Below are 72,089 nucleotides of genomic sequence, written 5' to 3'. Positions count from 1 at the left end.
GTGGTGCAAGTTCTAATGCATGGGTGTATAAATGGAAAGATTGCAAAGGAGTTTAGAATATAAGTTTGAATTTTGTTTGAGAATTCTAAATTATTGTTTTACTCCTTCCTTTGTTGACTTAAAACCTTACCCATATTTCAAAAGACCTCATTTCCTATTCATGCACCCCAAGGGACATGTCTATCCTGACATGGGGCACATAAAGGACTATTTTGTAGCCTTTATCGCATGGCCAATGTGGATGGATAGCAGGACGAGAAAGGAGTAAGGGTTAGGAGTTAAAGAATAATGCTTAGTTGGTAAGAGGGGGATAAGGTTAAGATAGGATAGATATAGTGTTATTTAAATTGATTTTTATTTTAAAAATTTATATGCATCTTATTTAAAATGGTGTAAAAATATTTGTAAAAAGAATGTCTTAAGAATATTCCTTGTTACCCAAAGGGAATTAAAACTTTGCAATACAAATTCTAGAGAACATTTTTGCAACAAAATAGATCAAATTTTTAAGGTTTATTTTTCTCATCAAATGTTAAGTTTTCTTAAAGGAACAATTTTTGATGTTATATTTTGCATTGAAATAGGATTATTTTTCAATAGTTACTAATAATGTAAAATAAAGTAGCATTTATTTGTATAAAATCATTATATATAATTACAATTGATCATTTGCATATGGACTAAACTTTCAATAGTACAAGGAATGTCATAAGAAATGTATTTTTTTTTTTTTAAACATAAGTCGGATAGCCACTTCATATATATTTTAATAAACCTGATTCAAAGACTCAATTAGGAAAGAATCAGGGAAGCAAACTTGAGGAGAAGTCTCCATAACAATGGACTGATGAACACCAAAATAAATCTAAAACTAGTTTTGCATCATATCAAGTTATCAACTAAGCAATCTATAAATTTATATAAAGATAACCATGGAGAACTAAAATTGACCTGGTGATAATTAGATTCAATCACATTGAAACACTTAACAACTAATCCCATATAAGGCTTGCACAATAGGTTCCATATTGAACCAATACTAGGGAGAAGGTGGATTTTTCTAGGGTAGGACATGTCAATCACAAACACCGAACATATGTCTCTTCTGAGGCTAATAATCACATAAAACTTTCACTATTTCTCTCCTTATCTCTTCAAACAAGAAATGGTTTGTATTGACAAGTAAAGGCCCATGAAACCTTACTTTCTTCCTCTCCTTATCATGAAGAAAGACTCTACACTCACCCAAAATTGACCTAGGGCCCTCCTCTTGTACATGGCCACTTCTGCCCTATCTGAGGGTGAGTAATGCCAAAACACCTTTAACAATATTCCCCATAAATCAAAAAGGAAAAACATGAAGGAAAATAACTAGAAAACCCAAAAATACCCTTCCCTCACATGTTTCATCACAAACATGAAATACACGCACATGCAAGAGATTTACATAAGCAAATAAAGAACAGTGCCATGAAAAATACTACATTAGCAAAGGCTATGGTAATGGATTTTTTGAGGAGAGCTAATTGTTCTTCCTCTTCAATTCCAAGTTTGACTCTCTCTAAATGTAGAGAATGTTGGAATTAACAAGTGGGAAGTATACTTCTGAGAGGTGGGGGTGAATTAGAAGTACTAAGATTTAACCAATAAAACTTTTAACTTTAAAACATTGCATGCATAAACATATAGAAATAACATGTAAAATAAATGCATCCACATAAACACTTGACACCAAATATCATTACCTAGAAACCCTCCAATGAGAAAGTAAAATTGGGGTGGGGATGACACCCACAACTCTTCACTATTGTAGCAATAAAATTCAATTATTAAGCTAACATATTTTTACAATTCTCATGATCTGCCTCGTGAAAGGCCTGCCATGTTAAAGGCTTACAAAGGATTGTTAAAGCCTACCTTGTTAAAGGATTTTAACACCCTACCAAAAGTGTACCTGGTTAAAGGATTTTAGAACACTCACTTGGAATGTCACCCTATTAAAGGCTTTATACAATGGCTATTAAACCAACCTAAGTCCATACAATTTCATTCAACTATAGTAATTGTTAGAAAGTATAGTGGAATGTTTGATCTTATACACTTACAATATGATATTGCTAATAACATATCACAATTTAGCTCTTCTCGATCCTCTTTGATTAGATATGAAAATGCTATAACCTTGATTCTCTATTCTGCTAATTGATTTTTCAATTTTGTCCTTCTTCTAAGTCAATTCACCCCTTTCACTTCCTTCAAATCTTTGCTAGCATCATCTCCTTGCATGCATTCTTTCTTACACTCACTATGAATTTTTGCACTTCATCTCTCCTTAAAAAGATTTCATGACTTAGGGTTAGGTATGAATCTATGATTAAGATTCATCCATTTCTCTCATTGGTTGCATGTTGGTTTTATAGGGAATAAAAATAGCTTTGATCTTATCTCTAAGCTTTGAGATCTATCCATATGTCTACTCAAAAATGGTTTACATCTTAGTTTGTGAAGGCACAAACTCTTATGTTGATTCTATGTTGCTCAAAACTTGTTCATTGCTAATGCTCGAGACATACTAAATTCTATCTTGCTCAACTCTTGAACTTGCTCGACATCTATTGTTCACTGAGCACTTGAAACTTGCTCGGTACTATTTTTTTGCTCGACATCTAAATGACTTGACACTTATTGAATTTCTAGCTTGGCACATATTACAACTTGGTATCTATCTTATACTCAGCATGAACTTAGAAAATTTCTTAAGTTTTTTGACACTCAATTGTCAAAATCAATCTGAACTCAACAATCTCCCCCTTTGACATGAGTGTCAAAAACACTTAACTATACATAATGAATCTAATCTCTTGGAGTATAATATACATTCTATTCGACATATATACAAAACTTCAAAACTATTCAAAATTTTGTAAAGGACTATATACCTCAAAATTTTGTATCTCCCTCTGAGTTAATGTGTCATTTACTTGTGTCCAAAATCTCTTTGAGTAGATTCATTTGCCTCTATTGATACTCCTTGTCTTTATTCTAAATTCTGAACTTTGATACTCCAAACCTGATGTGTTATGTTATGCCCTGTTTCTTGCTATTTTCTCTCCCGCTTTTCATTCTCTATTTATAATTCCCTCGTTATTTAGCTCCCCCTTTCACATGTCTCCCCTTGTAGATTAAGTATCCTTCTGGCCTTTTGATTTATCTCTCCCTTTTTACAGTTTCTCCCCCTTTTTGACACTTATGTCAAAGGGTCTATACACTAATTGAATATTCTACCAAGAAGTCTTGCTAAGTTCCATTACAATTCTCAAAGCAGCATCCCAGTTTTGTATTGCAACTTCTAGGGATTTGATTTGTATTGTTATCTCTGTTTTAGGGTGAGCTCACTACTACATTTGACATCATTTTTCTACCAAAATTTTCAACCATCAACTAAAAAAGTTTAGTTTGGTTAGAATGTAGAAGGCAAAAATTTACTTTTTAAAAAACTAAGCCCCATGTTGGTCGAAATGGAGGGATGTTTTTTTGGAGTTGGATACTTGATGCACCATGACCAGACAAAAAATTGGATGCCCTGGTTCTGCCCTAGCTTGCTCACAGTTGGAGTTGGAAACTTGATATTTTGAAAAGGATGTGATCAGTATTTTGGAAGTTTAGATTTGGAAACAGCAAGGCTGAATGCATAAAGTAGAGTTTCAATTGTTTTCTCTTTAGATTCGTTGCCTTTACATCTACCAAAAGTGATTTCTTATTCTTTCATCTCTTCATTATCATTTGTTCCATGATTGTATTCAATGTAGTTGTATAACTTATACATGGCTGCTTCTTTTCAATCCAAGGAATCATTACGTCCAATTCTCTTCCATCAATTTGATGGGCATTTTTTCCTTGATCTTTCTTTGATGGGCATTTTTTTCCCTTGTTCTTTCTTATCTTTTGAACTTGGTAGAAAGTGCAAGGGACCCATTCTTCACTTTCCTCATATGGTATTGCTTGGCTAGTGATGCCCTCTCCTCAACGAATTCTATGATATTTCATGCTTGGGAATATGCCTCCCTCTGAACAATTCTTAATGGACTTTGCATGACTTGGAACAATGTTCTCTTCTATGCTAGTTTCCTGATGTCAAAAGTTAAAATTAATCTCTTTTATATATCAGGTTTGGACTTCATTCCTAGAAGTATCAATTTTAATTTTTGGCAGTTTTGTAGAATATCTTTTGTGGACATAATTTACTCCTTAGCTACATTGCAAACAACAAAGAAGGAAACATCTGTTTTGCTGGTTTTGCTATCTTAAAACAATTTTAATCCTTTTAAAGCCTTCATATCAGATTTGTACATTTCTTGATCACATGGCTACATACATCATCGTAAAATATGGAATATATATATATATATATATATATATATATATATATATATATATATATATATATATATATATATATATATATATATATATATATATATATATATATATATATATATATATATATATATATATATATATATATATATATATATATATATATATATATATATATATATATATATAGTTTTTTGATAATAATTATAGACTACAGAAACCCATATTTTGGGCATAAAAAGGGTGTTCAGATCTCTATAGTCTTTGAGCATGAAGCATTAACTAAAGAAATCATCATTTTACCATCTAATAACTTAGCATAATCATTTTCATGTGCTTAGGACTATCACAATTCTAACTTTTAGCTTTTAAGGTCATACTAGAAAAAGATTTATTTCTTAGTGCAAAGTTGCTTCTTAACCGCACAAACAATTTAATTGATTAAGTTACATGACTATGGTATTTTTGAATCTTCTGCATGAACAAAAAACCTAACTAATAAGAGAAGTAATGTTTTGTTATTAGTTTACTTTGTCTTTTGTTAATAATTTAATTTTAGTGGGATTTGACTTGCCCAACAATACTAGGCAATAGAAGAAAATAGTTGTACATTGCTGTTCAATAGAGGATATCAAATCTGTAACTTTTAGAGTTAAACTTAGCAAATACTTAATAAATTAGATCTATGCTGATAAGTCTTGGTATGTACTGAATCCAGATAATTGATCTAAATAAAATTTTACAAAACTTACTTTTTGCATGTATTTGTTGTTCTGTAATTATCAGCATTAGTTTATTATGTTTCCATTATTTTGCAAAGTATGCGATTGAAACTTAAAATTTTAGAATACTAAAAAATCAAAAATCTAATTTAAGTACAAAAAAACTTCCAAACAAATCAGAATTTTGATATTTTCAGATTGAGGATAGTTACTAAACCATCTATACTAATCCCTAGTCATAATCCAAGCCCCTTTGGAAACAATGCCACTGTAAACACAAATTCTACCTACCAATTTTTTTAACTTCAATTAATAAAGGTTGCTACTTTTGGTTAATTGCTACCTTAACAATTAATCATATTTTTCTGCCTCAATAATGCTCTTCCTTAATAAAGTGCAATCACTATTATGTTTGGACCAGCATATTGTTTAAAGACTCACTCAACCTTCACTAATCATTATCACCTTACTACTGATGTATCTAAAAACTTGGGCAATGAGATGCCAAAGGTAGTTGGCTAACAATATTGTTTAAATCTTTAATTTAAACTTTCTTTAATTGCTTCTTTTGTAAAACACCAATCACTTCTCTTTCTAATTGTTTTATGTTTAGGTTGGCAAACAAATTGATGTTGCTTGAATATTCATTGATATTGCCAATATTTGATTTCTCCTCTCAATTTCCTTCTTGAAATTTATTTTCTATGACTTCTTGTAAAATTTATTGGCCTTTGGCCTTATTCCTCTTAACTTATGAAATAGGGTTATTATAGCACATTAGCTTATACAAATAAAAAATTTAAAAAAAAAAGAAAAATAATACAATAGAATAAAAGATATAGAAAAAATCCCTAAGCACAAAAGGACTAAATGATAGCGTGGAAGTGCTGATCAATATGTGTTGATTCACAAATTGTAAACATTTATTCACATAGCATAAGCATTGAATTGGGATTGACCAAAAATGCCAACAAGAATAATTCTTATCCTACAAAAAGAGGATTAGAAAGGATGAAAATCACTAAATAACATAAGGAACTTACCAATAAGAAAGAAAAGCAACTAGCAAGAAAATATAGTAAACAAGACTCAGAAATTTGTAAACTGTAACATTGAAACGTAATGTATATTGCAAAAGTGTTAATATGAAAATCTAATTTGGAACAACAAATTTGAAAATGTGAAATTTGAAAGCCATGCTCTCATTGAAGCACATACTAGATTCCATGCAATTTAGACTCTAATTTTATCATCTCATTAAGATACGCATGTAAAAGAGGCACTTCCATTTTGATTCTAACTTGACATTTCCCTATTAAAGGTTGTGCCTATCTAAGAAAATAAATTTCAAACAAAAGCTCCCTTTCAAATTCTTGGGCATGCACCTCACAAGATGTAAGTGAATTTGAGATTATAAGGGAAAAAAAAAAAACCTCATAATAGAGGTGTGAAACTATGAATAGTAAAAGATCCCTTACAAGTTAATTTGTGTAGTACCACTATTATGTCCCCTTCTTGGGACATTAGAAATCAATTAGATAATTAAGCTTTAAGTTGTCATATTATATCAAATTTGATGACAACTTAAATCAATCATTTGATAAAGTAATAAAAGGACTTCAATTGAGTTTAGTGAAAAAAACTAATAGTCATTTTAATTTTCAAGAGATGAATAATAAAGAGACAAAGAAAAAGAATATTAAGAGACAGATAGAGGGAAAATGAAAACTCACCGAGATTTGCTACTAAAGAATGAGAGGTTCATGCTTGATTATACTTGGTTTGATATGTTTATTTGGAAAAGTTTGCAAGCATTTGGCTTGCCTATTTGAAACTTGAGGGCAAAAACCTTCAAGATTTCTTAGTGGATTGGATGGAAACCCAACTTCATCTTTGGTGCAAATTCATTTCAGGGTTCACCAATGTGCTTCATTGTTGAACTGTTGATAAGTTAGAAGTTAAGTAACATTATATATTGTTAAACGATATGAAATGTGGTATGGTGGGTGAAAGTATTACAAGTTATCTGATGATTGATAAACATTATTTGTGGGCTATCATTTTGCTTCAAATAATGGTTGTGTGCTAAGTTTTATTTATTAATTATCATTTCAATTGATGAGATTTTGGCATTAAAATAAAAGAGAACTATTGTTCAAGTTATAAGTTTGCTAGGTTTAGTGTAGAATTTCATTTATCTCACTGGGAAATTACTTCGCTACTCATGGAGAAGATGACTCAAATGAGGATTTGAGCACATTGATTATTCTTTTTTAGTTCTACTAAGGTTATCTTTAAAATGAAGAATTCACAAGTAGAAATCACAAATCATTCATTACAAGTCCATAGAGCTTGCATAATGGCAATATTTGAGTAGGATGCAAGAGTAGGTCCTCTAGCTTGAAAGAAAATTACTAGCATTGTGCCATGAGTTCCCAATATAAGATATTTGGAGTTGCGTGATTTGATTGGTGGAGTTCCAAATATTCACATCCTTTACCAATATTAACTTTGATTGACTAGTCTTTCACTTCTTATAAGCTGCAGTGAGTATTTCTGTGGTGGTTCTCTTGTCATTGGTGATGTTGTTGCCATGTGATTTTCAGGGTATTCACTATGGTGGGGCTTGATTGAAGGGTTCTTTGTACCTTATCAAATCCAAATTGTTGGGAGTTTAGAAGGGTGTGGTTGTTGTTATATCTTTTCTAGTCATAGGGTTCCTTTTCTCTAGGCATGGTTGTTATGAATAGAAGATGCATATATTAGCCAAAAGCATGAGATTAGAGCATTTTTGGGCTTGTTCCTAGATTTAGTCTAGCAATTATTTTTTTGAATTTAATTGTGTATTTTTTTTAATCCAACATTTTGGATCAAACTCCATGATCCATCAATCCTAGGTTCACTTTCATTTGAATGAATGCATGTTCTTAAATACAATGATCAAACACATAATTTGATTTAAAAAAATGATAAGTGGGGTACAACAACTAGTGAATGGTCAGCAAGGTGGGGCATCTGAATTTGAATTGAAAAAAATTAGGGATCAAGTATTGTGATTGTGGAACACCTAGATCAAGTTTGCACCTACAAATCTGATCTAGGGAGTTGATTAAGGTATCTAAGGATCAAGAATGAAAATCTAGAATAACTGATGATAGGGATCACAATATAAGTCAAATTTACACATGAATATGCCATTTGTAAGCTAATTATTGCATTTATGACACCCTACCAAAGTGGGCTTAAAACATAAGGGAAAAGGGGATGGATATGAATTTTCACTTTTAATTAGAATTTTTTACATTAAGGATAGAATTTATCAATATTTACAATGGGTTCCCATTCTAGATCTCAACAGGCATCAGTTTCTTTTTGTGTTGAATGAGGGTCCAAAAGTAGATTCAACATTCAAGACATAATAAGTTTGGATTTGTTCTTAAATCCAATATCCCTAGTATGTATAATGCTTATACTGTACAATTTTGTTTAAGGATATTCATATCTAACAAGAAAGAAGTCATTTTCTAAGCATTTATGTTTTTGTCAATGAAGTATGTTTTCAATTAGAAAAACTATTCTAGTTTTAATACAATGACACACACATGGTTTTTTTCAGAATGTTGGATAAAGAAGTTAGTTATAGCTTGTAGTTTTATCTGTTAATGAATGCAAGTTTTGCCAGAACTATCTTATAGGAGGTAGCAGCAGCAAGAGTAAAGTTGCTTAGCTTGCCAGAGAATTTATCTTTTGTGGGTGCTAAGGATGGAGAGAGTCTTAGCATAGTTGATGCCTTAGATGGGCCTATCATGCAATGTTACTATTCTCTTGCAAAGTGCTTGGACCAAAGTGCTTAACTTTTTCCTATTATGACCTTTCATATATTATATGCATTGAAAAGCCTTCTAGAATTGGTAGTTTTTAAAAAATGTACAAAGAGATGGTCCTACCATGTGAAAAGAGAGTTATTTTTCATCTAAATAAATGTTTGACTTGTTAATGAATTGCCACATGTAACTGGTTTGGTTGATTACATTGTATGCTCGCTTGGCAACCTATAATTTTTTACAGAAATGTCATGTAGTGTCATGTTGCTTTTGTATGCATTTCCTTCTTGATTGAAGTAGTTATGTAATGTCCCATATTTGGCTATCTTGGAAAGCCTAAACAATTTTCTTGCAAAGCCAATTACAAGACAATTTAGCATTCCATTCAATGCAGGACTATTGTTGTTGCCAATAATGTGTTTCAGCTCAATAAAGAGATAAATACCCCTATTTTTACAAGTGATGACTTTTAGTTAATTGCTACCTTAAAAATTAATCACTTGTACCTTCAATCTATGGGCATACTTGGATAAAGAAAGTTGTTGTATTGCAGCTACTAGGGAGTGTTGAGAAGAATCTAAAGAATGGAACTCATTTGAGAGGGTAAAACCCTTGATTTCATACTTTCAATATATTTCTCTTTCTAATGGTTGTTGAGCTCATGCATTTCTATCAATTTCATTGCAAGGTCATAAACATGATGATGGTTGGTGATCCTTCTATTGCCAAATCCCAACTCCTAAGAGCCATCATGAATATTGCTTCCCTGGCAATATCAACTATAGGATGAGGGTCTTCTGGTGTTGGTTTGATAGCTGCTATCACCTTTGACCAAGAGACAGGTAATTAGTTTTTAGAGATTTTATGTATGTGCTTGACTATTATATGTACATTTGCTGCTATTAAGAGGCCTAGTTTGCATACACTAGTACATTTGACCCCATTTTTAGACCAAAATTTTTGACCATTTATTAAAATGGGGTCAAATTCAGTCAAATTGGTCGCAATAGGCAAGGAAAAATGTCTTTTTTTAAGAACCCATGCATGTGTTGGTCAAAATTTTGACCAACATGGGTTCATTATATTAAAATGAAAAAAGTTAATTCATTGTTATGGTGGAGAGGAAGGCAGGTTTTTAATTTCACGTGCCCTAATTCATTGTTATGGTGGAGAAGAAGGCAAGTTTTTCATTTCACACGCCCTAATTCATTGTTATGGTGGAGAGGAAGGCATGAAGTAAATTTTTAAGGAGAGGGTGGGAGATTTTACTTTGAAATTTGATGGAATTGATCCAAAACTAGCTCTCCTGAAGAGTGAAGACAGATCTATGCTCTCCGAACCAACTAGAAATTCAGTCATGCTGAGGTAAGTGGAACATGTTTGTTTAATAAACATTTTAACTAAGAAGAAGGTTGCTTGTTGGGAGTCTCCTCTTTCTATTTCTTACTGTGGCTGAGGAGGGATTTTTGATAGCAAATTTAAGGCTTGTTTGCTGCCCAATCCCATCTAATGTGGTTGTCTTTCAATCTGCATTTACATGTTGAGAATCAACATCACTTGGAATCATAATTGCTCCATTATTGGAGTCAAAAATCCATGTTAGTTTGGTGCCCAAAAAATTGTTTCCAGTTTGATGCCAATTACTTACTTTTTGGCAGCAGTATCTTCTATGGACCAATCTACATTTGGAGTGTGCAAGTTGTGTTTGTAGCTACGAGAGTGGATACCATTTCTGGGTGTTTTCCATCTACAATCAATGCCAACCTTGGTGCTTCTAATCTTACAAATTTTGGATGCCTTTACCAGACATTATTGCCAAGACTCAATTGCTCAAGCGTGGGTAATGGCTTCCACAAAAAAAATCTCTTCCAGGCCTGATATGTGAGTAAATTTGGAGGAGAATTTCATTACCTCTAGAGCATAGAATCTATTCTGGCCAGTCAATCAAACTTGCTACAAATCGACTATGACATACATGTTCCAGGTTACTGAATTGAATTATAATTGACATACATGTTCATAAAAACCCATACTCATCCGCTTGAATTGTTTGTTTAATACCCAATGCATTCAGGTGATGCTCACAAGTTGAATTCATAACAACCATGTCTCATCAACTTAAATTGTTTGTTTAATGCCCATTTTATTGAGGTGACACTTACAAGGTTGAAGTATTGCAACTTCCTAGAAGGTCTACCTACTCAATTCCATGATGATCCAACTTTCCTTGACCATAATGTTTTGCCCAAGATTAAGCCTTCTTAGCTTGCCATGCCATTTGCAAAACCTTCAACAAGTTATGTGCCCTACGAACCATTGATCATAGATCTACTCAGTTCCTTCATTAACAACTAGGTGGTAATTTTTGTCATGTCAAATTATGTGATGTTTAATTAGTACCAATCTTGAAACAATTGCAAGAGTAGTGGTTTACAAGAGCTCATCTCTTGTGATCACAAATAGTCCACCTAGCACTCATTGCATCCATGTGATCCTCATACATTCGAAGAATTTGAGATTTATTTGGTGTTGTTGTTGCAAGACTAGTACTAACCTATTTCCAAGGTTACCAAATGCTCATCTTATTATCTGATACCAAAAACCCACTACAAGCCCTTCATTAGGCCTATTTCCTAATTAGCCCTGCCTAATCGGTTTTTCACACTTTTCTCTCACTTTTCCAAAAACTCTCAGAAAACTAAGACCATATCTAGATACCATTTTGGATTCTACACAACATACTTCAAATTCTTATGCTACTCCCTTGGACCAAATGCCCAAACCAACACTGCTGCCCCACAATTAACCCTCTTTTAGCCCTTCTATTACAAAGCAACCACTAACATATCTCATCTCACAAACCATCTAACCTCAAACAGAGTTGTCTTGTCATCCAAAACAAAGGATTTTCAAATTCATAGGAGATTCCATCAAGTTTTACACACCCAACCAACAAACCCTCCTTCCTAGGTGCCTAAACCAAGGGTTTTACCAAACTCACCTTTCCAAACGTTTCCAAATCCTTCCAATGGATCCAACACCTTCATATAGCCCTAACATGACCTTCCTTTTCATAAAATATAATCCTCCTTCAGATGGAATATCCAAACCTACGACTCTCCAAACACCTAGTAACACCTCTAGACCTATGATTCCCACAAAATATTTATCAACAATTACCTTGTTGCTTGTAACAAAATGCTGCATTTCTAAAATCGGATCTACAAGCATTTGAACCCTCCAAATATAATATTCCTTTATAAACTCTAAGTTAAACACTTATCCCCATTTGAGTTTAGATATCTTGATCTCTAATTTCTTTTCCAAAATCATCCTCCAAGGTGGAACTCGCCAATATGCTCTTCTTATATGCTGATGGAATTATTTTGGATGTTCCAAAGAATTTCAACATCCAACCTTTATAGATGTTTGAGTCCTAAATTCATGTCCCTTGATGTTAGGCCCAAATGGTCTAAGGATTAAGTTTTTTAAAATTGTGCAACAACCATGAGGCCAAACTTGCATAAGCTAAGTGATTTGTAATTAAGTGAAATTTGATTTCTTCTTTTGACCCTTAGGCAAACCCACTTAGGCCTATTTTTCAACAAATTTCAGTTGCAATTATTTCATGGCTAAAATTGTAATGATCTTAGGCTCATGAGTTTTTGAGATTTACCCATCTTTTGAGCTCACATGTTCTTGATTGAAGATTGCATTAATATGTTTCAATCTTTTATTCATCTTCATTAGTTGATGTATTAATCACATTAGTCATTGCTATCAGGATTAGTCATGGCATGCTATTGTTAGCACCTAAGTAACTTTCACCTTGTGACATCTCTTTGAGGCATTTTGCAAATAACTAAGATACATTGTCTATAAATCCACATTTTGCAAACATCTAGGCCTTCTAGAAATTATAGGATCATTTTAATTACATTTGAAAACATTAATCAACAATTTCCATATGTGTAGATATAAACATTAACTACAACATATCTAATTTATTTGTAGGTATATTTTCCTGTGAAGAAAGACCACGCCTGACAATATGAACCTGAAACAAAATAACGAGACAATAGCTGCATTATGGGCTCAGTTCTAAAGAAAACCTAATAAATGTTATTGTCCTTACAAAAAGCATAAGGGCTTAAAGAATCAAATAATTCTAATCACAACAGCCCAGAGTCATCGTAGGCAATATGGTCATGTTGAAGGGGGCCACGATTTTTGTCCATTGTTGAATTTGGATTTCCTACTGGAGGAATATGGAGGTGTGAATATCTGAGCTAAGAATAACACTCACATGGAAGAAGATGATAATGTGCCAGAGGACATGATTAAAGAAGATGGTATTGGGGTAAGTGATAAAGAGGCTCACAATGATGGTACTAGCAAATCTAATAATGATGATGAAGATGGTCTTGATATACCTTTACTTAAGAAAGCACACAAGCCCTTATACGAAGGCTCCCAAAAAACTCTACTCTTGGCTATAGTGTTGTTGGTGAATTTAAAGGTTACGAATGGTATATCCAATGTACCAATGTCACATATGCTAAGGTATGTCATTTTTGTCATCTTCAGTGTTAGCATACAATTACTATTCATTATATTAACAATGCATATTTGTTGTTGTAGGTTGATTAGTGAGTTTTTGTTACCACCATCAAACATTTTGCCTCGTTCATATCGAGAATTATCTAACATTATGGATAAGATTGGAATGAAGTATCAAAAAATATATGCATGTTCTAATTATCACATTCTATATCATAAACAACATGAATTTGCAACAAAATGACTTGATTGTCATGTTAGTAGATATTGGTCAGATCAAATAACAAAAAAAATGCATCACAAGGTTCTTCAGTACATTCCCATTATTCCACGTCTTCAACAGTTATTCAGGTGCACTAGCTTGGCACAATTTATGGATTACCATGGACGCAATAGAAGTTAGGATGACATTATGCAAATGCATGCCGATGGTTTTGCATTTAAAGAGATAGAAGAAACATGGTCACACTTTAAAGAAGAACCTTGTAATCTGAAGCTTTTATTGGTGGCAAATGGTGTCAATCCATATGGAGATATGAGATCTATTTACTCAGTGTGGCCTATTTTTTTTATTAACAATAACATTCCTCCTTGGATGTCCATAAAGAGGGAGCACATAATGTTGTCAATGATTGTGCCAGGTATTTTTTTATTTTATAGTTATCTAAATTAATTTATAAATAGTGCATGAAAATGGTTATAATAATTACATAATGTTTATGTTCATTCAATTGCTAGGTAAATACCAAATTAAAGATATGAACATGTATATTGAGCCCCTAATTAATGAGTTGTTGAAGTTATGGAATGATATCACTATGTATGACATCTCTAGATCGATAGGACATTGACAATTTCAATTTCATACAATACTTGTATAGACAATATATGATGTCCCTGGGCTAACTCATTTTTGTGATATGTTATATTGTTAAGATCACATATTTTTGGTCTGTTATAGTGCTTACATATTATTATTGAATGCTTAAGTTGCACATGATAATTGTACATGATCCAATTATACATGATCTTTTAGGTCTTCAAGTAAAGGAAAAATTTGCATGTCTAGTTTGTGGTCCAAAGATGAAATGTCATCATTCAAGAAGTTTAGGAAAGTAGGTGTTTGATGAGTTTAGACACTTTCTCAACAATAATCATAGGTATCAAATTGTGAAAAAACATATTTTCAATAAGAAAGAAGAGACATCATCAAGGCCACGAAGAATGACACCTCATTTATGGAAGTTAGAATACGATTGACTAAATCATCGAGGTAATGTGCAATTTGTCGTTCGAAGTTTAAAATTTATATTTTGATATTGTCTTATATTTACTAATGTTGTAATTGATGCTCATGAAGGTCGTCAAGGCATCAATGACCAACTTCCTAGAGGAATGAAAAGTTATCCTACTCAATTTAGTAGGTTACCATACTACAAAGATCTCCCAATCATGCATTTGTTTGATGCTATACATATTGGAAAGAATGTAACAGAGACACTATGGAAAATTTTGGATGGCAGGTGTGATAGAGAACAAATTGTCAAAATTTGTACTGACATTCATGAATCCAATCATGCACTAAAATTTTTCATTGAATCAAATAGCAATGGAGACTGCATAAATACAAGTGCCCTTCCTTGGTTATTAACAGAGCAAAAAAGTGATGCATTAAATGAAGTCATAAATATAGGAGATATATCCATGTCATCAAGTAACTCAACTTCATAAGCATTACCACTGTCAAACTTCTTTAGGATCTTACAAAGTCCAAATTTCTTCATTTTCAGCTTGCTATATGTTCCAACTGGGAATCTTCCTTTCTTTAGATGAACCATCACCTCATCACCAACTTGAAAATCATGGTGTCTTCTAGACTGATCAGCATTCTCCTTATACTTCTGATTGCTTTGTTCCAACCTCAACTTTACTTCCTTATGCAAAGACTCCATAAAATCAGCAAATTCTTCTCCTACAACAATTTTTTTATCTTCACTAGCAACATCTCTCAAATCTAATATACCTCTAGGATGCATTCTAGTGACAATCTCAAAAGGTGTCTTCCTTGTACTCCTATTCACAGAATTATTATATGCAAATTCAGCTTGTGCCAATACCATCTCCCAATTACTTGGCTTATTCCCAACTAAACATCTCAGCAAATTACCCAAGCTTCTATTCATAACCTCTGTCTGTCCACTATTTGTGGATGGAATGTAGAACTAAACTTCAATTCAGTACCCATCTTCTTCCACAAAGTCTTCCAAAAATAACCAAGAAACTTACTATCTCTATCTAAAATAATGCTTCTTGGTAATCCATGCAATCTCACAATCACTTTAAAGAAAAGTTCAGCAACATGCTTAGCATCTGATGTTTTCTTACATGGTATAAAATGAGCCATCTTAGAAAATCTATTCACTACAACAAATATGGAATCATACCCTTTCACTGTCTTAGGCAATCCAAGAAAAAAATCCATACTAATATCAATCCAAGGTTTCTCAAGAACAATAATAGGTGTATACAAACTAGTATTTTGACTCACTCCCTTTGCAACTTTACAAACTCCACAACTCTTTAAAAAATTTTGAACATTCATATACATTTTTGGCCAATAATATTTCTCTTTCACCAAATTCAATGTCTTATCAATTCCAAAATCTCCAGTTAATCCACCACTATGCTTTTCCTTAATCAAATTCAACCTCATAGGACTTCTAGGAATACACAACTGAATACCTTTGAACAACATGCCTTATTGAATGAAATACTCATCATACTTACTTATGTGATCTATCAGATTCAGTGCTCTGCACTCTCTCCATGCCTTAGAAAAATCAGGATCAGCATCATACAATTTTTTCATTTAATCAAAACCAAGAACTTCAAACTTCATTTCAGTCAACAAAGAACATCTTCTACTCAATGCATCAAAAACTTTGTTAGTAACTCCACTCTTATGCTTGATCACAAATGTAAAACTTTGAAAGTACTCAACCCACTTCATATGTCTTTGATTCAATTTATGTTGACTTTCCAAGTATTGTAAAGCTTTATGATCAGTATACAACACAAAATCCTTAGGCATCAAATAATGTCTCCACTTCTTCAATGCTTGAACAATGGCATAAAATTCTTGATCATACATAGAATACTTCCTTTTATCATCATTCAACTTTTAACTAAAGAAAGAAAAAGGGTTACCTTCTTGACTTAATACAGCTCCTATTGCATTACCACTTGCATCACATTCAACTTGAAATACTTTCTTGAAATTAGGTAAAGCCAATACAGGTAATTTAGCAACCTTTTGTTTCAAAGTCTGAAAACTCTTATCAGCTCCATGTGTCCACTTGAATTCCTTTTTATCTTCCCTCATTGTTTCAGTCATAACATTACAAACATCGCTGAAATTCTTTATAAACTTTCTGTAAAAACTAGCCAAACCATGAAATGATCTTACCTCACTCACATTCTTAGATGCAGGCCATTCCAAAATTGCTTTAACCTTCTTAGGATCCATCCTCAATCCATCAGCTGAAATAAAAAATCCTAGATACACAATTTCCTCTTGCATAAAAGAACACTTTTTTAGATTAATCAACAACTTTTCCTCTTTCAACCTCTGTAATACTTGTCTAATATGTTCAAGATGTTCTTCCTTAGTCTTGCTGAATATCAGAATATCATCCAAATAAACAATCACAAACTTACCCAAGAATCTTTTTAGAACTTCATTCATCAACCTCATGAAAGTACTAGGTGCATTAGTCAAACCAAAAGGCATAACCAACCATTCATACAAACCATCTTTTGTCTTGAAAGTAGTCTTCCATTCATCACCTTCTCTAATTTTGATTTGATGATAGCCACTCTTCAAATCAATCTTGGTAAAATACTTTGCTCCACTCAAACAATCCATTATGTCATCCATCCTTGGCATAGGAAACCTATATTTCATTGTTATCTTGTTAATGGCTTTGGAATCAGTACACATTCTCCATTCTCCATTCTTTTTAGGTGCTAATATAGTAGGTATAGCACATGGACTCAAGCTTTCTCTAATCAAACCTTTCTGCAATAACTCATGCACTTGTCTGTTAAGTTCTTCATTCTCTGCAGGTGTCAATCTATATGGTGCTTTGTTTGGAAAACTAGCTCCAGGGATCAGATCCATACCATGACTTATACTTCCTATAGGAGGTAAACCATCAGGAATATCTTCAGCAATAATGCCTTTATACTCATTCAACAACTCTGCAATTTCTCCTTGCACTCGGTTAATACTACCATCTGTCACTCAGTCACCACTGACTAGCATTTGGTTAACATTGTTTTCTTGCACTCGGTCTCCATTGAAAAAACTTAGTTTTCTTGGAAATATAGCAAAACAAACCTGATTCTTCTTCACTTTCTTTTCAAATTGTTTCCCATTAACCATGCAAATTTTTATAGTAGTACAATTAACCTCATCTGGAACTTCAACCAAAGGTAACAATGTTTGTTTCTTCCCATTTACCCAAAGAGTATATTGATTCAATCTTTCATCATGTACATCATAACTATCATATTGCCAAGGTCTACCCAACAAAATATGACAACAATACATGGGCATAATATCACACAAAACTTCATCAAAGTAATGTTCAATTTTGAACTTCACAAGGCATTGCTCACTTACCAATATCTTATGCTCATCTTTCATCCATGAAACATGATAAGGTTTGGGATGTTTCAGCCTTTATAACTACAACTTTGTAACAAGGTCTTCTAATGCCAAATTTGTAGAACTTCTACTGTCAATGATCACTTTACAACATTTTCCAGCCATCTTACATCTTGTCTTGAAAAGACTTCTCCTTAAAATGGGTTCCTCATCACCTCCCTTATTACATAAGGTTCTTCTCACCATCAAATTTTCTCTAGCCTCAAGTCCTCTTGGTCAACCCTCATCATCTTCTTGAATCATAGCATTTCTATTATTCTGCCCACCTTCAGAAGATCTACATTCAAAGGATCTATGACCTTCTTTTCCACATCTAAAACAATTACCATGAAATCCACCTCTAGAATAAGAATTACCTCTTCCTCGGTAAGAATTAGTGCCTCCTTGGTAAGAATTACCACTTTTCCATTTAGTCTTGCCTTTGTCATCATTCTTCCATTTAGATTTGCCTTTATCCTACATAGAACTATTAGATTTGCCACTTTCTCCATAAGATCTACCTTTGCCTCTCTAGAATCTACCACCTCTACCTCTCTGTCTTTGTTCATGCTTCTTTGTCAAGATCTTCTCAGCTTTCAAGGCATACTGGTATGCTTCTTCCACACTTTCCAACTTCACAAAACTTATTTCATCTTGTATTCCAAATCTCAATCCATTAATGTATCTTGCAATTTTTTCAACATCATCATCCACATGTCCAGATCTAATGTCTAATCTATAGAATTCTTCAGTATATTCCTTTACAGTCATGTCCTTCTGTTTCAAATTTTGTATCTTTCTCAAAAAGCTAACTTGGTAATCAGTAGGAAGGAATTTTTTCTTTACCTTGTTCACCATCTTTGGCCAAGTTCTGATCTTCTCCTTTCCTCTCATTTGTCTATCAGTTTGCAAGTGCTCCCACCATAGTGATGCATGACCTTTTAGCCTAGTGAGTGAAATCTTCACCTTTCTATTATCAAGAGTGTTTTCATACTCAATGAACTTCTCCATATCAAAGATCCAATCGAACACAACATTGGTGTCCAATTTTCCATCATAAGCAACAACTTCTACAGCAAGTTTTGAATTTGCTCTAGATAATACTCTCAACAATATTGCTTCATCTTGGTCTTCTTCAGGTTCTTGATTAGGGTTTGGTGCTTCTACTTCATCATCACTTACATCCTCAAGATGTGTTCCTCTCCTCTGGGCTATCTTCACAGCATCTAATCTAGCTGCAATTTGTCTCAACTGATCGAATATAGCATTATCAACATTATTTCCTCTACCACGAACCATCTTTACAAATTAGGTTCTTGCAAGATTGTAACCCTCTACAATTTATAGGTCAAATTCACAAATCTACCACCATACAACCAAATCCAAATCAGGGTTCTACATGATCCAATCTCCACAAGGAAAAACCTCAAGCTCTGATACCAACTAATGCAAGCAAGAGAAGGAATAACTAGGGCCAAAGGCTCACCCAACTATCCAAACCACCCTACAAGAGTTAACACAACACAAACACAACACCAAGGAGAGAGAACAAGATATCTTTATTTAATTCATCAAGTAAACAACATACATGCCCAGCTGTAAGGCCTTCTAGGTTATGGCCAAATATAAAATACAACTTCTAGATCTACTATCCAACTTCAAATTTGCATTTCCAGACTCATACCCTGCTCTTTCTAAACCCTCTCCAAATCTACCTTTAATCTAAGCCTAAGCACTCTATTTATACTTGCCAAAATGGATTACAAAACATTCTAGAACCTAGAGAAGCCATAAGTCAGCTCTTAGCAAATATAACTACCTATACCAAAATTAAATGCGAGCAAAGTTGGCCCAAATAGGAACCAGACACAGATTACTCGGCAAAAGAAAGCTTTCCAAATCTTGCACTCAACATCCATACAAGATCGGCATTGAAAGGGATTACACGATAGCAACTATGAACTTGGTAGCAACTAAAACTCAACTACAAACTTGGTAGCAACTGGAACTCAACTACAAACTCAGTAGCAACTAGAACTCAGTAGCAACTAGCAACTGGAACTCGATAGTAACTAGAACTCGATAGCAACTAGCAACTGGAACTCAGTAGCAACTAGAACTTGGTAGCAACTAGAAACTGGAACTCAGTAGCAACTAAAGCTACTGAAAATTGGTAGCAACTAGAAACTAGAACTCAATAGCAACTAGTAGAAAGAACAAAGGTGCAGGATTACAAGGGAACCCGGGATGCTCCTACATCAGTAGAACATGTCAAATTTTTTTTTGGATATAAACATTAGTTACACTAAATTTTTAACTAATTAAGACAAATGATTTACATATACAATCTACTTTATTATTAATATTTTTTTTGGTAAGTCTATTACTTTAATTTTGCTGCTGATTTCTAAGACTTACTAATTTTTTTCACAAGGCGATATGTATGCACCACTCAGACACCTTCAATAGAGGTAAACATTAATTATTGTAAATTTTAATGTTAATATAGAAATAAATTTCATATTATTATGTTCTTTTCTTTATGGCTTTGGAGTTATTTTGATAAAATTATACCGATATTTGATGTCACAAATGATAGGAAAAAGCTAGAATGATCGTTGATCAAATGCGATCTGAAATATGAGCATCATATCTACATGAAATTGCCCTTAGTACTGACCCTATATTCATGACCCAATAAATTAAGCAAAGATACACTGATGAACTTGTTAACATTATCATTGAGGGTTACAAAAGTGACAAGAAAGAGGCACTGAGAATAGAATTGGACCATAGAATCCAATCTTTGAAGGTAAGCAGTAATTCGACTAAAGTAGTAATAGAAGTTCAATAGATATTAATATTTTATAATATCTTATGGATCATTATCTCTAACTTTATGTGTTATTGTATAGACATATGTGCTAGTTGCGACATTACATGGTGAACATGGTGAGGGTTGTTGCATACAACCTTCTTGTAAGTAACACTTTGTTTGTTTTGATTAACATTATAACACTTACCTCTTTTTTTGTGGACATTTCTTTTTAGTATCCCATTTGATCTTTATCCATTGAAAATTTCTTTGTTAACAATATTCTATTCTTCAGCTCATGATGAAGTATAGACTCCTCCTTTGATTGGCAGTCCAATATTGCCTAGTGCATTGTGGGCAACAAGGACCATGCAAACATCCTCATCTATGCCCACTAGAATTGGTAAAACCTTGTTTTGCTATATTTTTTAATGTGCTATTTGTAATGTATTTCTACAAGTTGATGAACAATGAAGTAGCATATCAGTGCTTAAATGATGTCTACAAAAGCCTATATACACACAAACACATGCATACACACACCACACATACATACATACAAACATATATATATATATATATATATATATATATATATATATATAGAGAGAGAGAGAGAGAGAGAGAGAGACATGGAGATAGGCAAGGAGGTAGACCAACAGAGAGCAGTACTAGAATTGTCATTTAATTGTCATGATGTTTTAGTTGATAGACTGACAAAGAGCAGTACTACTAAATTTGATCCATTTCCTAGAGCAGTTTGTGTGATTAGTACTGGTTCGTATGAAGGGACATTGTTGCTGAATAAGAAAACTATGTTTTCGTTAAAAGAACAAAAGCTTCCAGGTGCTTTAAAATTGTTATTATTTAAAGTGTAAATTTAGTTTACTTTTACATTACTCATTTTGGACTGATAAATCCTTTATGTTTTTGTAGGTAATAATGCTTTCTTTGAACATCTTTTTCATATGACATTGAGACTATTTGGACCCACCATACGTAAAAGGTATGTAGTTTCATATCATTGCTACATAATTTTTATTTTCTTCCATTTATTGTAATATATTAAAGTTATTGATCTAACAATCTATTTGTTTTTAAAAAGGTGGAATGTACAAGCTGTGGAATTAAAAAATCAGCTGATTGCATCTGTTGAGGAGAAATTTGGGAAAAACATTTTTGACACTGGCCTACATCTAAAAAGAGCAGCAAAGCATATAGAGACTATGGGGGATCAATATAGAAGGTCTCTTAAGGATAACCCAAAGTATGACCATCCTCCTATGATTCCACCAATGGAGTGGAATGAAATAATAGAAGATGCAAAGGATAAAAGGCTATGTGAAGATAGAGATAATGAAGCAACATGGGGAAAAAAGAGGTATGTCATTATAGTATTGAGTACATTGTAATCATGCACTAATTATTGATATTTCAAAATATATAATCTAAGATGTTTGAAATTGTTCATAGATTGCAGGACACATCTGTGGCTACAAAAGTGAGAGTAGAAAAGGTTGGCCAACACAAACTTGGCTCTAGTGGCTATATGAATATCCAGTCTTGACTTGTAAGTAGAGCAATGAAATTTCATTTTTTTTAAATTATAATGTTTCAAATAGTTTTGTTTAATGAAACCATACATGAAAAATTGACGTTATCAAGCGAAAAATATAGGGCATAGAATTCAATGTGGAGGTCACAGATGAAGATAGAAAAATTGTCTCGAAGGAAGGCTATAAAGTTGTGGTTGCACACCTATGCGAAGAATCTATAAGCCTTGCCCAAGAATTCAGTGCACCAAATGATATCTCACAGGTAAATTGGTTAGATGAAAAGTAAATGAAATTGAATAGTTGAGAAGATTCTTTTTTGGTATTACTTTTAAACATAAATTGACTACATAACAATGTGCATAACATTTTACTGCAGCCTTCATATCCTACCATAGAACCTGCTCGTGATGAAGGCCATGATGTGCATTATAGTGGTGAAGGTATTAATTTGCGATTGGAAATTAATTATACAATTATGAATACAATTTAACATCTTCAATTGCAATTTGACGTGTATCCCTTTTTTGAATATTTCAGAGCATGTTGAACATCATGCTGAAGGAGTGGACCATGTTCCAAGTGTTCAACATGTTGATGCGGTGGTGGATCAAAATGTTAATGTACATGATGTGGCATTATCAGGTAAGAAAAATGAATGTTATGTTGTATTCGTACTTAATTACAGACTTGTAATAGTTAGAAAAAGAAAAAGAGTATGCCAATTTATCCCATTCAATTGTTCTTGCATCAGAGCTCCCTTTAGTGCGGTAGCCTCTTACTCCTCCAAAGAGAAGGAGTCATCATAATTTGGCATTACACGTGCTAGAAGAGGAGGAGAATGATGCAGATATGGATGCTCCTATGAGTGTTTTTCTTAAGAGAGCTCAAAAAAACAAAAAAAAAGAAATGATGTTTTAAAAATCTTCTTTGATAACCTTGTTGGATAATGAAAGAACTTTGTTTTAAGTAATTATGTATGAATGATGCATATTAATACAGATTTTTATTTTATGTTAATGAATATTGTTATGTGTTAATGAAGTCTTGATTAGTATTGTGTATTAATGAATTTTATATCGTATTAATGAATGTTATGTGATTGTATTGATTGAATGTTATAGTTCATAAATGGATGAATGAATGAATGAATGAATGAATGAATGAAGTATGTAATTAGATGATGATGGGTACTTTAGATTGATGTTAGGGGGAGGGGGGAGAGGCCAGATGAGCTTCCACCTTCACATATTTGGCCTTATTAAGTAGAGAATATTATAGTATTCCTGAAACCAAGTGAAGCTCAAACTAAGGACCCTTTTTCATTATGTTCAAGAGGGTCAGACAAGCTAAGGACCCTTTTCATTTTAGTCTAAAAACTAAGTGTATTCTATTACAACAAGATGTATCTTTATTTTCCTATCATATTGATGTACTCACCAAAATCCAAGGAACTTTAGGAAGTTTATACGTTAACAAATTCCACGTCTCTAGCCCATCAAGAATCCAAGGAACTTTAGGAAGTTTATAGATTAATGAATTCCATGCCTCTGGCCCATCAAGAATCCAAAGAACATTAGGAAGGCTAGAGGCTAATTGACATTCTCTATAATAGCCATTACCAAAATGGCAAAATATAAAGAATAGATCCAAAATTTATAACCTTGACACTCAATAATGACCCACATGGCTCTGTTACATGGGGAGTAGCCAATGTCAACAAACCAAGACAACAAAATAGTAGACTCCCTTTCTTTGTATAATATATATTTACAAAAGATGACATTTTTCAAAATAAATTCCAGAGTACACTCCAAAGAAAAGCTAGCAAGTTTTACTTGCTAAAGCATATTAAACCCAAATTGTCTCTTGAGTTGCAAAATGTTTAAATGAGTAACAATTGACCAAGGCCTTTGAAATTTCAACGAACAAAATTAATCTTCATTTATGGGGCAAAAGAGGAGAGGATTTGGCATCATATGTATTTTTTCAAAGTAGCTCACTATTTTTCCCTCTAACTATTTGACTAGATTCTGGGTTATGATGTTAGATTTAGAGGGTTTCCTCTTTTATCTCTATGAGTTTATTATTCTTCTAATTGTCTTCATTATCATCACATTTCATGTAGCTTGTTTTATTCTTGGATTCCTCTTAAAAGTATGTTTTTCTAAGGTAGGTGTTTGCCTTTTAGACTCCCCATTAATATAATATGATTTTGTTCAAGCTGCTCAACAGAAGCTACAGTTATCTAAAGCATGTGCTTACCTTGCCTGCATTTTATCCTATTCTTGAAAAAAAAATAAGACTTTAGAATGTATAATAATTCTAGGGTTAGGCCATTACATTTTTACTTTGAAATAGGACAATTTTTTCTTTGATGGTCATTATTTTTACAAAGAAAAAAGGTGTTTCCCAATTGAATTAATTTACGCTCAATAACCCTATGTCCAATTGGAAGAATAAAACTTCTGCCAAGTTTGCAAAAATTAGAACCCTAGCATCTAGGTAAGCTAGGGTTAAATTCAATTTGATGTGCAAATCTTTACCAAACAATTTCAAAGAAAATGAGGTTAATGACCAATGCTAGAACACTCAATACTTGAAGCCATTTGAGCATCATACTTATGATGACTAACATCACAAGGAGTCGGCTCAAGCTTTCAATACAATGCCCTAAAAAAAAATGTTTCCATATTCCAAAAAACCATGTTTAACACCTTTTCTTATAATTTTAGAAATCTTAAGGATCACAATGCTTCAATACCAACTCTTGATCTCTGTACTCAAAGACTCCCCTGATCCATACAATGCTTCAATACCCTTCAAATAACATAACTAAGGAGTTCCAACTCCTACCAAAAATTAGTTTTGTCTCAAACTTAAAACTGCCTTCAATAGGCCTATCCTATTAGCCCTATCCTACAAGTAATCTGCACTTTACTTCCAAACTTCTCAAACAACCTAGTAACCTCTTCACCTTTTCAAATACCCTTTATTGAGTTCTTAAAACCCTATGAATCTTAGTACTTTCATCCTATGGATGATGAACCTTTCTATGACTGCTCCTACATGTAACTAGGCTTAATTAGCCCTCCATTTAGAAAGAAACTCCTTTTTTCTCTTACTTCCAACATTCCAAACCTTGACATAGTCTTAAGGAATCTATTAAAAAGAAGAATTCCTAAATTTGTTTGAACTTCCACTCACATCTAAGCATTCTTTCATCAAACCCTCATTTTAAGGTTTCTAGCCTAGGGCTCTCTAGAAAAGACCTTTAACAGTTTCACAAAACCTTTCTAATAGTTTAGACATATTACAATACACTCCCTCAATTTTTTCCAATACTCATTTATCCACTCCAACACTCAGATCACTATATTCACCATGTGGTGCTTTCTAAGTGCACCCTTACTATTTGTTCATCAGTCACCTGCTATTCCTTTCTCTATTCACTATCACCTGCATCTAAATCATAGTAAAAACATCATATTGATAGGCTTAAGTACCTCTCCCATGAGTTATATTTTAATCACAAAATGTGGGAGAGGCATATTTCTTAAATTTCTTCAAAATAGTGACAGGTTGTCACATTTCCTGTCACAGAAGACAACTTCAAATAGATCTATTAGAAGAAACTTGCAATATTGCACTTTTAGTGCCTTTTACATCCTCTAGTACCTTTTCAGGGAATTATCAAATTTTACGTGTAAGCTGATATTATATGTGTTGTTTCTTTTCAATTAGGTTGGCATGTACTCAAACTAGTGATTGTTGTGGCAACATTTAAATCAACTTCTAAAAGATCCTTAACTAGTTCATGAGGCATGAGTGCAGCTGCAACAAAAAAAGGAAAATCAGATTCCTCTCAAAATGGAACCCACAAGAGATCAAGGAAACAAGGCCATCCAACATTTTATGCAAACCAATCTATGGGTAAAATTTTTGTAATTTCTCTTAATACAAAATTTTATCTAGTATTTTCAGAATAGTTGTATTAGCTTATTATTATATAACTTTATATATATATATATATATATATATATATATATATATATATATATATATATATATATATATATATATATATCAGTTATGTCTTTTTCTTCAACATTCTCTTAATTATGAAATTAAGACTTGACCACCATTGGTACTTCGTCCCAGTCAAATAGGTGTTGAAGCTCTGCTTCTTCTCCTCCAAATGATCAAAGCTTTTAATATGGATAATATAGTAATCAAAGGTGATTGAATGGTATTTACCTTGCACTTAAAAAACTGGCAATATTCGAATAGGAAAGTCAGGAGCATCATGAAGGAGGCTTGGTCATATTAGATATCATTTTGAAATTTACCATACAACATTTTTTTTCTTTATCACATATGTCTGATCCCTTTTGGGACATTTGTAGACTATCCAACAGCACAAAATACATGAATGCTTATTTCTAGCCATATCTTGCTTATGCTACACAACTCTTAGTTGATATGATTGTTGAACCCTTATTTGGCAAGTAATAGTCACTCAGTTTCTATATCCAAGTGGATTATTGATTTATATGAGGTAATAGTCAAACATGAATGAGGACCCTCAAAAATTATATAATCTTAAAAAAACCTAGTTAGGTGCTCGCTTGAATTGTATAGTTGGAAGGAGTTCATCTCTTAGCTTAATCTCATCATCATAACCAAAACTTTGCATAACTGTCCAAGTATCACTTGAGTCTGATTTTTCACAATGCATAAATTTTGAAACATTTTAGTGAAAAATCATTTGAGTCTTTGTGTCTTGCAAATTAGGGTTTTGTTCCTTGTATTTTTCAAACCCTTGGATTGCCCTAGTTCATAGCCTGGTCTCTATGTCTTTAAAATCCTATTAAATGCTCAAGGTTTGTCTTCAGAGAATTTCTCAAAAACCCTAGTACCATGCCTTATTTTACCCTAGTTTTGAAAAGCCGTCAAATAGTTTTTTATAAAAATGATTTTGAAAATATATCATTTTACCCTAAGGTCGGGCTTACGTGAGCATGATTTTATTTAAAAGCTTGTTTAAAAACTTATTGACCATATTATTTTATTCAGAAAAGCCCAATGTGATATGAATTTCATGTAACCATTGATCTTGTTCAGATCAATAGGTATTGCATTCCCACAATATTGAGATGCAAGACTTGTAAATAAAGTAGGGAAGCAGTTTTTAGGACATGTAGCAAGATGAGGTTGGGAGTTCTTAGTATATGCTATGGTGTACCAAATCAAAAATTGATTGCTGACATGTACTACTAGTTGTGTCGTTAAGGAGGTTTCCCTACTAGATGTGATCAAAGTTTGGTCAGCCATAGATGCTTCAAAGATCAAGGGTTGATGCAAGCCCGCAATAAAGAACTGCTCAAAATTTAAGGAATGTGGGAATGCACCTTCATGCCACGTGTCATAGTGAGGCATCGTGAAATGAACATGTGGTGGGACCTCGAGCAACATGGAAAGATGACTAAGATTAAAAAAAGGTTTTGCTTGTTGCTGGCAGTGCAGAATTTCCTGCATCATCAGTGCCTTGGACCCACCACTCATTTATAAAGCATATAAGGGATTCTAAATCATCAAATCAATCATAAATCGATGATACTTGCTAACTCACTATAGAAAGATGTGCGAAAGTTATGTATAGTGAGGTAGCAAGTGAGGGACCCACCATTGTTCTCTCAAGGGTTGTATCAAATGTCTACCATAGGATCAAAGTAAAATCAATGGTTATTGTTAGCTCACTATGAAGAGTTGCCCAGAGGATATGTATAGTGAGGTAGCGAATTAGGGCCCACCACTATTCTTCTAAGCAATGCGGTAATGTGTCATCCATAGGATCAAGATCAAATCAATGGCTGGCATTGCTTCGCAATGGTGAGGTGCTTGTTTGATATGTATAGCGAAGTAGCAACCTATCAACATGTGTCCTTAATCGCTAGTGGGTCCAAATGGAAATGCCATGATCAGAGGAGCATGTGATCGCAGTCAAACAAATGAACTCACGTATTGAAAGTGTGCAAAACACCTCCAAAGAAAAGGGAGCTCTACACTCAAGCAAAGTTGCAAGTAAAAAAGAGAAGGCATGAAAGAGGCAGAAGCTGTGAGCAATCACCAGTTGAAGTCATAGGAATCCACTGTAAACAAAGCAGGAATCTCACATAAAGAATGGAGGTCCAGGTCTAAGCCAACCAATGTTCTATGGACAAGGGCCACCCACACTCATGCCACCTCAAGTAAATATGATGTATATTCATATTTTTTGATATATTTTCTATTGATGATGTTAATTTGTGCTAATCAATTCAAAGTTAATTTTGATACCTTGCAAATGGCTCTATGCTCATCTTGAAGAAAAGGATGTGTCAACTTTTGTTTGGTGACCGATCTAAAATGAAAAGCTCAACATTCATCAGCTTTTATTTGTTACGTTCTTATATAAGAACAAATTGCCCTTTTTAGCATGTTATTCTTGGAAAACCATTCCAAATTTTTGCAAGTTCTTTATTTAGCATTGTTTTCATTGGTAGTTTATGATCTGATGCCAATTTTGTCATAGGTTGGTGGATTTGATTATCAGCAATAGCTTGTACCTAGTATTAGGCCAAGAAATGCACCTATTCCAAATTTCTATCTTTCTCTAGTTCAACCACAAAAAGGACAGCAATCTAATGTTAGGTGGTCTAGAGCTACACCCATTCAACAACAGTAGTAGCAGCAATATATGCCACTTATACCTTAACATGCAAAGCACACTTTATCTATATTTTTTAATTGTTATGCATCAATCTTGGTTCTTAACTATCTTCCTTACATGTTCAATTCTTCACTATACAGGTCAATTGCTATAATGCTTTTCTTTATTTTGTACTTCAAGCAACTACTATTATTAACATTTCTCCTATTGTTGAAATGTTCTAGAATGCAGATTTGAGCCTCCAAATGAAAGTTTGATTCTTCATGACCTAAATGATGGGGTTCTTTTAAAACCACCATTAGACTTCAGAAAAATGGGACAAATATATAAACATAGAGGCGTGGAAACTATCTCCTTCAGGTTGCCTCAGGCTCCTCCTAGATATGTTTCTCTAGGATGCATTGCAAGAAAATCTCCCCTAAATCTAGGTGAATTCAATTCATTGCATTGTATTCATAATGATTTAGTAACTGGAGCTCAGTTCCCTAATAATAGTGTTTGGGATGCAATTGAAATTAAATAGACAAGAGAAGAATTTAGCATATGGATGCTAGATAGTGTGGTATAATCTATTGATCACTTTTGTAGAAGGATAATTGAGATTTTTTTTTTTTTTTTGGAATCTTACCATGTGAGGCAATTTACAGGCTAGTACATTGCTTGTAAGAATTGGAATAAAAAGGCCACCAAGAAGGTTTTCCCTGAGACTAGTTGATTAGACCAATTCCCATGAACTAGATGACTTAGTGATTGATGCCCAAGTACAAAGGATTTCAACAACACTTTTTGATGATTTTGGGGGTCTAGTAAGCATTTCATGGGCAAGAATGTTGTGATGTGACACTTTTCTTGTATGTACTCTCACAATTTAGTGATGAAAATGGCTATGTAAATCTTATTTCTCAATAGTTTTGATCTATATGATGATGTTTAAATCATGGAATCCATCAATGGTTTGACATTGGTTTTCACTTTTCATTTGTCCATGTAGATGGTTCCATTGTTGAACATTTGTTTCATTGGCATCATGTCTAGTTTACGTGGAAGACTTGATTACTTAAATTCAATAGTAAATCAGTCATTAGTGACAAGGTCATATAATGAAAGGCATGACTTTTGGGAACCTCTCATTGAACTTGTGGATGGATTTTTGAGGTATGATTCTATCTATCAAGAATGAAAAAATTCTTTAATCATCTTGCTTGCATCTCCTTAGAAACCTTTTTCACCTTGAGCTATCATGTCTACCATTAGAGGACTGAGTTCCCTACTATTTGCCAATGAAATAAATGGTTTTCATTTTAGTTTTGAATATTGTTTTCTTTCCTTCATAGTGTAGATTCTGAGGAGTTCCTTAAAAATTCATAGAATGAATTGCAGAAAAATATCAAACAACACCATATTTGAAAAGTATGGGAAGAAAATCACACTAACATCATGTAATAACGATATTTCTAAAATATAAGATTATTTTATTACCACTACATTATCTTATAGAACCCCATTTGGAAAAAAATTTCTTTGTTTATTTTTCAGCATTTTCCCTTCTCTTTATTTCATTTCAGGCATTTCAAAACATTTTTTTTAGTATACTAATATTGTTATCAAGATAATTTCAAATATTGGCATGGTACATGTACTACCTTTCAAACTTGTTAACTATGTCTATAGAATTAACCTTTATGGTTTATGTTATTTCTCATTCTTGTATGTGTAAATATTAGATGCATGAAACATCAATATTTGTGGTTTTTCTTCACTTGAGTTGATTGAATCTCTTTACCCACCCAAATTGTTAGTTGATTAGAGTCCCAATGGGTAAATACAAAATGTAGTTTTTCTTTTAAAGGATTGTTATTTATCATCCATTTTTTTGATGAATTTTAGTACCAAGTTGTTTTTAATTCCTTGAGTGGAACCAACCAATTTCTTATCCATTCATACCCAAACTTGTTAGGTGATCAGAGTACTGGTCATGGTGTAATTCAATTGTGAAGTTATTTTTCCTTTAAATATTATTGTTTGTAAAAGAATGACCTTTAGTTCACTCTCATGAGTTTAAAAAGTGTCATGATAGTGATTTCTACACTTGGTGGAAATGAAAAGTATGTTTTTCATGCATGATAATTGTTAATGACAAAATCTCTAGGAAAGATCAAGAAATCCCCTTTATGAAGTGTGTAGGAGTGAGAGCTATAATTGAAAGAGATGCCTCTAGTGAATTGTTGGCTTCCAATAAGAGACAAAGATCATTTCTAGGGATGAAAAAAATTCATTGTTTAATCCTCTCTAATGGTGGTATTTTACAATATAAAAAATTGAGAATATTTTTAGCCACTCATGATTTAATGAAAGAAACAATGGGTATGGTATCAAATCATGTTTTAAAGAGTAATTTTATGAAATTGTCTTCGCTAATGAAGGATTACTACTCTTCAACATGCATGTATGAAAGCTATTTGCATAAGAAATAAATATTTTTGAATAAGATTTGGTAAGTTTTGAAAAGGCATGCAAGGAATTCAGGGTAATGAATTTGAAGTTGGAAAGACCCTCTACAACAAAGTCAATTTTGAAGATGCTCTATATAGTAATTTTGAAGGTAATTTAAAATTCTCAGTGTCAAGAGTAAGATGATAGGAGACATAGGCATATAGCATTCACTATTACATAAAAAGGTAGCATAAATTTTTTTTAAAGATAAAATTGATATTTTTTCTTAAATACATATTTATGCTTTCAATTATTTTAAATTTAAAATTATAACTGTTATAACTTTATTAAATACAATATTAAGATGAAACAAACATTAGATAGTAAAGAGTAAATGAATAGTAGAAAGTGAATCTTTACAATTACCATTTCTTTGTTAATTATGTTATCTATTGTGACTTTCATATAAAACTTTTGATTTTAATAATGTGAGATGGGAAATATCCATGGTTTTTTATTTGAAGTAGAAGAATCGAAAACTACTGAAGAACACGTATTCTCCATATTGAAAGTTAAACTGTTGTGTCTTTATACTTGGAAGGAAAAGTAAAGTTAAATTTTTTGTCTCTTCAAAGCTTTTCAAATGTTTATCGCTCCTTATAGGTGAGTAAAATGATGAGTTGTGGATAAAAACCTTACCTCTAGCACGATAAATTTAGAAAACATAGTATGATGTTCTCCAATTAAAATAGAAGTACTTCAAAAAATTAGAGCATTCAAAGAGAAGTACTTCAACAAATTAGGACATCTTGACATATGCAAAATATTTCACAAATAAAAACATGATGCTTAAATTAGGGCTTTTGTGCTTGATTTTTCATGATATTCAATGCATGAGGGGAATAATAAATATGAATTGTATGGATGAAGACCAAGTACTGACAAGATAAAAAATATAATGTGGATTTAGTTCTCAATTTCAGACATCCATTGTTGAATGGATTTAGAGAGAGATTTGTAGATGATGCAGGATGTAAATTTTTTTCTTTTATTAAAATTATGACAGGTTTTTGGTTGGTTACTTCAATGTCTAGTTTATTTTGAATTAATTATCTATTGTGTATGAAATTAATGTGTATGTTAGTGTAAGTTGTATCGCATGGGGCTTGTTAAACTAGAAACGAACGTCATGTTTCTTCTTTGTGCTCAAGAGGATCAAGGAGGCCATAGAATGTAAAAATCCTTAATCATTGTTTCTTTTGTCACCTTCAACCTTTGTAATTTAGGTACAAAGAATGGATTTTCATTTGAAAGGAATCATTGGTTTAGGTGTGCATTCTTTTCCATATTTAAAATCTTCTTTAATTCAAATGTTTTCCATTCTAATATATGAAATCACAATATATATCATTTTTTCATAAAAAATATTAAGGGTATTGATGATGTGTGAAAGAGGCTTCAGGCATACTCATCAGCCTCCAATTACCTCAACAATAATTAATCAATTTTGATGGACTATGAAGAACCACAATGATCGATTACTTCTAAAATAAATATGGGGACTATTTGAAAACTCGATGAAGTAACTAATGAGGTAGGCCTTCTTCTCAGGATTTTATTTAGTGGTGAAGTTAAAAAATTGATTAAACTTTTTCCAAAAAGGAGACAAATAATGGTGTCCTCTACAATTGTTCATGCAGAGGTTGGGATATATTTCCACTTCCCAGCTCGGGCTCAAGTGTGATTCTCTAAATATAATAGAAATACCAGCATCAACACCATGATATAACTTAGCACTTGGGAGGAAATGCAAAATTCCTCAAGGTTGGAAAGTACAACAAATAGGCAATTTTCTTGGTTATTAATCATGACCAAAATTTGATTAACCACTGTAGAAAATTTCTAAATAATTAATAAGAAATGGTAGTCGAAAGGAATAATCATCTAAAAAAATCCAACTAAAGGAGTAATAATCCCATTCTTTGATGTAGGAGCATCCTCAGTGTAAGGGAAATCTTGCATCAACCAAAAATATTTTATTTTCAATCTTTTCTATTTCAATAAAGACTAGTAGACAGGGCGGTTACTATTTATGGGAACTTGCTATTTTTAGTAAGTTTGTCATTTGATCTTAGAATGTTCTTATTTTCTAGGAAGGTTCATTTTAGAGATATAAGCCATACCATAAAAATCACATTGCTCTAGCTTAAGTATCAAAGAAGTTATTTGTAGATTTGTGATGGAACAATTTGCAGGAAAATCTTTAGGCTCATTGTTGGAGGCCTTAGAGTACCCAGATGAGGTCAAAAAAATTGATAGAATGGTGCTAGTGCCATTCCAAGCCTATAGATCAGGAGCTGACATTTCCAAAAAGTGGTTATAATAACCAATCGGAGCAACAGTTCGTGAGTTATGGCCTTTTGAAGTTGGGCTACTTGAAACTTCTAAAATAATTGTCAAAGATGTATTTGGCTGACTCTATATGTTTTGTTAGAGTTTGTCAGCCCTAGGTATTAAGTTTGAGCATCTAGAACCTTCCTAAGTGGCATAAAAATACCTATTTAAGAAAGGCTCCAACATTGTCTAAGACAACTCTGGGTAATAGTTCGCAGCTTGTCTTGCAAATTATTGTACTAAAGGTGCCCATGTGAGTTACCATACTATAATTACGAATTCTATAATTCTACATTTGAGGTAAAAATAAGAGGTCCATATTTTGTTCTCACATTTTTTGTTGTTTCTTTGTTTCTATTATGAGTTTATGGTATTAAGGGGAGCACCCTGTGTTAAGTGGTATTAGAGCTAGAGTTCTTAAGTCTATGGATAGATCCCTGATTATGAGGCAGTTTGCACTAGGACCATGCTTTGGGATGAGTGTATAGATAGATCACTGATTGTGAGGCAATTTGCGCTAGGGTTTTAATGGAAGCACTAAAATGCCTCCACGAAGAGAGCATGGTAGAAGAGTTGTAGGTGTTACACCTAAGGGTTTCTAAGTCCTCCATAGGAAAATGAAAGAATTGGATGAACAAATGCAAAGAGGAATAAATCTTCCTATAAGAGATGAAAGCAAGGATGAGGATGAAGTAGAAGAAAATGTTGAAGTAGAGGTAGTTCTAAATCTAGAGGAAGAGAGGCTTTTTAGGGCCATCTCCAAGATTGCAAAAAGACCTAAGTTTGAGGTTCCACATTTTCTAGAAATCTTAATCTAGATGAGCTAATTGCATCAATGAACTAGAGGAGTACTTTGAGTATGAAGATATTGATGATAATGATAGGTTCATGTTTGTGAAGGCAAAACAGAAGGGACATGTGAAGATTAGGTGGTAGTGTGGGTGTTTGAAAATGCTGGAGGGTTTTCAATTATCCCGATGAGAATATGGTGTATCTAGGGGAAACTAACACCCATCTTCAACATACTATTTCGGACACAGGGCCAACTATAAGGCATGACCCTTCTTCTACTTTAGGCTCTACTAAACCTAGGTGGGTAGACCTTAGATTCAATTAATATGGTACCAGTGCAAAAACATATCCCTGAATCTATTAAGCAGATGAAAACCCTTATATCTCCTAATGGCTTATGAAAAGACATAGATCTACAATAACTAAATGCAAATCTATGAATCTCAAAAGCTGAGTGTGGGCATTACATTTAGGTCCTTCAACATGAAAGGGAAGAACATTTGATTAATAATGTTGAATTCAACAGAACCCCTAATATGCAGCAGCATGAACAAGTGATCCTAAAAATGATCGGTGCCTTTCTATTGGGCAATTCCATGAATTAATCACATACATATATATACCTAATACTCATTTATATATTCAGGTATATGATCTATCAATTCACCTTGTAAATAGACATCCATGTTCAATCTGAACCTCATTCTTACATGATATCCCCATCAGTAAACTTGCAACCCTATTGATTTCCCTGAAGCATTTACATAACCCCTTGAGTTATAGGCAATAATGAAACAACATACAGCCTTAAGGGACTGCAACTACAACTTAAGGTCTTTGTTTAGAGATTTTAAAACATTGAAAATCACTAATAAAGGAGACGAGAATCAGAATGAAACTAATGAAATTCTTTCTCTTTTGTATTAATTTCCTTGAAATAATACATTTAAATGCATGAAATCAAGACATGAAAACACCTAACATATTAGAATTAGCTGTATTATCTTTCCTACTACTATTCACATAAGAGAAATTGCTGAAAAATATGTTGTATCACAGTATGGGAACACATCAAAACTAGATCCAAAACATGGTATCACAGTAATGACTGGTTTTTCTCCAAAGACTGGAACCAAACTTACCATCAGGAAAAGAAAAGAAGATATAGGAGAAGAGTTAATTCCTGGATCTGATTAAAACATGACATTTTTCCACTTGGAAAACCTTCTCAATAGGTTAAAACCATCCTTTTAATCTTTCCCCTCAACTAGTGAATCAAATCTTTGATCAGTTTTTTGCTCCAAAAGCACCAAATATCTGAAACATATGATGAGAATCAATAACTAGTTATGATTCCAAACCTTTACTCAAGGTAAAAGTGAAAATAAATCTAAAAATAACTTTTAAAAGCCAAGAAGACCATTTGAGATCAATTTTCTTCACATTCAGGCTTCAACAAAGCTTTATATCTACCTCCAAATTGATTTTGACATCCCATGATGAATTCTGCCCATTCCACTAAGAAAGCCCTAGAAATCACAAAATTTCTTATGGACTAAACCAATGAAGACCTATGTATAATCTGACCTCAAATTCAAAAAATTTAGTTTCTCCCCATTCCAACAGTATACTATAGTGCCTATTCTATAAAAAAATTGCCCCCTTGGTAGCAGTTTGAAAACCATGCTCCTAGACTATGAACAGGTATTAAAATGAAAATTTAAAATTTATATAGTTAAAACTATATAAAAATATTGAAATTCATTTAAAACTTTCCATTGTTTGAAAATTATGCATTGATGAGCTTTATGAATTTTGACTTCATATTATTTTTCATTTTCTCCTTATTTCCCTTGCCACTTGTCCACTTTTGGTTTGTCAATTATCTGGGCGGGCCCCTACATTTAAAACATTTGAATTATTCAAATTTCTTTATCCTATAAATGTAGCACTGTGAACCTTGAAATCTTCCTTTACGTTTATATGGGAACACATTCACATCAATATATTTAATCTTTTAATCAATTGATTTGGCTTCCCATAGCATCGAGGCCCCTTGAAGATATGCCTTTCGTTCTTACGTTTGAACTCATTTTTACATTCTCAATGTTCAACCTAAATATTATATTATTTTTTCACACATCCCATAACCCTGAGACCCCTCAAATTCTCCTTTACATGCATATGCCTTTACGTTCTCACGATGAATCCCATAGCACCATGAGACATGAAAAATTGACTTCAGCTCATACAAAATTCATCTCGGGCATATACACGGAAGGCCATCTTCTTTTAACTTATGCTCTTACGTTGGTCATGAGAATGTAAGACCTATGTATCACACTTCCCACTCTTACGATTCTTGTGCCACCATAGAGCTTTAAAATTCCATCTTCTATCCATACGAGGTAATTGGAGAAACGTACAGCTTTTATACTTTACCTCTGATCACACGCGAGCAGTCAAAAATGTGTTGACCTTATGATGGGCTATAGGTGGGTCCCTCTACATGTGCCTCATGTCATAAAAGATGTATGCCTTTAGACAACTCAATATTAGTGTGCTCGTGTATTAAAACACTTCAATCCCCATTTTGCAGTGAATGTGAGATAAAGACCTAACTACTGCCATGAGCTTTGTTGTAGCTTCCATTCACATCGCATGCTAATTCTTCCTTTCTTTGGCCTTGGTTCTACATTTTAACCCTTATGTGGGCTCTCCATTTTGCATAGCATGGGCAATATCTTTGACTTTGCATTTTTAAACTCCCCTATTTGTAATCCATGGCTTGGTCTTTCCTTTGGCCTTTTATGGCACCTTTCTCTAGTCTAAAGTTGAGCCTAAATTCTTTACGTGGTGTCTCTATGCTTTGATGGCATCTTTTTGCAAATTCTTTTAGGATTTTCTCTGTGCATTGATGCTTCTAGTTCTGCTAGTTCTACTATTGAGTGCCCTATTTTGCCTTGCGTGGGCTCTTTTATGTTGCTTTTTCTATTTACATGGGTTTTATAGTTCTAGCCGCCCTTGCTTGTTGTCTACTAGTTTTCTTTCAATGTGGGCTACTTGTGGGTTTTCTTCTAGGCATGAGACTCCTTGCTTGATGTGGACTATTCTTCATGCTATAGGTTTCATTTTACCTCCCCTATGGCTTGTTCTCTAGTCAGTAGCTTCTCATACTTTGGTTTAATCTGACACCAAAATTTCATGTCGCAGCCTTCACTGCTCACATGCTTCCATTCGTATGGGATATCTATGGGACCTGTGATCATTCCTTGTAAATGTCTCTACCCCTCCATGTGGGTTGCCCAATTGTTGATTATCCTGCTAGGTGTCTTCTTTGCATACGCAGGGTCTTCTTCTCATCATCAAAAACTACAAGTATGCCATCCAAGTTGACATTCTTATCTTCATAAAGTTGTACTAACTCATAATTCTCCTTGAACCACTCATGATCTTGAATTTCTTTGATTTTTATTCACTTAATAGGATCTCAATCAAGAACTCTAGAAATCAAATACTGGGCACTAGCTGAGAACTAGTTTGAGCTAAAAAATCTGCCTTATTGACCCTTCTATACAAACTCACAAGATCACTCTCATAAATCAAAAAATATCCTACCATCAAAACATACAGTATTACTCCACAAGACCACACTTTTGATGCTGCACCATTATATCCTTTGTGCCCTAAAACCTCAGGTACTACATAATTTGGTGTTCCACAAGTGGTATGTAGAAGTCCATCTTCTTGTTGAGACAAGGCACTCAGTTCAAAATCCAAAATTTTTAGGTTCCCTTGAGAGTTTAGGAGAAGCTTTTTAGGCTTTAAGTCCATGTGGTAAACACCCTTGCTATGATAGTAATCAAGAGAATCTATAAATTGTTGGAAATATCTACATGATTCATTCTCATTAAGTCTTCCCTGATCAACCTACTACCTACCAAACAATGCAGAAAGATTGATTCCTTGAGATAGAATTATTAATTCAAATATGTTCATCATCAGTGGACATGTTTCTTTCTCTTCTCTTGACAAGTCAAACCTTTAGTTTGGTCATTCTTTCCTGTAATTTGATCTCTCAACAAAATTTTGGCAAATTCATCTCTCTCCCCATCACTAATGCTAACTTACATCATTGTTAGATCAAGACATACTAATAAACCAAATCCATTCTAATTCCTTTTGAAATTATCCTGAAAATCTCACAACACCCTATCATTTAGATAAGATTAGTCGGGCCCCAAAGTGGGCCCGGCTAAAAAAAATTCTTTTCCAAGCAACTGAATCTTGAAATGATTCATTCATCATTTGATATTCACTAGAATTGATTTTGAGCATTAATTGATCATTAAAATCTCATTTTATCATAAGATTTATGCTTCTGGGTAAGATTGTGTGAGATTTTTTTGCATCAACATTTTGGATCAAACTCAATGATCCATCATTAGGATGAGAGTGCTAAGAATGTGTCAAAATATGTTGTAGACCTAGACTAAATAAAGAGAGGAGGAGAGGGGTAGAGGTAAGCACGCAAACCCAAGGAGAAGGATAAACTATAAAAATAGTAGAAAAACCAAGGGGCATGAAGAAAGAAAACAAGACCAGGGGAGACAAAACATGCAAGATAAAAGAGAATGAAACAAGCCTCAAATACAAAAAACATATGAAAATTTAAAAATAGGTGGAAAATAAAATAAATAAATAAAAATGTGAATACATAACCAAATAAGTAAAATTACACCTGTATGCAAATGCATAAGAGAAAATATACAAATAAGCATACAAGCATATGAACCTACACATATACATACATGAACTAGACAAAAATTAAAAATAAAAGGATAAATAGCCCTCAATAGATAAACAATGACAGAAAAGCAATATTTGCAAATGGAATGAACTTGAAAAAGTGTGCAAATGTATTTGTCAAGACTTGAAACTTGGCACACCTAAAGTATTTTTAGAGGACAACATAGTGGTACAATCCATTTGATCTCACCTATCATGGATCTCAAGATATAGCATCATGATCAAGGGTCCTGACAAATCTACAAATGCTGACACCAGTAAAAAGATAGAAATTGCATATGGAATCACATTTGAAAACTGACCAAACAGATTTTTCATAACTTGAAACTTGAAACATGACAAGCCTCTAACCTCTAGAATACAATGCAAAAGGAATTTCAACATTTTGATGAACTGGGTCAGAATTATAGCACATCAAACAGGGCTTCCCAAAATTATGTACAAAGTGCATTAGCATGAAAACAATAAACTACCAACTTTGAGGAATTCAAAACCTAGTGAAATAGATTTGAAACAACTTGAAATCTAAAACATAGGCTCTCAGGTATATACACTAGACATTTCCAAAGTGGCGAGTCATGAAACATTTCTAGGTGTGAGATATTCAGATGCAAACAAGGCCTCTTGTCACTATTTGACATTTTAGGTGAAAGTGTAGATTTGAAACTAGCTCAAAATGAGACTTCACAAAAAGGCTCAGAATCTCAATTTGTGTTCATGAAACACATAGAAACACTAAATGCAAGGTGCTAGAAGCATTAAACACCTCTTAGGCCTAAGACTGATAGTTGGGTACATAGGCACTTAAAAGCATTTATAGGGCTCAAATTCTCAATGGTACTCAAAATTGACCATGCAATTTTTAGTCCCAATAGTGCCTCTGTCTAGGGATGCATGACCCTTGTGGGCATGGCAAGGATTCATATCTCTAGAAGAAGTAGACTACACTCCTAAACATCAAAACTTTCTCTCGAAGAGCTTTATTCAAATAAAAGACAACTACCTCTACTATGTACAAACGATGGCCTCGGGCCACCATAAAGTTTTCATAACTTCTTACCTCTATCATACACCTGATTTTCATCACCATTCACCTGAGGTAAACTAAAATTCTTATTCCCATTTGTTTCATCCAACACATCAGCACTTTCAATCATTTTGTTAGGCAAAATGAAACTATTACCATCACTTCCATAGTGCATATAAAAATCAGACATACATTCTTCATCTTGCTCACTATGAAAATATGAATCAGCGTGATCATAGAAATTGACAAAAAATTGAAACTGATCCCTACTAACTAAATCATGGACTCCTTCAACCGGAAACAAAAAAGCTTGATACTCTATTTCATTCAACGAGTTACATGAATCAATTTGTAACTCACCTTGTACCTCTAGGTGTGAAGAGAATGAAAATTTTGATTTCTCCTTATTTGCAACATCAGTACACCATACATTAGACTAGATATATGTTGCATTCTCTTCATATTCCAACAAATTATTAGATCCCAAATCACAAGAATCATCATGAAAATTCTTTCTAACAATATGCTGATCCGTATCAAATTTTTCTTCAAATAGCTCACTAGGATAAACCATTTCATTAGTATTACTTTTCTTGTCATATGAGCTATCTGAATGTATCTTAGCTTTATGAACACAAGAAAACCATGAACCAGCAACATACCTTATCTCTACATCTTCATTTTCAACATAGAAGTCATCATGTGCATTGATGTACATATTACCATCACATACACCTCCAAAATTTGACAAAGCATATTCTGAAACTACATCTTCTTCAGCATCAAATTTAGGGGAATTGACTTCACTATATGAAATTGCAAAATGTGGAAAAACACAAGCATCCTTAGATAGATTAGCATATCTTTCAAAATCATGAGCCAACAAGTCAGAAATCTCATCAACACTTAACAAGATTTCACTACTAGTTTCTTCTCCTTGGTTGTGATCATTATCTGGATAGCTTGACACATTTGTAACAGCAAACTCATTAGTAATATATTTTGAAAAATTAGAATTCTGATCATCACATACATCTTCCTTTTTAGACAATACCTCAACAACTAACATTGTACCACATTCACATTCATCACTAGAAGAAAGACTATTACTGCTATTACACTTTTCCTTTTCTTGAAAATCATCATCATAAAAAGATGAATCCACATTATGTACGACATCAATCTGCTGATTATTATCCTTTGATTCATTAAATTGAGACAAATATATGAAAATTGTAATACCTTTATGTGTTGTTGTCTGAAACTTCAGATCTACTAACTGACATAGGTGCACATATGAAACCCTTCACACCATAGATAGAGTCCTTTGTAGAGCCACCACTCCTTCAAGAGGAAAATGAAATCACAACAGTGATTCACCTTTTGAAATGAATTTCTTCAGCAGATACAAATGACCACATAAACCATTAATCAAGAAACTTATAATTTCTCTTTTCCAACAAACTAGATCTGCCCACAAAGTAAAAGCCTCTGATATTAAAATAAAATCATGCACTAGCACAGGGATTTTGACTAGAGTCACCACTCACACTTGGTGAGAAAAGATTTAAAACAATTTACCACTTGTAAATCTCAGATTAACAACTTGCAGTAGATCTACACAACCTCCTACCAACTTCAACTTTAAACATACTTCAAAATATAAAAAACACTTTTACTGAATCTACCTCTCACAAAGTATGTTGGAATGTACCAAACCAATCTCCTATTTAGTGCTGGAAAATCCACTTGACGGAGAAACTTTGTAAAGTTTACTTTCATGGAAATAAAATCACATGAAAATGTAAATACCTTTCAATATTGATGCATGTAACTACCTCAATGCTGCAAATAACAACAGATTCAAATCTTATATGGATTAACACTTGCACTGCATCTCACCTAATTCTTTCACCCATTGTCAAGAACTTGACATGAACTCTTCAAATATGCCTTCTGACTGTTGCATCCTTTAGAATACCTTCACATTTTGAAGCACTAGTGCAAAGATATAACTTTGAGTAGCCACTCACTTAGTGAGAAAATATTTTCCAAACTTTCAAAACATAACAAGCTGGTCCAGAATTTGCAACAGGTATTTGCAAACTTCATACAACAACATGGGAATTTCACACTCTTGGCAAAGTGAAAGAATATGACATTAACTTTGAATTTTGATAGCAACTTATCAAAATGGAAAATGACTTTGATATTAAAAATTATTTAGTTCAATCAAACTACTGTTGTCAATAAATAAGGACATTGGGGAAGATGAAACTTCAGCAAGGAAATAAGAAACACCTTTTGCTATATATATGCTATATCCAATTTGTTTCATTCCAGAGATTTTGGTACTTTCTATATGCAACTCCCTAAGAGAGTTTCCATTTTGTTAGTGTTTGAAAATGTTAGAGGGTTTTCAATTATCTCGATGAGAATATAGTATATCTAGGGGTAGCTAACTCCCATTTTCAACATACTATTTTAGACACTAGGCCAACTATAAGGCATGACCCTTCTTCTACTTCAGGCTCTACTAAACCTAGGTGGGTAGACCTCAAATTCAATTCATATGATACCAATGCAAAAACATATCCTTGAATCTATTAAGCAGATGAAAACCCTTATATCTCCTAATGGCTGATGAAAAGACATAGATCTACAATAGCTAAATGCAAATCTATGAATCTCAAAAGCTAAGTGTGGATATTACATTTAGGTCCTTCAACATGAAAGGGAAGAACGTTTGATTAATAATGTTGAATTCAGGAAAACCCCTAATATGCAATAGCATGAACACATGATCCTGAAAATGATCAGTGCCTTATCTATTGGGCAATTCCATGAATTAATCACATATATATATATATATATATATATATATATATATATATATATATATATATATATATATATATATATATATATACTTGATACTTATTTATATATTCAGGTATACGATCTATCAATTCACCTTGTAAATAGACATCCATGTTCAATCTAAACCTCAATCTTACATGATATCCCCATCAGTAAACTTGCAACCTTGTTGATTTCCCTAAAGCATTTACATAACCCCTTGAGTTATAGGTAACAATGAAACAACACATAGCCTTAAGGGACTGCAACTACAACCTAAGCTCTTTGTTTAGAGATTGTAAAACATTGAAGATCACTAATAAAGGAGACGAGAATTAGAATGAAACTAATGAAAATTTTGCTTCTTGTATTAATTTCATTGAAATAATACTTTTAAATGTATGAAATCAAGACATGAAAACACCTAACATATTAGAACTAGCTATATTATCTTTCCTACTGCTATTCACATAAGAGAAATTGCTGAAAAATATTTGGTATCACAGTATGGGAACACATCAAAACTAGATCCAAAACATGGTATCACAACAGTGACTGGTTTTTCTCCAAAGAATGGAACCAACCTTACCATCAGCAAAAGAAAAGAAGATATAGGAGAAGAGTTGATGCAGAGTTACACACCGGAAGTGTACTCTTGGTCTAGATTGCACTTAGACCCTTCAAACAAGCCAAACTTGCTTCTAGCCTTAAGAGATCCTTAAAGGACCTTCCACTCTTGGCAAATAACCTTCTCACAAGGTTTGACAACCTTCTCAATGCAAGGAACAGGTAAGCAAAGTCTGCTCCCAATTTTCTTTTAGAAATAGCATCCCACAACTAGGCCAAAACATGGATCTATGCTTTAGGCCTCTCAACCACTTGATTTGATGGTCAACACACCTTCACATATCCCAATGTACTTTGAATCAACAGCTTTTCAGATTCCCACACTTTTGTAATACACCCAACCAATACCTACCTAGTAAATCCTAGTAGGTCAGCAAAACCTGAGTTTCAGCCATATCTTTTGATTTCCCCAAACGACTTGGCAAATAAAATAGAGTTTCAGATACCCTTTTGACTTCCCTTAAAGACCTCCAAATCTTAAAATCTCACTCCACTCCAGCATATCCCAACCTATGCAAAACACGCAGTCCTAATAGGCCTAATTAGGCTTGGTTTGTTAAGCAAGTGTAAGGAAATGGGTACACAGAAAAAGAAACTGACTTGGATGGTGTTAGGGAAGGTCTAAGACTTCCAATTCTACCTTTGGTTGCACTCCAATCAACCGAACTTCACAATTCTACTTCCAAATCTGCATTCCGAGTTCAAATTCTATGCCTAACTTGAACTAGGGCATCATTGAAACTTGGACTCCCACCATGGAAACTACTCCTACTTCTAGAATCAACAAATGGTACATGTCTTCTCTCAGATTATTGGGTTTTGTACCCCTGAGGCCAATTAGGTGCACTCTAATGGCTCATTTGCACAAAACCCTGATTTTATGGAGGGTTTGGGACTGGTTTCACCCAATTTGCTCTAACTTTGTCCAAACTCCTTCAAATCACTCCAAATAAAATGCAAAGAGTCAGTGGGACATAAAACTCTGCAAATCCATCATTAAACTTCTAGTCTCACGTCCGTACCACACGTGCAACCTCTGAAAACAGCGAATTAAACAGAAAAATAGGGAGTTCTTTATTCATCCAATGAAAAACCCGTACAAATGAAGTTCCTCTGTTCTTTTGGGAAGAGGATCAATATATTTATAGCCTAATGACACCTAAAAACCGACCTCCAAGGCAGTTAGAGGTCGAATGTAACTGATTTGCAAAAGTTGCACAGTTTTCTTGCAAAAGTTGTCAGCAACTTTTTTTTCAAAACTGCCGATATGAGCAACTTTTCATATGAAGACTTCAAAACACATTCTAAACGTGATATTATTGAGCATCATGGCTATTTAGGCCATATGAAACCCTCCTAAACACCTAAAACATATATACCCTATAGGCTACTTACATCCTTGGTTTATAGGGTCACCAAATAAGATGAAGTGCCTACACAAATGGGCTCATATTTATTCAAACCTTGCATAAAACTTCATAAAACTTCTAATTACATCCAAAGAGGTATGAGGAAGGAAGAATGAAGACAAGATGGAGTTTTTATCCATTCCTCTAATACCAAGCTTTGTGCTCTGCACCATACTACCCCTCTCCAAAAGAACTCAAGTCCCTTGAGTTGGGAATGGTGTTAAATTGATAGCCTGCTTTCTCTTTCTCTGCTTGAGTCATCCATGTTGCATCCTCCTCAGGTAACCCAGCCCATTTGACCAAGTAGGTATAGTATGTGCCTCTTCGTGTCTCCATAGAAACTCTCTTGTCCAATATGCACTCAATTTGGAGTTTATGTGTCTTTGGCAATGCAACATCAGTAACCTGCTCTTCCAGACCTGTACCTGCATCCACAATATCAGTAGGTTCTTTGAAAGCAAACAAATCAGAGACATTAAAGATTGGTGACAATCCAACATCCGGTGGCAATTCAATTTTGTATGCATTGTTCCCACATTTTTGTAGGATCTTAAATGGACCAATTTTCTTTGCCATCAACTTGGTATGCTGTCCCTTTGGCATCCTCTCCTTCTTCAAATGGACCATGACAAGGTCTCCAACCTTGAACTGCAAATCCCTTCTTTTCTTGTTGGCATGTTCTCTGTACTTGTCTGCAGATTTAGACAGTCTGTCTTTCACTTGGTGTTGTACCTCCTTCATCACTTGTGCAAAGTCTTGAGCTTGGGCACTTCTCCTCTCCATCTGACTGACATCCCTTAACTCTAGTACTCCCCTTGGGTGTTCACCATAAACAATTTGGAATGGTGTCAAACCAGTACTTCTGTTTACTGAATCATTGTATGCATATTCAGCTTGTGGTAATATATTATCCCATGATCCACCATATTGTTGTGCCAAGCATCTTAGTAGGTTCCCTAGTGACCTATTTGTTACCTCAGTCTGCCCATCTGATTGAGGGTGATAGGCAGAAGAAAAATTAAGATTTGTTCCAAGTCTTTTCCAAAGAGTCCTCCAAAAATGTCCTAGGAACTTGGAGTCTCTGTCTGAAACAATAGACCTTGGTAAACCATGGAGTCTTACCACTTCTTTGAAGAATAGACCTGCAATGTTTGAAGCATCATGTGTAGTTTTGCAAGGGATAAAGTGAGACATTTTGGAAAATCTGTCAACAACCACAAACACACTATCATTTGCTGCCTTAGTTTTTGGTAATCCCAATACAAAATCCATGCTTATTGAATTCCATGGTCTGTCAGGGATAGGTAGAGGAGTATAAATCCCTGCATTTGATGAGTGCCCTTTAGCCTTTTGACAAATTATACAAGATTCCACAAACTTTCTTACATCGGACTGCATTTTTGGCCAATGGTAGAATCTCCTAACTTGCTCAAGTGTTTTGTCTAATCCAAAATGACCAGACATGCCCCCACTATGTTTTTCTTTGATTATATTCTCTCTATATGATCCCCTAGGAATACATAATTGTCCCCCCTTAAACAATAAACCATCTTGAATTAAAAAATCAGAGAGCTCTGTGTGATACTTGCCTTCCATGCTTTGGAAAACTTTATAAATCTCTTTGAAATCTTCATCTTGGCTGTATAGATCCTTCATACCTTCTATGCCAACGGTTTCAAGTTCAATTGATTGAACTAGGAGGTTTCTTCTGCTTAGGGCATCAGCAACTTTGTTTGTGATCCCTTTCTTGTGCTTGATTGAGAAAGTATATGCTTGGATGAACTCCATCCACTTCATGTGCCTTTGATTCAATTTTTCCTGCCTGTTAAGAAAGCTCAAAGCCTGATTATCAGTAAAAACAATAAACTCCTTGGAAAGTAAATAATGCCTCCATCTTTTTAAGGATTGGACCATAGCATACAACTCTAGATCATATACTGAATATTTCTGCTTTGCTTCATTTAACTTCTCACTAAAGAAGGCTATTGGTCTGCCCTCTTGACTCAATACACCACCAATAGCTTTAGTGCTTGCATCACATTCTATGACAAACACTTTGTTGAAATCAGGGAACTTTAGGACTGGTTCTTGTGCTATCTTCTGCTTCAGCATTTGGAAAGATTCTTCTGCAGCATTAGTCCATACAAAATGACATTTCTTGCCTCCCTTAATGGTATCCACCATTGGAGCAGATATCCCACTAAAATTCCTTATGAATTTTCTATAAAAATTACATAAACCATGGAAACTTTTAACCTCACCAGCAGTGGTAGGAGATGGCCAATTTATTATAGCTTCTACTTTGGATGGATCCATTTTCAAAGAGTCCTTAGAAATAACGAAACTAAGAAATATCAGTTCATCCTTCACAAATATACACTTTTCCAAATTGATCTTGAGATCTTCCTCATGCAATCTTTTTAGGACCAAATCTAGATGTTTGAAGTGTTCCTCTTCATCCTTGCTAAACACTAGTATGTCATCTAGGTATACCACAACAAACTTGTTAAGGAAAGGCTTAAGTACCTCATTCATCAATCTCATGAAGGTACTTGGGGCATTTGATAGCCCAAATGGCATCACAAGCCACTCATAAAGACCCTCAGTTGTTTTAAATGTTGTTTTCCACTCATCCCCTTTTCTGATCCTTATCTGATGGTATCCACTTTTTAAGTCTACTTTGGAGTAAATTTTAGCCCCTCCTAAACAATCCAACAAATCTTCCATTCTTGGCATGGGAAACCTATACCGGATGGTTATCTTGTTTATAGCCCTTGAGTCCGTACATAGCCTCCATGTTCCTTCCTTTTTTGGTGCAAGTACTGCAGGTACTGCACATGGACTCACACTCTTCCTAATCAGACCCTTAGACAGCAACTCTTTTATTTGTTTTGCTATCTCCTCATTCTGTTCTGGAGTCAACTTGTATGCAGCCTTATTTGGTAAAGTGGCCCCTGGTATGAGGTCTATACAATGACTCACCTCTCTCTCTGGTGGTAAAGTAGATGGTACACTCCCTGCCACAATCCCATGATACTTGTTCAGCAAATCCCTAACCTCCTTGGGTCCTACATCATCTTTTTTCAAATCTGCTCTAGGCTTGACTAGGTTCCTTGATTCTTGTTTTGGTCTTACCACTATTGCAAAGCAGGGTGTGTCCTTTTCTTTTATAGTTTTGAGGAATTCCTTCTCCCCTACTAAAGTCACACTACTAACTATATGGTCTGATTTGTTATCATCAGGCAATGGCCTCATTGTATACTTAACACCTCCCTTAGTTATTGTATAAATGTTGGTTTCTCCATCATGCCTTGATTTTACATCAAACTGCCATGGCCTCCCTAATAAGAGGTGACATGCATCCATCTCAGTGACATCACACAAAACTTTATCAGAATACTCTCCTAATGTGAACTCCACCCAAACTTGTTCATTTACCAATGTTTGTTTGTCTTTTGTCAACCAAGAAGCTTTATAAGGGTATGGGTGTGGTATCCTAGGCAACTTTAATTTATCCACCATTTCTTTAGATGCTATATTGTCAGTTGACCCTGAATCCACAATTAACTTACATACCTTTCCTTTCACCTTGCAATGTGTCCTGAACAATGTTTTCCTCTGAGGTGGTTCAGCAGGTTGTGGTACCTTCAAAAGTGTCCTTTGCATCATGAGGCACTCTCCAGTTTCAGGATTAGCAAGTCTGGAGGTTGTGGTGTGATAGGATGAGATGCTTTGCCCATCCTCTTCTTCTTCTTGCAATAGATTAATTCTCCTATCTCCGGGTCTGCTGTTGTCTCCTCCTTTTTGGGGACATCTAAAGGATTGATGCCCTGTCTGATTGCAAATAAAACACCTACCAGTGAAGACCTGGCCTCCTCTGCTCCTGTTGCCATTCCTTCCTCTATTGCCATTATTGCCTCTGCCTCTAAAAGATCCTCTTTGACTGGTATCCATATTCTAATTCTGATTTTCATCTCTGAAACCAGAGCCTCTGCCTTGAAATCTGCCTCCTCTTCCTCTGAAATTATTGCTACCTCCTCTTTTGTTAGTGTTTGAATCACCTCTCCTCTTATGCTTCTCTTCAATCTTCAATGCAAGATTAAAAAACTGGTGTATAGACTCCAAATTTACCAATGTCAATTCATCTTGAATAGAATACTTCAAGCCACTTACATATCTGGCTAGTTTTTGTTTATTTGTCTCATTGACCTTGGCTCTTAATGTCAAGTTATGGAACTCTTGTGTGTATGTGCTCACATCAAGATCCCTTTGTTTGAGGTTATGCAACCTTTGGTTCACAAGGATTTCATAATCCTCGGGCACAAACTGCCTCTTAATCTCTGCTCTCATTTTTTTCCAAGTAGTTATGGGCTCCTTGCCATCCTCAGCCCTCTCATTCTGAACAAAATTCCACCAGCTTAGTGCTGCACCCTTCAACTTAGTCTTGGCAATCTTTACTTTTTGGCTTGGTGGAATATGGTCACATTCAAAGTGATTGTCCATGGCTTCAAGCCAATCAATGCATTCATCAGGATTGAGTTTTCCTTGAAATGTAGGGATCTCTCCACCCTTGACTCCCATCCTTTCTAGTGCTTGTAAGAGAGGCCTTTGATCAGGTGGTACTGCTGCTGCATTGTCATCTTGCTCCACCTCTTCATTTTCTGATTCATAGTTTTCTCCTCTCTTCAACTTACCCTTGAGTCTCTCCAACTCTCTCTTGACTGCTCTGTTCTCTTCTCTAAAGGCCCTACTTTCAGCCATTTGTTCTTGTACTATCTTGGCTAGTTCTGCATTTGTGACCCTCAGAGGGAGAGCCCTCTCTGGTCCATCTTCTCCTTCAGACATGATGAAAACAGGTCTTAACCTGCTCTGATACCACCTTGATGCAGAGTTACACACCGGAAGTGTACTCTTGGTCTAGATTGCACTTAGACCCTTCAAACAAGCCAAACTTGCTTCTAGTCTTAAGAGATCCTTAAAGGACCTTCCACTCTTGGCAAATAACCTTCTCACAAGGTTTGACAACCTTCTCAATGCAAGGAACAGGTAAGCAAAGTCTGCTCCCAATTTGCTTTTAGAAATAGCATCCCACAACTAGGCCAAAACATGGATCTATGCTTTAGGCCTCTCAACCACTTGATTTGATGGTCAACACACCTTCACATATCCCAATGTACTCTGAATCAACAGCTTTTCAGATTCCCACACTTTGGTAATACACCCAACCAATACCTACCTAGTAAATCCTAGTAGGTCAGCAAAACCTGAGTTTCAGCCATATCTTTTGATTTCCCCAAACGACTTGGCAAATAAAATAGAGTTTCAGATACCCTTTTGACTTCCCTTAAAGACCTCCAAATCTTAAAATCTCACTCCACTCCAGCATATCCCAACCTATGCAAAACACGCAGTCCTAATAGGCCTAATTAGGCTTGGTTTGTTAAGCAAGTGTAAGGAAATGGGTACACAGAAAAAGAAACTGACTTGGATGGTGTTAGGGAAGGTCTAAGACTTCCAATTCTACCTTTGGTTGCACTCCAATCAACCGAACTTCACAATTCTACTTCCAAATCTGCATTCCGAGTTCAAATTCTATGCCTAACTTGAACTAGGGCATCATTGAAACTTGGACTCCCACCATGGAAACTACTCCTACTTCTAGAATCAACAAATGGTACATGTCTTCTCTCAGATTATTGGGTTTTGTACCCCTGAGGCCAATTAGGTGCACTCTAATGGCTCATTTGCACAAAACCCTGATTTTATGGAGGGTTTGGGACTGGTTTCACCCAATTTGCTCTAACTTTGTCCAAACTCCTTCAAATCACTCCAAATAAAATGCAAAGAGTCAGTGGGACATAAAACTCTGCAAATCCACCATTAAACTTCTAGTCTCACGTCCGTACCACACGTGCAACCTCTGAAAACAACGAATTAAACAGAAAAATAGGGAGTTCTTTATTCATCCAATGAAAAACCCGTACAAATGAAGTTCCTCTGTTCTTTTGGGAAGAGGATCAATATATTTATAGCCTAATGACACCTAAAAACCGACCTCCAAGGCAGTTAGAGGTCGAATGTAACTGATTTGCAAAAGTTGCACAGTTTTTTTGCAAAAGTTGTCAGCAACTTTTTTTTCAAAACTGCCGATATGAGCAACTTTTCATATGAAGACTTCAAAACACATTCTAAACGTGATATTATTGAGCATCATGGCTATTTAGGCCATATGAAACCCTCCTAAACACCTAAAACATATATACCCTATAGGCTACTTACATCCTTGGTTTATAGGGTCACCAAATAAGATGAAGTGCCTACACAAATGGGCTCATATTTATTCAAACCTTGCATAAAACTTCATAAAACTTCTAATTACATCCAAAGAGGTATGAGGAAGGAAGAATGAAGACAAGATGGAGTTTTTATCCATTCCTCTAATACCAAGCTTTGTGCTCTGCACCAAGAGTTAATTCCCAGATCTGATCAAAACATGACATCTGTTCACTTGGAAAACCTTCTCAATAGGTTAAAAATATCCTTTTAATATTTCCCCTCAACTGGTGAATCAAATCTTCAATCAGCTTTTTGCTCCAAAAGCACCAAATATCTGAAAGATATGATGAGAATCAATAATTGATTTTGATTCCAAACCTTTACTCAAGGTAAAAGTGAAAATTAGTTTTAAAATGACTTTTAAAAGCCAAGAAAACCATTTGAAATCGATTTTCTTCACATTTAGGCTTCAAAAAGCCTTTATATTTGCCTCCAAACTGATTTTGACATCCCATGATGAATTTTGCCCGTTCCACTAAGAAAGCCCTAGAAATCACAAAATTGCTTATAGACTAAACTAGTGAAGACTTGTGTATAATCTGACCTTAGATTCAAAAAATTTAGTTTCTCTCAGTTCCAATGATATACTATAGTGCCTATTCTGGAGAAAAATTGCCCCCGTGGTAGCAGTTTGAAAAACAGGCTTTTGAAATATGAACAGGTATTAAAATGAAAAATTTAAAAGTTATATAGTTAAAACTATATAAAAATATTGAAATTCATTTAAAAATTTCTATTGTTTGAAAATTATGTGTTGATGAGCTTTATGAATTTTGACTTCATATTATTTTTCATTTTCTCCTTATTTCCCTTGCCACTTGTCCTCTTTTGGTTTGTTAATTATCTGGGCGAGCCCCTACATTTGAAATATTCAAATTTCTTTATACTGTAAGTGTAGCACCGTGAACCTTGAAATCTTCGTTTATGTTTATACAAGAACACATTCACATCAATATATTTAATCTTTTAATCAATTAATCTGACTTCCCATTACATCATGGCCCCTTGAAGATATGCCTTCCACTCTTATGTTTGAACTCATTTTTACGTTCTTAATGCTCAACTTGAATATTATATTAATTTTTCAGACATCTCATAACCCCCAGATCCCTCAAATTCTCCTTTACATGCATACACCTTTATGTTCTCATGGTGAATCCCGTAGCACTGTGAGGCATGAAAAATTGACTTCTACTCATACGAAATTCATCTCGGGTGTATACACAGAAGGCCATCCTCTTTTGCCTTACATTCTTACACTGATCGTGAGAACATAAGGCCTTTGTATCCCACCTCCCACTCTTATAATTCTCCTACCACCATAGAGCTTTAAAATTCCATCTTTTGTCCATGCGGGGTAATCAGAGAAATGTAGAGCTTTTATACTTTACCTCCGATCACACGCAAGCAGTCAAAACTTTGTTGACCCTACGGCAGGCTGTAGGCAGGTCCCTGTACATGTGCCTCACATCATAAAAGGCATACACCTTTAGATAGCTTAATATTAGCGTGCTCCTGTATTAAAACACTTCAATCCCCATTTCGGAGTGAATGTGGGATAAAGATCTAACTGCTGCCATGAGCTTTGTTGCGGCTTCCATTCACATCACATGCTAATTCTTCCTTTCTTTGGCACTGGCTATCCATTTTTCTTAGCGTGGGCAATATCTTTGACTTTGCATTTTTAAACTCCCCTATTTGTAATCTGCAGCTTGGTCTTTGCTTTGGCCTTTTATCGCGCCTTTCTCTAGTCTAAAGCTGAGCCTCCATTCTTTACGTGGCGTCTATGTGCTTTGATGGCATCTTTTTTGAAATTCTTTTAGCGTCTGCTCTGCACATTGATGCTTCTAGTTCTACCATTGACTGCCTTGTTTTTCCTTGCATGGGCTCTTTTATGTTGCTCTTTCTATTTAAGTGGGTTCTGTAGTTTTAACCACCCTTGCTTTTTGTCTACTAGTTTCCTTACAATGTGGGCTACCTGCAGGTTTGCTCTAGGCATGAGACTCCTTGCTTGACGTGGACTATTCTTCATGTTGTGGGTTTCATTTTACCTCCCCTGTGGCTTGTTCTCTAGTCAACGGCTTCTCATAATTTGGTTTAATCTAACACAAAAATTTCATGCTATGACCTTCACTGCTCACATGCTTCCATTCGTATGGGAAATCTATGGGACTTGCGATCGTTCCTTGTAAATATCTCTGCCCCTCTACGTGGGTTGCCCAACTCTTGACTACCCTGCCTGGTGTCTTCTTTACATACGTGGGGTCTCATTCTCATCATCAAAAATTGCAAGTATGTCATCCAAGTTGAGATTCTTATCTTCATAAAGTTGTACTAGCTCATAATTCTCCTTGAACCACTCATTCTTTGATTTTTATTCGCTTAATAGGATCTGAATCAAGAACTCTAGGAATCAAAGACTGGGCACTAGCTGAGAACTAGTTTGAGCAAAAAAACTGCCTTATTGACCCTTCTATACAAACTCACAAGATCACTCTCATCAATCAAAAACTATCTTGCCATTAAAACATACAGTATTACTCCACAAGACCACACTTTTGATGCTACACCATTATAACCTTTGTGTGCTAGAACCTTAGGTGCTACATAATTTGGTGTTCCACAAGTGGTATGCAAAAGTCCATCTTCTTGTTGAGACAAGGCACTCAGTTCAAAATCTGAAATTTTTAGGTTCTCTTGAGAGTTTAGGAGAACCTTTTCAGGCTTTAAATCCCTGTGGTAAACACCCTTGCTATGATAGTAATCAAGAGCATCTATAAACTGTTGGAAATATCTACATGATTCATTCTCGTTAAGTCTTTCCTGATGAACCTACTGCCTATCAAAAAATGTAGAGAGATTGAGTCCTTGAGATAGAATTATCAATTCAAATACATTCATCATCAGTGGACATGTTTCTTTCTCCTCTCTTGACAAGTCAAACCTTTAGTTTGGTCATTCTTTCCTGTAATTTGATCTCCCAACAAAATTTTCGCAAATTCATCTCTCTCTCCATCACCAATACTAACTTACATCATTGTTAGATCAAGACATACTAATAAAACAAATCCATTCTAATTCCTTTTTAAATTATCTTGAAAATCCCACAATGACCTATCATTTAGATAAGATTAGTCGGACCCCAAAGTGGGCCCGACTAAAAAAAAATTTGTTTCCAAGCAACTGAATCTTGAAATGATCCATTCATCATTTGATATTCACTGGAATTGATTTTGAGCATTAATTAATCATTAAAATCTCACTTTATCATGTTTTACCAATTGTCAAATTTGCACTAGGAGGTCCATTGACTAGCCTTAAAAACTGACCCAAACCTCTGACCAAGCTCTGAAAGCTGCCAAACTGAATCTCTATTTTGCACACTTACTCCTTGTCGAATCTTGTCTCATAAAAAATTTGGGCTGAAAAGATATTGGCTGTCAAAATCACCCTTTTAGAATCATCTGCACGTAAACATGTCAGAAAGCAATAAACTGGGTTTAGATTTGGCCTTTAAAACTAGGCAAATGAACACTTGGGCAGACGAAACTTGGGGCGTTGGTTCTCTGTCACTAGGAGAATATGGGTCTACGATTTGGGCTCATGATGAATAATAGGATGCAAATGGAAATCAGTCAAAGTGAGCTACTCAGAATTGCAGACTGGAAATAATGATAGAAAAGCAATTTTTTCAAATGGAATGAACCTAGAAATGTGTGCAAATGGATTTGTCAAGACTTGAAACTTGGCATACTTAAAGTATTTTCAGAGGAAAACATAGTGGTACAATCCATTTGATCTCACCTATCACAGATCTCAAGATATAACATCACGAACAGGGGTCCTAAGAAATCTGCAAATGCTGACACCAATAAAAAGATAGAAATTGCATATGGAATCACATTTGAAAACTAATCAAACGGATTCATCATGACTTGAAACTTGAAATATAACAAGCCTCTAACCTCTAGAATGCAATACAAAAAGAATTTCAACATTTTGATGAACTGGGTCAAAATTATAGCACGTCAAACAGGGCTTCCCAGAATTATGTGCAAAGTGCATCAACATGAAAACAATAAAATACCAACTTTGAGGGATTCAGAACCTAGTCAAACGGATCCAAAATAACTCAAAATATGAAAAATAGGCTCTCAGTTATAGACACTAGACATTCCCAAAGTGGCGGGTCATGAAACATTTCTGGGTGTGAGATATTTAGATGCAAACAAGGCCTCCTGTCACTGTTTGACATTTTAGGTGAAAATGCAGATTTTAAACTAGCTCAAAACGAGACTTCACAAAAAGGCTCAGAATCTCAATTTGTGTTCATGAAACACATAGATGCACTAAATGAAAGGTGCTAGAAGCATTAATTACCTCTTAGGCCTTAGACTGATAGTCGGGTACATAGGCACTTAAAAGCATTTATAGGGCTCAAATTCTCAATGGTACTCAAAATTGACCATGCAATTTTTAGTCCCAACATGTAGGAGGTTCAGTTAGAGAAAAATAGAAAGGGAAAGGACAAAATCACCAAATGGTATTGGATGAAAGATAAATTGAAGAGACAATTCATTCCCATAGATTATGAGCTTGATCCGTTGAAGAAGATGCAAGGGTTGAAACAAGCAGGAAAATCTGTTCAAGAGTATACAGAAGAATTCTAAAAAGTTCTCATTAGAATTTTCCATGTAGAAGCTAATAAGGATAAAGTCGGCCATTATCTTAATGCGTTAACGTCCATAATTTAGGATGAGCTGAGTCTAGTTTGAATGAGTAGTATTGAGGAGGCATACCAACTTTCCCTAAGAGTCGAGGAGAAATTGAGCAAGAAGTTTGACAATAAGAATAGTGGAAGAGGTCATGGTGGAAGATCTAGTGGATGATCTTATGGTGGTCATAATAATGATCAAAAGAACAAGGATGAGGCTAGAAGTAGAAATCTAAACCAGAGCAGAAACAATTCCAATCATTTCCATGATCAGAACAATAGAGATCAGAGAGGAAGAGGCAGAGGACAAGGATTTGGAAGAGGAGGCTTTCATGGGAAATGTTTTCACTATGGAGAAGAGGGGCATAGAGCATTAAATGTACCCAGCACCAAGGAAGGAAAGATCGAAGAAAAGAATGCCAAGCCATAGTTGCACATGTTGAGATGCCAGATCCTTACATTCTCAAGATGTTGAAAGAGGAGAAGTTCTAGTTAACCAAAGAATCATATTAAGTGGTGAGAATGAACGTGAGAAAAGAAGCACCTTGTTTCACACAAGGTGAAAATGTGAAGATAAGTGTTGTGATGTGATCATTGATGGTGGAAGTATTGACAATCTGGTGTTAGAAACAATGGTCACCAAATTGAAGCTGAGGAGGTAGAAACACTCACATCCATATCATATTGTTTGGGTGCAAGATGACCATAATGTCATGGTCAATGAGCAATGCTTAGTGAAGTTCAAGATTGGAAGCTACCAAGATGAGGTACTATGTGATATCATACCTATCGACATGTGGCAATTTGATAGGCATGCTATACACAATGGGAAAGCAAATACGTACACTCTAAGGATGGCGTGAAACATTAGTTGAAATCATTGAAGGATAAAGAAGAAAAGGTATGTAGTGCTACTAGAATATGTTTTTTTGATGGAAAAGAGTTTCTTAAAGGTATGAAGCATGAACATATGTGTTTTGCTATAATTCCTAAAGATAGTAAAGAAGAAGTAGAAGAGGTGCCTATAGAAGTTGTAAATATGTTGGAAGAGTTTTTTGATATTGTATCAGATAATGTACCTAATGGATTGCCCCCAATAAGGAAGATTAGTCACCAGATGGATTTGGTTCTAGGAGCCAGTTCGCCAAACAATGCAGCACATAGAATGACACCAACAAAAAGTTGAAGAGTTGAACAGGCAAGTTCATGAGTTTTTATAGAAGGTGTTGACTCGAGAGAGTCTGAGTCCATGTGATGTACCAACAATGTTGGCACCAAAGAAAAATGATGAATGGAGGATGTGCATAGATTCTCATGCTATCAACAAGATCACCATCAAGTATAGATTTCCTTTGCCAAGGATGGATGATATTATGGACTATTTGAGTGGAGCTCAGTACTTCACAAAGATAGATCTTAAAAGTGGGTACCATTATATTCATTTTAAAAAAGGTGATAAGTGGAGGACTGCTTTCAAGACAAGGGAAGGATTGTATGAGTGGTTAGTCATGCCTTTTGGGCTAACCAATGCACCAAGCACTTTCATGAGGCTCATGAGTGAAGTACTATGGGATTTTCTAGGTAAGTTTGTCATTGTTTACCTAGATGATATATCGATTTTTAGTAAGACATTGAAGGAGAATTTGATTCATATTCACAAGGTTTTTGATAAGTTGAGGGATGAAAAGTTGTCGATAAACCTAAAGAAGTGTAGTTTTGTAAAGAAAGAGCTGGTGTATCTGGGATTTGTAGTCTTAAGAGAAGGTCTAAAAATGGACCTAGAGAAAGTGAAGGCTATCCTCAGATGACTCCAAGGAGTGTGATAGAGGTAAGATCTTTTCATGGATTGGCTACATTTCACAAAAAGTTCATAAGAAATTTTTGTGATATCCCCATTTTGACACATAAATTAACTAATAAATAAGCATTATACATAAAGAGTATATAATATTAATAATCAATAATTTATATAAAATTATATAATTATATAAGATAGAAATATCAATTGTTATATATTATATAATTAAAAATATTAATTATATATATATATATATATATATATATATATATTAATGCCATTGATAATTAATACATATTTGTATGACAATAGTATATGTTATTATATTATTTTTATATATTAAAGTAATATTTAATCAAAATGATTCATATATAACATATAATCATATATAATTAATATAATAATATCTAATATAACTACCTTATTAAATATATTAATATTAATTAAAAGACATGTCCCTATGAAATACTGGATATATATATATATATATATATATATATATATATATATATATATATATATATATATATATATATATATATATATATATATATATATATATATATATATATATATATATATATATATATATATATATATATATATATATATATATAAGATTATAAAAATTTGAAGAGAATCATATAAAAAATAGTATAAATCTCTTACAAATAGAAGGCAAATAAATAATGTTCCCAAAGGGGACATTACAAGTGGTATCAGAGCCCATCTTTCTTGCTAGCTTGTGGAATTTTTTGTTTTGATTCAAAGACACTAAAAGGTATATGGTGAGATTGTCAATAGGAAGCATGAAAGGAGAATGGAGGAGACACCTATGAAATTCTTTATCTACAAAATCAATGAGAAGTATAACGAATAAGGTTTGATTATTGGAGAAAATTACATAAGGTTTAATCAAAAGATATTATCGAATAAAAAATTATAGAAAAGTCTGATTGATATTTGTGCCTAAGATAAAATATTTTATCAAGCATGAAGTTTTCATTTACAAAGATGTTATAAGCACTTAATCACAAGTATTCATAGTACATGCACACACATAACATTTCTCGAAAGAGAACTATGAAATCTTGCACAAAAAATTAAGGAATCCATTTCTTATTAAGCATCAAGGAGGTGTTTGCCTAGCTATTAAATGGTTTTGTAGTTGGATTTGAATTTGCCATGAATACTAGAACCCAAATGACATAGTGGAGTTGCATACAACCAATAAGGGTTTATTGTGAATGTCTTTAAAGGGTATTTTTTATTGAAAATAAATTCATACTATTGGCAAATATTATTATTGGGGAAATTATTTGGAAGAAATGATACACTTTTTTTACCACAAAGACATACTCCAATTTGCAGTAGAAAGACAAGTGTCTTGTTGATTTGTATTTTTTATTATAGTGTTTCTAACTTTGGAAGGGTTAAAGTCATGAACCAACCTTTGAATATATTGTTGTGAATGTGTATTGGGAATAATTTTATATAGTCTAAAGCACTATATAATATGGCAAGATGAGTAACTATTATAATTGCTATCTCAAAAGTTGTGATTGATTTAAGTATTGTTTTTTGGAAGCTTGATAAGTGTATAACATTGGGTGGTGTAGAAGGAAGTCACAAGAGTATGCAATTAATTCCCCAATTAAAAATTAGTGGATGACATGTCCCAGTCATGGCATGATAGTGCAACTATGATTTGGTATCCACAAATGTTGATAATCTACAAGAAACTCTCATGTTTGAGACTAATAAAAATTATTCTCTATACACAAACCAACTAGACTAACTCTTTCAAACGCACACTAGAAAGTCCTGGTACCTAGGTGCAGGGAGTTTCCAACTCTTTTTTGTGTAATCCTATGGATATCTCTTTCAATGCATAAAATCTCTTTCAAAATCTATTATCGTGTGGTGGTGATGATCACAAACTAACTTTTCAATAAGGCAATGTTTATCAAAGTCATGTTGATATGGAATCTGGTTGCTCAATCTGTGATAGTCAAGGGTATGGTGATATTTCCTAGACCAATCAAATAGAGAGCATAAATCATTATCTGTAGTTATCACTTATGCATGAGGCATTCAGTCACTATTTTGGAAATTTAATTCCCACAATGCCCAATTTCTCTTTGCCACCATCCTTCTGAAATGGTTAAAGAAGACTGCTGACTAATCAAAGGCCCAGATTAGAGGTCATAAAGGTGGCCATGAAGGTATGTGTTGGAGGCTTTGATATGTCTTTCTCCAAACACCCATTATTGGACTAGAAGGAGGTGTGAATTGACCGACCTCCAACTGGGTAACATAGAAAGATAGAGACAAAATAAATACTCGAAGGAGTATCAACCCCTTGATCAATTTTTCAAGTAAAGTTTGATTTTGAAGGGGGTGAGCCTATGTGACAAGTAGTGAGTAATGTGATCTTGTAGTACCATATTCATGATGTGATGGCAGAGAAAAATGCATCCATGGTGGTTCATTAGTGGAATGAGTAGGTGGATTTGGTGTAGTCAGTTGTGAGTCACTTTGAGGAGACAAAACCTTCCAGCATTTTGCCAAAAGCTAGCAACATTGTACATGTTGATGGCATCATAGGTTGTAAATTGATTATAATGTTCCTTTTTCATTGCAAAAGGAAGGAAATGTGCATCCAACTAATATAAAAGAGCATGTCACCTAATAATCAATATCTCACATGAACCCACTATTAGGAAATTTATAACAAACTAAAAAAAATTACAAAAGTAAGAATATTTTGAATCAACAAAGGAAAAAACCACAAATTATATAGCATGTGGATAAACATAAGAAGTGGATGAAGCCTATGGTTATAAGTTATTGGAGGAATACCACACTAAGTTATTGGAGGCATTTCACACCAACTATACAAATGATTAAACTAGATGAAGACCTGAAGTGCATATGATGATTTCTTAGTCACCACTTCAACATGTAATGGTAATGAGGTAAGTTATATATTTTATGCATTATGGAATATTTTTTAGCATCTTCCTTATTAATGACACATTTTATTATTGTGAAGAATATTGAATAGTCTATCAATTATTCTTGTTGTAATGAAATGATTAATTTTTTTGTTGATATGTAATAATCAAAGAATATTACTAAGTAAAATCAATAAGATTATCTAAGTTCATCACCTTCCAAGATAAGATAAGGCTAGTAGTGGAATGGGCTAGGTGACACCACTCGAAGGTGCTAGGTAAGGCCTGCGATGAGATGGGCATTGGGCTGCATCATCCAAAGGTACTAGGTAAGGCCTATGGTGGAGCAAATACCCTGGGGTACATCATACAAAGGCACTATCTTGGAGATGATAATTAGAGAGAGATAACAATAATGAAGGAGAATGGTGAGGCCCATGATTGGGTAATAGGGAACCCTATTATTGTTTCTCGCCCCATACTCAAAAAATGACGAGTTAATAAATGAACTATACTTTTGATTGACAAGTCACTAAATTGAGACCATAAATACCTTATAAGGGGATTGATATAAGGAAATCCTAAAAAAATTAATTTATATATAAATATGTACTAATGATTCTTTTTGGTTGTAGGTTCACAATCAAGGAATTGCATAACATGTGTCTTCATCTATCTACATCGTGTTTGCTTCGTGTCTTTATCTATCTACATCATGTTTGCTTTGTGTCTTCATCTGTCTACACCGTGTTTGCTTCATATTTCCATTCATTAAGATGTATATTTCACAAATCTTTTAGGATTTTTGTATGCAAATATGTTTTGTATCTATGAAGAATTTTGTTCGTGAATGATTTTGCTTCAGGACAGGCAAATTCAAGAGGGGAGGACTGTGATATACCCATTTCAGCACATAAACTAACTAATAAATAAGTATTAGATATAAAGAGTATATAATATTAAGAACAGATAATTTATATAAAATATTATAATTATAATAAAATAGAAATATACATTGTTATATAATATATAATTATAAATATTAATTATACATATATATATATATATATATATACATACGTACGTACATTCGTACGTACGTACGTACGTATGTATGTATGTATGTATATTAGATATTTATATGCCATAGATAATTAATACATATTTGAATGACAATAATATATAATATTATATATTTATTATATATTAAAGTAATATTTAATCAAAATGATTCATATATAACATACAATCATATATAATAGGGTGATCCCACAATAATGGGTTCCACTTTTTGACCAATTTTGAAACTGAAATCAATATTTTTGAAACAAACCTCACGTTCAAGTAACTATATCTCTAAAACTATTAATAATTTCAAGATGACATAAACTAGTGATTTTTAGTACTTAGTTCCTATTTTGTAACCATATTTTTTAATCTTGAAAAAAAATTTATTTATGTAAATTTTTTCTTCTCCTCCAAAAAGTGATACATAATAAAATTCAATATTTTTAAAGAGTGACAGTCTGCTTGACACACATAACTTTTTTTCTAGAAAATATAATAAGGTAATTCTTTTGGCGTTGGATTTGTAACATCAATATCCATAGGATGCATTTGGTTTGGTTCAATTTGGTTGAATATTGTATAGTTTGTAAAGTTTTGAAGTGACACAAATCGCAATTCAGACATACGTTCATTTTGACATAGATAACTTGAAGTCAATTTATCATAAATCTTTTTTTTTTTTTTTTAGAATAGAAAGCTATCTCAATAAGCTATTTCCTAGATATTTTTTCAAAAAAAAATTGATCTAATTTACTAATTTTCTCAAAGTTTCAAAGTCAGTTGATGTTCAATCGGTAATGAATCTATGATTAGTTAAACTCATATTTGAAAGTCTTAATGATTAAAATATGTATTACAATTATAGTCATTTGAAAGCTTGCTCTGAGCAACACATTATGGCATTTTTTATTTTATAGTAGGAGATCATTCATCTGAAATGGTGTCAAAAGAGCCAAAAAGAAATTGGTTTGACATAGTCACGGGAACATGATGTTCATTACAAACACATAAAGTATGTTTCCTGGGAACATGCAGTCCAAAAAATTTTGGCTGCCAAAAATTCAACAGAACATGTTCATGTGAACATGTCTAATATTTGGTATTTGCGCAAACATGTAAAAAACAAAAATCCTGATATCGGCTTCAGATAAGTCAGCTTAAAAATAGTGAAGTCGTACTACAAATTCATACAACAACATTTTTATATAGTTATTGCACAAAATTTATCTTGAGGCAAGGGGTAAATTTTATTTTATTATTATTTTATAATGGGAAACAAGAAAGGAAGGAAAAAAAAATATGCAAGGAAGAGATTTGATGAAGCAGAACAAAGAAATCTTTAGAAGACTATGGCACATTATCATCGAATTAAACAAGGTATGTAATTATATATATATTAGTTTTTTTTATGGTTTTGAATTTTAATTATGTTTCAATCTTTTTTTTTAATCTAATTTGATTTCTTTATAAATTTGTTGCAGCCAATCGACAAGGTGAAAGAAATGTTGAAGAAGGCTCAACAAAAGTAGAAGAAGTGCATATGGGAGAGATGTGAGGAACACTCCCTATAGAATTTCAAACAATGAATATTGAAGAAGGTTCAAGATTGCTCCCTACAGAGGTTTGAATAACAAAAGTTAGAGAAGGGTCAGAATCTTTTCCTACAAAATCTCAAACAATGAATGTTGGAGAAGGCTCAAGATCACTCCCTATAGAAATTCCAATAACAGAAGTTAGATAAGGGTCGAGATCAGGTGCAGGAACTGGTATGGATGAACTCCTACATATTGCCCAATTTATAAAGACTGCTATTTCTCCAAAAAAAATTAGATCATTTACTTAAAATGGATGTGGATAAATTGAGAAGACTTGCAGCTACTCTTCAACCATTAATTTTTTCTAAGTAAAGGTCAATGAATAAGAAGATAAGAGAAATTATGACTCAATTTGATAACACTGAAACACTTGAACAAGCTCAGTTACTTTCACTTTTGCTTGCATAAAAGAAGTTTCCAGAGGCATTGAAATTGTTAGGTGTAGACACAACATCAAAGAAGAGAAGATTTTCTAGAATGCAAATTGATCTGATTGAAAATGTTAAACAAGGTTTGAGAAACATAGGAAAATACTCTTGAACTAAAGATAAGTCTGTGGCAAGAAAAGTGATGTTGATGTCTATTTAAAGAGGAATATGACCCAAAATAAACAAATATTTTCAATTTCATCTAAAATGGGTTTTGGTAGGAAAACAATGAGAAAATATGTTAAGAGAAGATTAATTGTGGATGACAGTACTATGGAGGGCAATTGGGCAATCATGTGTAGAGCACCTCATTCTAATAGGATTGAAGAGTCATTAAAAAAATTAGTCATATCATTTTGGATTGATAATACTCATCCTTCATCAAATCATAGAGATGTTATCAGGCATAGGATTACATTTGGTCAAAATGAACATCATACAAAACATTGGTTGGACACAACACAACATGAGTTATATGTGTCATTTTGTAGTGAACATCCTAATGTAAAAGTTGGGCAAATGTTGTTTGAAAAATTGAACCCATACTTTGTGAAGTCAAACAAAGTGTTTGAAACATGTTGTTGTCATCATCATATTGAGTTTGATCTTCACTATTAGGTATTTCAAAAGTTTGTAGAAGACACATATGCTTTTCATGTTGCTCCTCCTAGTAGGAGAAGTGAGTTTATATCATCCATTCTATGTGACAAAATAGATGATCTAGCTGGTCAAATAAATTGCATCAAATTATGTGAAACATGTGGTGAATTGGCTCTATTTTCTTTGAAAAGTGAAAATATTGATGCAACAAAAAAATTGAATTGCCAAAGTTACAAGTATGTCAAGAATGAAACAAAGTTGGGGAAAGAGACAAAAAGGTTGGAATATGTTGAAGAGGAGTTACCCGTTCTAACATTTATGGACAGATTTAAGAATTTGATTCAACCTTATATTCGTCACACATTTTTTGCAAAGTGGCAAGCACAACAGTTTCAAAATTTGAGAGATGATTTCCCAGTTGGAATGATTGTATCAATTGTTGAATTTGTAGAGAACTATTCCTTTGTCCACCAAAAAGCAATTCAATCAAAATATTACTTTTCTAAGTAGGTCACTATTATGATACATGTTTGTAATAGGCATGCATAGTTAGATTTGGATGGTGTTCACAGTACAGTTCAAGCACAAGTAATTAAAAATGAATATCATTTTTATATAAGTGATGATAAAGAACATGACATTCACTATGTAGAACATTGCTTCAATATGTTCTTTTCTTATTTGAAAGAAAGAAACATAAATGTTGATAAACATTATGTTTGGTTTGATGGATGTGCTGCATAGTTCAAATCATTTAGACCATTTTATGCATTATGTAGATATCATCGCAATGAGAATATAAAACCCATATGGAATCTCTTTGAGAGTGGCCATGGAAAATGTGAACATGATGGTGCAAGAGCTTGCATCAAATGTGCTCTATGAAAGTATCAAATGAATTATCAAGGAGTTCATGTAAATGATGCACATGGTGTTGTTGAATGGTGTAAGACACATTTTTCATTAGATGAGGTCGAGACATCATCAACAACGAGTTGATATGTACCATATAGAGTCTTTTGAGAGATACTAGGTATGGATGTGTACATCTTTATAATTTTTATGCAATTAAGTTATAAAAATTTATTGTTAAGTTTTATTTTTCAATTCGTTGAAGTTTAAATTTAATTTTTCCATATTTTCAATTTAATGAACTTTTAGGTGTTAATAGAAAAAATATGCATGGTTGCAAGAGGATAGAAAAGACACGTTCCTTAAATTCAGTCATGAGTATAGATAATGGCAATTGGACATTGAAGACAAGAGAATATTCATGTTTTTGTGATAGTTGCATTAATGAAGATTATGAAGAATGCATCAATCAAGCACGTGGATATCAAGGTGCATGGATTTCAGTATCACTTGATGTTACTGATACATTTGATAAAGATGATGAAAATTTTGATGATATTCCATTGATTTCTGATGATTATAACCATATCTCTGGATTGGTAAAAGTGGGTAAGTATCATAAAAATTAATCTCAACTTGTTATTTAATTATCAATTTGAATTATCTTATATATACATTACTATACACATACACATGTATACTTGTTATGCAGGAGATGTCTTTGTAATGATTGCTAAGCCTAGAAATCATGAAGTTATCAGTTATTATTTATTGCAATGTACTACAAAGAGGACAAAGTTATATGACCCTAAAGAAAGTGATGGAATGTTGTTCCCCATAGGTTATATATATATATATATATATATATATATATATATATATATATAGGTAGGTAACTTTATATCTATCAAATTTTAAAATACTTAAATTTGTGGTGCAAGTTTTGTTGTGATAGAGGGAACATATTTGAAGCAAGACAAAATAGTCCAACATGGAATACACTTTGTTGATTATCAACCTAACAACAAGGTTCTACAATACAACCACCTAGTCATTGCTACCAGGCTTTGTCTACATCTAATCAAATTTAAGCATGCACCCTTGCAAGTGGAGACTAGATAGTGAAGATCATGAGAAGATATTACATGTTATAAGTGTACATCGTGGTTGGACTGACCTTTCAGATTTATTTTATAATGATTTGAATATCAACTTCTTTTCAAACTATTGAATTTCATCTTAAATTTAATGTGTTTTTAATTGTACGATCATATTTTTAGTTATCATTAGTTTATTAAAAAACTATATAAATTAATAATATTAATTGTACCATGGATGAATTTAATAATAACAACTTGATATTTAAATAGGCAATACAAGTTAGTTCAAACTTACACAATCATTAGATCTAGATATGTATCAAAGATAATTTAATATGTTAGAATTCTTAAATATCAACTTCTTTTCAAACTATTGAAGTTCATCTTGAATTAAATGTGTTTTTAATTGTACTTGATCATACTCTTAATTATCATTAGTTTATTAAAAAATTTAATTGTACAATGGATGAATTTAATAATTTAACAACTTGATATAAATAGGCAATACTTGAAGTTAGTTGGAACTTACACTATTGAATTTCATAAGTGAATTAAATGTGTTTTTTAAATTGCAAGATTATAAGTTCATAGTTATCATTAGTTTATTAAAAATATATATATTAATGCTAGTTTATTGCCTATGCTCATACTCTTAGTTTGAATTAGTTTAAATTAATATGTTTTTAAATATTATATTTTGTAAATTTTTTCTAAAATAATGTATCGGCTTGCCTAATTAACATATTTTTATCCACATAAAACTAATATTTATCTTTATTGGGTTACTAATTGATAATTTAAGAAATATGTATCTTTCTAACTTCCTACTAATTGATTTAACAAATTTGTATCTTTATTCCTACTAATTGATTTACCAAATTTATGTATCTTTAGTCCTACTAATTGTTTATTTCATATAATGATTACAAATAAATATAATGTTTTAAATTTATAATCTAAACCATTTGGGTAAATTTAGTAGTTTTAAGCACCTATATTAATTCAATTAAATAACCCTATAAATTATTATTATTTTTTTAAATTTTAAATTAGGTTCATCGATCAATTTGGAACTGAACTTTGAATATTGAACTATTGAAGTAGGTATTTAGAGAAGTTAATTTGATTATTTTATATAATGATCACAATAAAATCTAAATTTTAAAAGCTATAATCTAATTCATGAAGAATGTTCTACTATAATACAAAAAAAAAAAAAAACATGTATATACATGTACACATCTCAAGAACATGTTCTAGCTATGATACAAAAAAAATACACATACACATCTACATGTGTCAAGAATAAATATCTACATCTAATATATGTCTAGAACTGAAATGCATACATATGCAAATTGTAAATCTCAAATAAATACATGTATGTCTAGGAAAATATAAAAAGTCATATATAGATGTGACCATCTAACTACTAAAGTACTATATAGTCAAATAAATAGTGAAACATATGCATGCATGTCATCAAGATACTAAAATACACATATGTGTATGTAAGTCTGCAATATACAAATGCATCAAAAAATATATAAATCTACTACTACTAGAGGGACCCCTCAAGACACATACAAACAGAATGACCCTCTGATCGAGTCTCCTATACATCTTGTGGCTACTCGAGCACATCAATTGAGCCTTGCAACACACACACACACACACACACACACACACACACACACACACACACACTAGAATTCTATTTAGAAACATATATATACATGTGTGTACATTCAAATTAAATATGAGTGCATATATATCTAGTCTGAAGTTCATAAATAACTTTAAACAAACTATTTAAAACATGTACCTGAGCACTACTGGGTGCCACAACAGAACCATCTCTCTCACATACATGCCCTTAACCAACACTAGATGTGATCATGTGCTTAGTGACCTGTGTTTGCATGATTTATTATCTAGTTAGATTAAATTTTAAATATTTATCTAAACTAAATTTTTAATTAAATTCATATTTTTTAATTTCATATATTTAAATTTAAAAATAAATTATATATATATATATATATATATATATATATATATATATACCTAGGTCTCTAAAGGTGGAGGATGATCAATAGACTCTATCATATTGTCTATCGATGCACCTTCTAAAACTCTGACACCTATTGAACCACCCTCAACACCATGTCCAACTATTAGTAATGATGAGTGGAGTGGAATGTCTAAGTAGCTGGGTAATGGTGTAGAATCATGGTTGTCAAGTCAAAATAACATCTCCATGTACGATGAAATACTCAAACTAGTGTCAATCTCAGAGAGCCCTTATAACTAATCACCAAAATCATCAAGACCCTCAACTATGATCCTAACATCTCCAACTTGTATGCCCAAGTCATCTATAGAGTTTTGTGAGCCTGATGCCAAATGTTGTAAGCTACACATAGGTGTATCATTTGTCACTAGTGTGGTGGCTTGTTTCTATGGAACTATGGGGCTCTGATGGTGTCTAATGGTATCCATCACTAAGTGAACTGGCATCCCCTATCTACTAGAAATATAATTGATACTCTACAATAGATCCTCCAAAAATACAGTGCTACATCCATATGCATGTGTTGTCCTAAAAGAGCACAGACATCACCTGGTAGTGGTAGTCCAACAACTCTATATGCATCATCATCAGAGGTGCCTAAAGTGCTACTAGATACCTCTAAATATTTTCAACCAAGTGGATGACTCCATCAACTATGAATATAATGAGGTTGAGCCCCTATCTACAATAATATAGAATGTCTAAGTAGTTGATGTTGAGCCCCATGTAGAACTCATCGTACAACTACTATGCAAAATAAAGAGGTATCTAGTGGTTATTAGGATAACAACCATGTGCGACTAAAAAATGAGGAAAGATCATGCTAGCAATAATAGGATCTTTGCATTGTGTGACTTGGTAGCCTCTCACCCTACCATGTGCTCCCTCATATGATGGAAAGAGATCTCCTTTGATGATGTCTTTAGGGGCCAACCTCTTGACATCATCAAAAGATGCATCTCCTAAAATCTTAGCCCTAAGCTCCCTAGATATGAAAGGTAATATGTTAGGAGTAAATGAATGGTGATCTGTAAATCTAGCAATCATATCCTATAAAATCCTACATATAGTAGCACATATGTCTCTATATAGACCATCATCAAAGGACAATATAGACTAATATAGTCTATTGACCTCCTGCTCTAAAAATGAAAATAATGCATTGATATTGATGCATGGAGGTGGTGTAGTAGGACCTCCAGTAGGAGCTATAGGTGTAGCCTAACCTCCAATGGGAATTGCACCAGGAGCCATAGCAAGACCTACACCACCTAGAGCCGCACCAAGAGCTACACCAAGAGCCACAACATGAGCCACACAATGAGCCCTACAATGAGGTACAATGACTAGTTACCCCACCACAAGATGCAACACGAGCCCCACCACTAGAATCATGATGAGCTGCACGAGCTAGAGCTAGAATAGGAACTACATCAGGTGTTGCAACAAGAATCACATTAGGTTCTGCAGCAAGAGTTATCATAGGAGTCACAGTAGGAGCTATAGTAGGAGTCACATCAAGAGCTACAATAGGAGCCGCAGAAGGATGATGAACAATCTGATTGTGTGAAGTCATATATATACTAATGTGTCAAGAGCTAAGACTACTATACACACAATTTTTTATTTAAATTAAAAATTTATATTTAATTTCAAATGTACATAACACATCTCTAAGATAATCTATAACATACATTACATATCAATAAAATTTAAATATGATCACATATACATACATGAGAGTTAGAGTTAGATTTAGAATTATTTAGCTTGGAGTTCTTGAGTTTTTAGAACTTTAGGAATTAAAGATTAGTACCTAGGTTTGACTTAAATGGTTTAATGAGTTAGATTAGGGTTCAAATTAATTGCATGCAAACAAATTGTTTAAGACTAAGTGTCATTTTTAATGAAGATCCAAAGTACATAGTGAGTGGTTCATCAAAGTTAAAATGCAATTAAAAGTTTGAACAATTCAAAATATTGCTCGATTTCATCAATAAGACTTTCATTTTGTTGAGACATCATGGTGTCACAAAGGTTGGTTATCCTACTTGTGAGCAAATGCAATAGTATCATCATGTCCATCTAAGCAATACCAAGGGGTATATTTGACACTTATACCCTTTATTGATTTTGTGACAACTTAGCATCATGTAATATCAATGATAGGTCATTGTAATTACACTTCAAATGTATTTGTGAAAATATTAATTTGAGTATGAAAATGATAAAAAATAATTTTTTTTGAAAAGTATTCAAAATGGTGAGAATTTATATGAGTGATGATCACTGAACCAAATTTTAGTTATGATAAAAATATAAAAACCTCAAGAGGCTCACCCTCAAACCAAAAGTCAATTATCACAACCCAAAATGAATAGAGGGGTTCTAGTGCAAGATATAGATACAAGGATGTGGGAGTCAAGGATGTATTCCTTTCAAGATAAATATGTGCTTATGATATATAAAATTATTAAAGTATTTTTTTATACTATAAAGGAAATGGAAAATAGCAAGGTATGATATTATATCTAATGTATAAAAGTAGGCACAAGAGGTGATATAGAAAGAGTAAACTTACCTTGAGATGGATCACATAGTCAACCTAGTCCTAGGAAAAAATTTCATGATTTCAACCTAGAAATGGTATCAAGTCTTAGTAATGGATGGATGAAGAAATAAATGGAATCCATAAGTGTGGTTGAATACATGTGCTTGAAATGTATTTTTGAATCAAGGATTCCTTTTTAAATACATGTTTATATATACACTTACTAATCTTAGATCTAGAATATTGGTGTTCTTTATGGTCATCAATGGAAAAGAAGATATAAGAAGAATGGATGAATTTGGATCTTCTTTATTTCTTGAACATTATTCTAACTGGTAATCATGTATGAAGAAAAATGTACATCAGATGTAGAATATTTCTATATTTTGAATGGA

At 33.5% G+C, this 72,089-nt stretch overlaps 1 pseudogene; it reads right to left on the bottom strand.

Moving 5' to 3' along the window:
• Positions 1-38,823: 38,823 nt before the first annotated feature.
• On the bottom strand, positions 38,824-70,719 carry LOC149572299 (CBL-interacting serine/threonine-protein kinase 8-like; annotated as a pseudogene).
• Between the last annotated feature and the right edge of the window lie 1,370 nt (positions 70,720-72,089).

Source organism: Cupressus sempervirens, chromosome 2 (assembly GCF_028749045.1).
Source record: "Cupressus sempervirens isolate cs-2001-9-10 chromosome 2, ASM2874904v1, whole genome shotgun sequence".
NCBI lineage: Eukaryota > Viridiplantae > Streptophyta > Pinopsida > Cupressales > Cupressaceae > Cupressus > Cupressus sempervirens.
This window is presented reverse-complemented; position numbering and strand designations above follow the sequence as displayed.